The 70,639-nt window shown below is 47.7% G+C and overlaps 2 protein-coding genes across 5 annotated transcripts; both read right to left on the reverse strand.

Moving 5' to 3' along the window:
* Positions 1 to 17,553: 17,553 nt before the first annotated feature.
* PARK7 (Parkinsonism associated deglycase) lies at positions 17,554 to 22,449 on the reverse strand. Its single transcript, XM_077250293.1, has 6 exons — positions 22,282 to 22,449; positions 21,886 to 21,987; positions 19,759 to 19,818; positions 19,599 to 19,668; positions 18,826 to 18,912; positions 17,554 to 18,696 (listed from the first exon to the last, which is right to left on the reverse strand). Exons 1-6 carry the CDS (start codon positions 22,369 to 22,371, stop codon positions 18,536 to 18,538), a joined length of 570 nt encoding a protein of 189 aa, XP_077106408.1. The 5' UTR covers positions 22,372 to 22,449; the 3' UTR covers positions 17,554 to 18,535.
* A 6,984-nt stretch (positions 22,450 to 29,433) lies between these two features.
* RCN2 (reticulocalbin 2) lies at positions 29,434 to 45,638 on the reverse strand. Of its 4 annotated transcripts, none has more exons than XM_077250297.1 (8): positions 45,429 to 45,638; positions 41,813 to 41,967; positions 41,095 to 41,200; positions 35,275 to 35,471; positions 33,785 to 33,898; positions 33,449 to 33,545; positions 32,394 to 32,533; positions 29,434 to 30,578 (listed from the first exon to the last, which is right to left on the reverse strand). In XM_077250297.1, exons 1-8 carry the CDS (start codon positions 45,436 to 45,438, stop codon positions 30,426 to 30,428), a joined length of 972 nt encoding a protein of 323 aa, XP_077106412.1. In that variant the 5' UTR covers positions 45,439 to 45,638; the 3' UTR covers positions 29,434 to 30,425. The 4 variants fall into 4 exon arrangements, with proteins under 4 accessions (XP_077106412.1, XP_077106411.1, XP_077106410.1 ...); XM_077250296.1 differs by having other exon boundaries at positions 32,394 to 32,536; positions 45,429 to 45,567; XM_077250295.1 differs by having other exon boundaries at positions 30,241 to 30,578; positions 41,095 to 41,196; positions 41,782 to 41,967; positions 45,429 to 45,567.
* Positions 45,639 to 70,639: the final 25,001 nt, after the last annotated feature.

Consider the following 70,639-nt stretch of genomic DNA (forward strand, 5'->3'; position numbering starts at 1 on the left):
TTCCTGGTACTGTAAAACGCAGCTGAAAATTAGCATAAAAAAAGCTGCAAAAACGCCCAGTGAGAACTTGGCTTTAAAGCTCATTGTGGGAAAGTAGCCTGATAGGAACACGTCACCACTTCTGCATTTTTCATCCACTCGGATGTAAAATACTGACCAAATACTGAGCGTGTGAACATGGCCTAAAAGATAACTGTCAGCAATAAAGAAAAAGCTATATACCTACAGCGCTAGTGTTAATCTGCAGATCGTTCGGCTACAGGGAGCAGATAAAGGAACTGTATATTCTCCCGGCAGCTTCTTACTTAAAGTCATTGGCCGTCTCCGCTGTTACTTTGCAAAGCAGATTGCAACAGTAGAAAAGAATGTAATCTGGTCCTGCGCTCTGCATAGGCAGCAACCGAGATGACAAAGCGCAAATACTTAGCACTTTGCATAGGTAGGGACCAACTGACAAAACAGAGTGTAGAACTCATCTAGACAGCAACAAAGATATAAGCAGTGCGGCTCTTAGTGAATCGGCTGATACATTATTGCTTTTGTGCCCTTTTTCGTCTAGATTTTTGTTTTTTTATGCCGTTTTTTCTGTTTGCGCCGCATTCATCTTTTCATTTACACTTTTTATAAAGTCACTTTTTTTAATGTTTTCGTCATGTTTTCTTTTTAGTTCGCCATCGTGGGAGGATTTTAGGCTTTTCGGATCATCAATCGTGACTTTTTGATAAAGTTGCAAAGATTTGGAGCAAATCTACTCCAGTAACCCCTCTTTTCTGCAGAGGGATCTGCAGCATGTGAACACCGCACAGTGCTACTTTCCGACTATCAGATATTTTGCCACCTCCGATAATATATATACTGTATCATGTTACCAATTGACAGCTAAAGAGTCAGAAAGATTAAAACAACAGCAAAACAAAGTAATTCTGCCATGTACAAGCCTGGAGTAAGGGAGCTGTGTGCGCACCGACACTGCAGACAGAACTCCACACAGGGAGTGCGCACATAACACTGACATCAGCCATGCCTCCGCACGAAATAAAGCCTCACATTAGGTGCAGCCTGACACAACAGCCCCCCCTAGTGGTTATTCTTTGTTAGGTCACAGAGTCAAAAGACAATATTGTGCAAAAGAGAAGCAATTTTTTTTAGGGGACCTTTCCGTAAGGATTCATTCAGACATTCGTTTCCCCCCACCCACATTTTGTCACTGTGCATTGAATTGATGGACATCGGCTCCGAGACACTTGATAAAAATGGCGTTTTCTGCACAGGAGAAATGACTGCTGTGTGAACGAGGCCTTAGCCAGGTGGTACATGTCACAGCACCCTACACATGTGCACACAAGGGGTTTTTGTGGCTGAGCATCCCCTGCCAGGTAAGCAATTAATACACACGTAGCGGTCCACCCAATGCTAAAGAAACCCTCATTCATCAGACCATGCCCCATACTTCCGCCATTGCTCCATTTCTGATGCTCGCATACCCATTGTAGGGACTTTCATGGGAGGAGTGGGGTCAGCTGCACGGCCCTATACACACTGAGCCGTGCCAACAATTTCTGCTACAGTGGGATACGACCAGGCGTGCTAGCCTTCGCTCCTCACAGGTGTCAATAAGCCTTCTGTGGCGAAGCTTTGGGAAATACTAAACACCAGGAACACCCAACAATACTGGCTGTTTGTTGATGCTAACGCAGTTCTCCAGATAGAGCAAGCACACTTTTGCCCAAAGCCTTAAAGAAGCCCTCCTCCGATCAAAGTTTGTATCCCCTTAATATATTGTATTCATCATATTATACAGCACTGTGCACTTACAATTGCTCATTTTGCCTTTCTACCCAGCTAATTCTTCTCTTTTCTCTGCTCTATGAAGAAACAGGAAGTCTCTTGTCCCTGCAGGAATCATACCCCTCTTCAACTCCTGACCCAGTTCCTCCACCCCTATCCCTGCCAGGCACTTTTGCAGCGACTTATGACTCAGGGAAAATTGAAGTCCAATTTCTACATAAAGCTTAGAAGGCTTTGTCAGTTTTTGATCACATGATGTCATAGACCTAATGAAAAAGGGAAGAATTATCTGGGTAGAAAGGCAAAACGAACAATTGTAAGTGCACAGTGCTGTATAATATGATGATTGCAATATATTAAGAGGATAAAAACTTTGATGGGAGAGCAGCTTCTTTAAGGGTAACCACCATTTTATTTTTTTTGCACATAAATCAGCAGTACACAAAAATATGTAACTTAATATCTTATCAGAGAAATCTGCATTTTCTTCTGGACTGATCATTAACTTAAGTCTGTATTCTACACGATGGCTCAGTGGTTAGCACTGTTGGGGTCCTGGGTCTGTCTGCCTCTAGCTCCTCCCCAGAATGTATGTCTGCCTCTAGCTCCTCCCCAGAATGTATGTCTGCCTCTAGCTCCTCCCCAGAATGGATGTCTGCCTCTAGCTCCTCCCTAGAATCTGTCTGCCTGTAGCTCCTCCCTAGAATGTCTGTCTGCCTCTAGCTCCTCCCTAGAATGTCTGTGTCTGCCTCTAGATCCTCCCTAGAATGTCTGTGCCTGCCTCTAGCTCTTCCCTAGAATGTCTGTGCCTGCCTCTAGCTCTTCCCTAGAATGTCTGTCAGCCTCTAGCTCCTCCCTAGAATGTCTGTGTCTGCCTCTAGCTCCTCCCCAGAATGTCTGTGCCTGCCTCTAGCTCCTCCCCAGAATGTATGTGCCTGCCTCTAGCTCCTCCCTAGAATGTCTGTGTCTGCCTCTAGCTCCTCCCTAGAATGTCTGTGTCTGCCTCTAGCTCCTCCCTAGAATGTCTGTCTGCCTCTAGCTCCTCCCTAGAATGTCTGTGTCTGCCTCTAGCTCCTCCCTAGAATGTCTGTGTCTGCCTCTAGCTCCTCCCTAGAATGTCTGTGCCTGCCTCTAGCTCCTCCCTAGAATGTCTGTGCCTGCCTCTAGCTCCTCCCTAGAATGTCTGTGCCTGCCTCTAGCTCCTCCCTAGAATGTCTGTCTGCCTCTAGCTCCTCCCTAGAATGTCTGTCGGCCTCTAGCTCCTCCCTAGAATGTCTGTGTCTGCCTCTAGCTCCTCCCTAGAATCTGTCTGCCTGTAGCTCCTCCCTAGAATGTGTCTGCCTCTAGCTCTTCCCCAGAATGTCTGTCTGCCTCTAGCTCCTCCCTAGAATGTCTGTGTCTGCCTCTAGCTCCTCCCTAGTATGTCTGTGTCTGCCGCTAGCTCCTCCCTAGAATGTCTGTGTCGGCCTCTAGCTCCTCCCTAGAATGTCTGTGCCTGCCTCTAGCTCTTCCCTAGGATGCCTGTGCCTGCCTCTAGCTCTTCCCTAGAATGTCTGTGTCAGCCTCTAGCTCCTCACTAGAATGTCTGTCTGCCTCTAGCTCCTCCCCAGAATGTCTGTGCCTGCCTCTAGCTCCTCCCCAGAATGTCTGTGCCTGCCTCTAGCTCCTCCCTAGAATGTCTGTGTCTGCCTCTAGCTCCTCCCTAGAATGTCTGTCTGCCTCTAGCTCCTCCCTAGAATGTCTGTCTGCCTCTAGCTCCTCCCTAGAATGTCTGTGTCTGCCTCTAGCTCCTCCCTAGACTGTCTGAGTCTGCCTCTAGCTCCTCCCTAGAATGTCTGTCTGCCTCTAGCTCCTCCCTAGAATGTCTGTCGGCCTCTAGCTCCTCCCTAGAATATCTGTGTCTGCCTCTAGCTCCTCCCTAGAATCTGTCTGCCTGTAGCTCCTCCCTAGAATGTGTCTGCCTCTAGCTCTTCCCCAGAATGTCTGTCTGCTTCTAGCTCCTCCCTAGAATGTCTGTGTCTGCCTCTAGCTCCTCCCTAGAATGTCTGTGTCTGCCTCTAGCTCCTCCCTAAAATGTCTGTGTCTGCCTCTAGCTCCTCCCTAGAATGTCTGTCTGCCTCTAGCTCCTCCCTAGAATGTCTGTGTCTGCCTCTAGCTCCTCCCTAGAATGTCTGTGTCTGCCTCTAGCTCCTCCCTAGAATGTCTGTGTCTGCCTCTAGCTCCTCCCTAGAATGTCTGTGCCTGCCTCTAGCTCCTCCCTAGAATGTATGTGCCTGCCTCTAGCTCCTCCCTAGAATGTCTGTCTGCCTCTAGCTCCTCCCTAGAATGTCTGTCGGCCTCTAGCTCCTCCCTAGAATGTCTGTGTCTGCCTCTAGCTCCTCCCTAGAAACTGTCTGCCTGTAGCTCCTCCCTAGAATGTGTCTGCCTCTAGCTCTTCCCCAGAATGTCTGTCTGCCTCTAGCTCCTCCCTAGAATGTCTCTGTCTGCCTCTAGCTCCTCCCTAGAATGTCTGTGTCTGCCTCTAGCTCCTCCCGAGAATGTCTGTGTCGGCCTCTAGCTCTTCCCTAGGATGTCTGTGCCTGCCTCTAGCTCTTCCCTAGAATGTCTGTGTCAGCCTCTAGCTCCTCACTAGAATGTCTGTGTCTGCCTCTAGCTCCTCCCCAGAATGTCTGTGCCTGCCTCTAGCTCCTCCCTAGAATGTCTGTGTCTGCCTCTAGCTCCTCCCTAGAATGTCTGTGTCTGCCTCTAGCTCCTCCCTAGAATGTCTGTCTGCCTCTAGCTCCTCCCTAGAATGTCTGTGTCTGCCTCTAGCTCCTCCCTAGACTGTCTGAGTCTGCCTCTAGCTCCTCCCTAGAATGTCTGTCTGCCTCTAGCTCCTCCCTAGAATGTCTGTCGGCCTCTAGCTCCTCCCTAGAATGTCTGTGTCTGCCTCTAGCTCCTCCCTAGAATCTGTCTGCCTGTAGCTCCTCCCTAGAATGTGTCTGCCTCTAGCTCTTCCCCAGAATGTCTGTCTGCCTCTAGCTCCTCCCTAGAATGTCTGTGTCTGCCTCTAGCTCCTCCCTAGTATGTCTGTGTCTGCCGCTAGCTCCTCCCTAGAATGTCTGTGTCGGCCTCTAGCTCCTCCCTAGAATGTCTGTGCCTGCCTCTAGCTCTTCCCTAGGATGCCTGTGCCTGCCTCTAGCTCTTCCCTAGAATGTCTGTGTCAGCCTCTAGCTCCTCACTAGAATGTCTGTGTCTGCCTCTAGCTCCTCCCCAGAATGTCTGTGCCTGCCTCTAGCTCCTCCCCAGAATGTCTGTGCCTGCCTCTAGCTCCTCCCTAGAATGTCTGTGTCTGCCTCTAGCTCCTCCCTAGAATGTCTGTCGGCCTCTAGCTCCTCCCTAGAATGTCTGTGCCTGCCTATAGCTCTTCCCTAGGATGTCTGTGCCTGCCTCTAGCTCTTCCCTAGAATGTCTGTGTCAGCCTCTAGCTACTCACTAGAATGTCTGTGTCTGCCTCTAGCTCCTCCCCAGAATGTCTGTGCCTGCCTCTAGCTCCTCCCCAGAATGTCTGTGCCTGCCTCTAGCTCCTCCCTAGAATGTCTGTGTCTGCCTCTAGCTCCTCCCTAGAATGTCTGTGTCTGCCTCTAGCTCCTCCCTAGAATGTCTGTCTGCCTCAAGCTCCTCCCTAGAATGTCTGTGTCTGCCTCTAGCTCCTCCCTAGACTGTCTGAGTCTGCCTCCAGCTCCTCCCTAGAATGTCTGTCTGCCTCTAGCTCCTCCCTAGAATGTCTGTGTCTGCCTCTAGCTCCTCCCTAGAATGTCTGTCTGCCTCTAGCTCCTCCCTAGAATGTCTGTGCCTGCCTCTAGCTCCTCCCTAGAATGTCTGTGCCTGCCTCTAGCTCCTCCCTAGAATGTCTGTCTGCCTCTAGCTCCTCCCTAGAATGTCTGTCGGCCTCTAGCTCCTCCCTAGAATGTCTGTGTCTGCCTCTAGCTCCTCCCTAGAATCTGTCTGCCTGTAGCTCCTCCCTAGAATGTCTGTCTGCCTCTAGCTCTTCCCCAGAATGTCTGTCTGCCTCTAGCTCCTCCCTAGAATGTCTGTGTCTGCCTCTAGCTCCTCCCTAGAATGTCTGTGTCTGCCTCTAGCTCCTCCCTAGAATGTCTGTGTCGGCCTCTAGCTCCTCCCTAGAATGTCTGTGCCTGCCTCTAGCTCTTCCCTAGGATGTCTGTGCCTGCCTCTAGCTCTTCCCTAGAATGTCTGTGTCAGCCTCCAGCTCCTCCCTAGAATGTCTGTGTCTGCCTCTAGCTCCTCCCCAGAATGTCTGTGCCTGCCTCTAGCTCCTCCCCAGAATGTCTGTGCCGGCCTATAGCTCCTCCCTAGAATGTCTGTGTCTGCCTCTAGCTCCTCCCTAGACTGTCTGTGTCTGCCTCTAGCTCCTCCCTAGAATGTCTGTGTCTGCCTCTAGCTCCTCCCTAGAATGTCTGCGTCTGCCTCTAGCTCCTCCCTAGAATGTCTGTCTGCCTCTAGCTCCTCCCTAGAATGTCTGTGTCTGCCTCTAGCTCCTCCCTAGAATGTCTGTGTCTGCCTCTAGCTCCTCCCTAGAATGTCTGTGCCTGCCTCTAGCTCCTCCCTAGAATGTATGTGCCTGCCTCTAGCTCCTCCCTAGAATGTCTGTGCCTGCCTCTAGCTCCTCCCTAGAATGTCTGTCTGCCTCTAGCTCCTCCCTAGAATGTCTGTCGGCCTCTAGCTCCTCCCTAGAATGTCTGTGTCTGCGTCTAGCTCCTCCCTAGAATCTGTCTGCCTGTAGCTCCTCCCTAGAATGTGTCTGCCTCTAGCTCTTCCACAGAATGTCTGTCTGCCTCTAGCTCCACCCTAGAATGTCTGTGTCTGCCTCTAGCTCCTCCCTAGTATGTCTGTGTCTGCCTCTAGCTCCTCCCTAGAATGTCTGTGTCGGCCTCTAGCTCCTCCCTAGAATGTCTGTGCCTGCCTCTAGCTCTTCCCTAGGATGCCTGTGCCTGCCTCTAGCTCTTCCCTAGAATGTCTGTGTCAGCCTCTAGCTCCTCACTAGAATGTCTGTGTCTGCCTCTAGCTCCTCCCCAGAATGTCTGTGCCTGCCTCTAGCTCCTCCCCAGAATGTCTGTGCCTGCCTCTAGCTCCTCCCTAGAATGTCTGTGTCTGCCTCTAGCTCCTCCCTAGAATGTCTGTGTCTGCCTCTAGCTCCTCCCTAGAATGTCTGTCTGCCTCTAGCTCCTCCCTAGAATGTCTGTGTCTGCCTCTAGCTCCTCCCTAGACTGTCTGAGTCTGCCTCTAGCTCCTCCCTAGAATGTCTGTCTGCCTCTAGCTCCTCCCTAGAATGTCTGTCGGCCTCTAGCTCCTCCCTAGAATATCTGTGTCTGCCTCTAGCTCCTCCCTAGAATCTGTCTGCCTGTAGCTCCTCCCTAGAATGTGTCTGCCTCTAGCTCTTCCCCAGAATGTCTGTCTGCTTCTAGCTCCTCCCTAGAATGTCTGTGTCTGCCTCTAGCTCCTCCCTAGAATGTCTGTGTCTGCCTCTAGCTCCTCCCTAGAATGTCTGTGTCTGCCTCTAGCTCCTCCCTAGAATGTCTGTCTGCCTCTAGCTCCTCCCTAGAATGTCTGTGTCTGCCTCTAGCTCCTCCCTAGAATGTCTGTGTCTGCCTCTAGCTCCTCCCTAGAATGTCTGTGTCTGCCTCTAGCTCCTCCCTAGAATGTCTGTGCCTGCCTCTAGCTCCTCCCTAGAATGTATGTGCCTGCCTCTAGCTCCTCCCTAGAATGTCTGTCTGCCTCTAGCTCCTCCCTAGAATGTCTGTCGGCCTCTAGCTCCTCCCTAGAATGTCTGTGTCTGCCTCTAGCTCCTCCCTAGAATCTGTCTGCCTGTAGCTCCTCCCTAGAATGTGTCTGCCTCTAGCTCTTCCCCAGAATGTCTGTCTGCCTCTAGCTCCTCCCTAGAATGTCTCTGTCTGCCTCTAGCTCCTCCCTAGAATGTCTGTGTCTGCCTCTAGCTCCTCCCGAGAATGTCTGTGTCGGCCTCTAGCTCTTCCCTAGGATGTCTGTGCCTGCCTCTAGCTCTTCCCTAGAATGTCTGTGTCAGCCTCTAGCTCCTCACTAGAATGTCTGTGTCTGCCTCTAGCTCCTCCCCAGAATGTCTGTGCCTGCCTCTAGCTCCTCCCTAGAATGTCTGTGTCTGCCTCTAGCTCCTCCCTAGAATGTCTGTGTCTGCCTCTAGCTCCTCCCTAGAATGTCTGTCTGCCTCTAGCTCCTCCCTAGAATGTCTGTGTCTGCCTCTAGCTCCTCCCTAGACTGTCTGAGTCTGCCTCTAGCTCCTCCCTAGAATGTCTGTCTGCCTCTAGCTCCTTCCTAGAATGTCTGTCGGCCTCTAGCTCCTCCCTAGAATGTCTGTGTCTGCCTCTAGCTCCTCCCTAGAATCTGTCTGCCTGTAGCTCCTCCCTAGAATGTGTCTGCCTCTAGCTCTTCCCCAGAATGTCTGTCTGCCTCTAGCTCCTCCCTAGAATGTCTGTGTCTGCCTCTAGCTCCTCCCTAGAATGTCTGTGTCTGCCTCTAGCTCCTCCCTAGAATGTCTGTCGGCCTCTAGCTCCTCCCTAGAATGTCTGTGCCTGCCTATAGCTCTTCCCTAGGATGTCTGTGCCTGCCTCTAGCTCTTCCCTAGAATGTCTGTGTCAGCCTCTAGCTACTCACTAGAATGTCTGTCTGCCTCTAGCTCCTCCCCAGAATGTCTGTGCCTGCCTCTAGCTCCTCCCCAGAATGTCTGTGCCTGCCTCTAGCTCCTCCCTAGAATGTCTGTGTCTGCCTCTAGCTCCTCCCTAGAATGTCTGTGTCTGCCTCTAGCTCCTCCCTAGAATGTCTGTCTGCCTCTAGCTCCTCCCTAGAATGTCTGTGTCTGCCTCTAGCTCCTCCCTAGACTGTCTGAGTCTGCCTCCAGCTCCTCCCTAGAATGTCTATCTGCCTCTAGCTCCTCCCTAGAATGTCTGTGTCTGCCTCTAGCTCCTCCCTAGAATGTCTGTCTGCCTCTAGCTCCTCCCTAGAATGTCTGTGCCTGCCTCTAGCTCCTCCCTAGAATGTCTGTGCCTGCCTCTAGCTCCACCCTAGAATGTCTGTCTGCCTCTAGCTCCTCCCTAGAATGTCTGTCGGCCTCTAGCTCCTCCCTAGAATGTCTGTGTCTGCCTCTAGCTCCTCCCTAGAATCTGTCTGCCTGTAGCTCCTCCCTAGAATGTCTGTCTGCCTCTAGCTCTTCCCCAGAATGTCTGTCTGCCTCTAGCTCCTCCCTAGAATGTCTGTGTCTGCCTCTAGCTCCTCCCTAGAATGTCTGTGTCTGCCTCTAGCTCCTCCCTAGAATGTCTGTGTCGGCCTCTAGCTCCTCCCTAGAATGTCTGTGCCTGCCTCTAGCTCTTCCCTAGGATGTCTGTGCCTGCCTCTAGCTCTTCCCTAGAATGTCTGTGTCAGCCTCTAGCTCCTCCCTAGAATGTCTGTGTCTGCCTCTAGCTCCTCCCCAGAATGTCTGTGCCTGCCTCTAGCTCCTCCCCAGAATGTCTGTGCCGGCCTATAGCTCCTCCCTAGAATGTCTGTGTCTGCCTCTAGCTCCTCCCTAGACTGTCTGTGTCTGCCTCTAGCTCCTCCCTAGACTGTCTGAGTCTGCCTCTAGCTCCTCCCTAGAATGTCTGTCTCCCTCTAGCTCCTCCCTAGAATGTGTCTGCCTCTAGCTCCTCCCTAGAATGTCTGTGCCTACCTCTAGCTCCTCCCTAGAATGTCTGTCTGCCTCTAGCTCCTCCCTAGAATGTCTGTCGGCCTCTAGCTCCTCCCTAGAATGTCTGTGTCTGCCTCTAGCTCCTCCCTAGAATCTGCCTGTAGCTCCTCCCTAGAATGTCTGTGTCTGCCTCTAGCTCCTCCCTAGAATGTCTGTGTCTGCCTCTAGCTCCTCCCTAGAATGTCTGTGCCTGCCTCTAGCTCTTCCCTGGAATGTCTGTGTCAGCCTCTAGCTCCTCCCTAGAATGTTGTGTCTGCCTCTAGCTCCTCCCTAGAATGTCTGTCTGCCTCTAACTCCTCCCTAGAATCTGTCTGCCTGTAGCTCCTCCCTAGAATGTCTGTCTGCCTCTAGCTCTTCCCCAGAATGTCTGTCTGCCTCTTGCTCCTCCCTAGAATGTCTGTGTCTGCCTCTAGCTCCTCCCTAGAATGTATATGCCTCTAGCTCCTCCCTAGAATGTCTGTGCCTGCCTCTAGCTCTTCCCTAGGATGTCTGTGCCTGCCTCTAGCTCTTCCCTAGAATGTGTGTCAGCCTCTAGCTCCTTCCTAGAATGTCTGTGTCTGCCTCTAGCTCCTCCCCAAAATGTCTGTGCCTGCCTCTAGCTCCTCCCCAGAATGTCTGTGCCTGCCTCTAGCTCCTCCCTAGAATGTCTGTGTCTGCCTCTAGCTCCTCCCTAGAATGTCTGTCTGCCTCTAGCTCCTCCCTAGAATGTCTGTCTGCCTCTAGCTCCTCCCTAGAATGTCTGTGTCTGCCTCTAGCTCCTCCCTAGACTGTCTGAGTCTGCCTCTAGCTCCTCCCTAGAATGTCTGTCTGCCTCTAGCTCCTCCCTAGAATGTCTGTCTGCCTCTAGCTCCTCCCTAGAATATCTGCCTCTAGCTCCTCCCTAGAATGTCTGTGCCTGCCTCTAGCTCATCCCTAGAATGTCTGTCTGCCTCTAGCTCCTCCCTAGAATGTCTGTCGGCCTCTAGCTCCTCCCTAGAATGTCTGTGTCTGCCTCTAGCTCCTCCCTAGAATCTGTCTGCCTATAGCTCCTCCCTAGAATGTCTGTGTCTGCCTCTAGCTCCTCCCTAGAATGTCTGTGTCTGCCTCTAGCTCCTCCCTTGAATGTCTGTGCCTGCCTCTAGCTCTTCCCTAGAATGTCTGTCAGCCTCTAGCTCCTCCCTAGAATGTCGGGTCTGCCTCTAGCTCCTCCCTAGAATGTCTGTCTGCCTCTAGCTCCTCCCCAGAATGTCTGTGCCTGCCTCTAGCTCATCCCTAGACTGTCTGAGTCTGCCTCTAGCTCCTCCCTAGAATGTCTGTCTGCCTCTAGCTCCTCCCTAGAATGTCTGCCTCTAGCTCCTCCCTAGAATGTCTGTGCCTGCCTCTAGCTCATCCCTAGAATGTCTGTCTGCCTCTAGCTCCTCCCTAGAATGTCTGTCGGCCTCTAGCTCCTCCCTAGAATGTCTGTGTCTGCCTCTAGCTCCTCCCTAGAATCTGTCTGCCTATAGCTCCTCCCTAGAATGTCTGTGTCTGCCTCTAGCTCCTCCCTAGAATGTCTGTGTCTGCCTCTAGCTCCTCCCTTGAATGTCTGTGCCTGCCTCTAGCTCTTCCCTAGAATGTCTGTCAGCCTCTAGCTCCTCCCTAGAATGTCGGGTCTGCCTCTAGCTCCTCCATAGAATGTCTGTCTGCCTCTAGCTCCTCCCCAGAATGTCTGTGCCTGCCTCTAGCTCCTCCCCAGAATGTCTGTGCCGGCCTCTAGCTCCTCCCTAGAATGTCTGTGCCTGCCTCTAGCTCTTCCCTAGAATGTCTGTGCCTGCCTCTAGCTCTTCCCTAGAATGTCTGTCAGCCTCTAGCTCCTCCCTAGAATGTCTGTGTCTGCCTCTAGCTCCTCCCCAGAATGTCTGTGCCTGCCTCTAGCTCCTCCCCAGAATGTCTGTGCCTGCCTCTAGCTCCTCCCTAGAATGTCTGTGTCTGCCTCTAACTCCTCCCTAGAATGTCTGTGTTTGTCTCTAGCTCCTCCCTAGAATGTCTGTCTGCCTCTAGCTCCTCCCTAGAACGTCTGTGTCTGCCTCTAGCTCCTCCCTAGAATGTCTGTGTCTGCCTCTAGCTCCTCCCTAGAATGTCTGTGCCTGCCTCTAGCTCCTCCCTAGAATGTCTGTCAGCCTCTAGCTCCTCCCTAGAATGTCTGTCTGCCTCTAGCTCCTCCCTAGAATGTCTCTCTGCCTGTAGCTCCTCCCTAGAATGTCTGTGCCTGCCTCTAGCTCCTCCCTAGAATGTCTGTCTGCCTCTAGCTCCTCCCTAGAATGTCTGTCGGCCTCTAGCTCCTCCCTAGAATGTCTGTGTCGGCCTCTAGCTCCTCCCTAGAATGTCTGTCTGCCTCTAGCTCCTCCCTAGAATGTATGTGTCTGCCTGTAGCTCCTCCCTAGAATGTCTGTGCCTGCCTCTAGCTCTTCCCTAGGATGTCTCTGCCTGCCTCTAGCTCTTCCCTAGAATGTCTGTGTCAGCCTCTAGCTCCTCCCTAGAATGTCTGTGTCTGCCTCTAGCTCCTCCCCAAAATGTCTGTGCCTGCCTCTAGCTCCTCCCCAGAATGTCTGTGCCTGCCTCTAGCTCCTCCCTAGAATGTCTGTGTCTGCCTCTAGCTCCTCCCTAGAATGTCTGTCTGCCTCTAACTCCTCCCTAGAATGTCTGTCTGCCTCTAGCTCCTCCCTAGACTGTCTGAGTCTGCCTCTAGCTCCTCCCTAGAATGTCTGTCTGCCTCTAGCTCCTACCTAGAATGTCTGTCTGCCTCTAGCTCCTCCCTAGAATGTCTGCCTCTAGCTCCTCCCTAGAATGTCTGTGCCTGCCTCAAGCTCCTCCCTAGAATGTCTGTCTGCCTCTAGCTCCTCCCTAGAATGTCTGTCGGCCTCTAGCTCCTCCCTAGAATGTCTGTGTCTGCCTCTAGCTCCTCCCTAGAATCTGTCTGCCTATAGCTCCTCCCTAGAATGTCTGTGTCTGCCTCTAGCTCCTCCCTAGAATGTCTGTGTCTGCCTCTAGCTCCTCCCTTGAATGTCTGTGCCTGCCTCTAGCTCTTCCCTAGAATGTCTGTCAGCCTCTAGCTCCTCCCTTGAATGTCGGGTCTGCCTCTAGCTCCTCCCTAGAATGTCTGTCTGCCTCTAGCTCCTCCCCAGAATGTCTGTGCCTGCCTCTAGCTCCTCCCCAGAATGTCTGTGCCGGCCTCTAGCTCCTCCCTAGAATGTCTGTGCCTGCCTATAGCTCTTCCCTAGAATGTCTGTGCCTGCCTCTAGCTCTTCCCTAGAATGTCTGTCAGCCTCTAGCTCCTCCCTAGAATGTCTGTGTCTGCCTCTAGCTCCTCCCCAGAATGTCTGTGCCTGCCTCTAGCTCCTCCCCAGAATGTCTGTGTTTGCCTCTAGCTCCTCCCCAGAATGTCTGTCTGCCTCTAGCTCCTCCCTAGAATGTCTGTGTCTGCCTCTAGCTCCTCCCTAGAATGTCTGTGCCTGCCTCTAGCTCCTCCCTAGAATGTCTGTCAGCCCTAGCTCCTCCCTAGAATGTCTGTCTGCCTCTAGCTCCTCCCTAGAATGTCTGTCTGCCTCTAGCTCCTCCCTAGAATGTCTGTGCCTGCCTCTAGCTCCTCCCTAGAATGTCTGTCTGCCTCTAGCTCCTCCCTAGAATGTCTGTCTGCCTCTAGCTCTTCCCTAGAATGTCTGTGTCAGCCTCTAGCTCCTCCCTAGAATGTCTGTGTCTGCCTCTAGCTCCTCCCCAGAATGTCTGTGCCTGCCTCTAGCTCTTCCCTAGAATGTCTGTCAGCCTCTAGCTCCTCCCTAGAATGTCGTGTCTGCCTCTAGCTCCTCCCTAGAATGTCTGTCTGCCTCTAGCTCCTCCCCAGAATGTCTGTGCCTGCCTCTAGCTCCTCCCCAGAATGTCTGTGCCTGCCTCTAGCTCCTCCCCAGAATGTCTGTGCCTGCCTGTAGCTCCTCTCTAGAATGTCTGTGTCTGCCTCTAGCTCCTCCCTAGAATGTCTGTGTCTGCCTCTAGCTCCTCCCTAGAATGTCTGTGTCTGCCTCTAGCTCCTCCCTAGAATGTCTGTGCCTGCCTCTAGCTCCTCCCTAGAATGTCTGTCTGCCTCTAGCTCCTCCCTAGAATGTCTGTCTGCCTCTAGCTCCTCCCTAGAATGTCTGTCTGCCTCTAGCTCCTCCCTAGAATGTCTGTCTGCCTCTAGCTCCTCCCTAGAATGTCTGTCTGCCTCTAGCTCCTCCCTAGAATGTCTGTCTGCCTCTAGCTCCTCCCTAGAATGTCTGTGCCTGCCTCTAGCTCCTCCCTAGAATGTCTGTCTGCCTCTAGCTCCTCCCTAGAATGTCTGTCGGCCTCTAGCTCCTCCCTAGAATGTCTGTGTCTGCCTCTAGCTCCTCCCTAGAATCTGTCTGCCTATAGCTCCTCCCTAGAATGTCTGTGTCTGCCTCTAGCTCCTCCCTAGAATGTCTGTGTCTGCCTCTAGCTCCTCCCTTGAATGTCTGTCTGCCTCTAGCTCTTCCCTAGAATGTCTGTCTGCCTCTAGCTCCTCCCCAGAATGTCTGTGCCTGCCTCTAGCTCCTCCCCAGAATGTCTGTGCCTGCCTCTAGCTCCTCCCTAGAATGTCTGTGCCTACCTCTAGCTCTTCCCTAGAATCTCTGTGCCTGCCTCTAGCTCTTCCCTAGAATGTCTGTCTGCCTCTAGCTCCTCCCCAGAATGTCTGTGCCTGCCTCTAGCTCCTCCCCAGAATGTCTGTGCCTGCCTCTAGCTCCTCCCCAGAATGTTTGTGCCTGCCTCTAGCTCCTCCCTAGAATGTCTGTGTCTGCCTCTAGCTCCTCCCTAGAATGTCTGTGTCTGCCTCTAGCTCCTCCCTAGAATGTCTGTGTCTGCCTCTAGCTCCTCCCTAGAATGTCTGTGTCTGCCTCTAGCTCCTCCCTAGAATGTTTGTGCCTGCCTCTAGCTCCTCCCTAGAATGTCTGTCTGCCTCTAGCTCCTCCCTAGAATGTCTGTCGGCCTCTAGCTCCTCCCTAGAATGTCTTTGTCTGCCTCTAGCTCCTCCCTAGAATCTGTCTGCCTGTAGCTCCTCCCTAGAATGTGTCTGCCTCTAGCTCTTCCCCAGAATGTCTGTCTGCCTCTAGCTCCTCCCTAGAATGTCTGTGTCTGCCTCTAGCTCCTCCCCAAAATGTCTGTGCCTGCCTCTAGCTCCTCCCTATAATGTCTGTGTCGGCCTCTAGCTCCTCCCTAGAATGTCTGTGCCTGCCTCTAGCTGTTCCCTAGGATGTCTGTGCCTGCCTCTAGCTCTTCCCTAGAATGTCTGTGTCTGCCTCTAGCTCCTCCCCAGAATGTCTGTGCCTGCCTCTAGCTCTTCCCTAGAATGTCTGTCAGCCTCTAGCTCCTCCCTAGAATGTCGTGTCTGCCTCTAGCTCCTCCCTAGAATGTCTGTCTGCCTCTAGCTCCTCCCCAGAATGTCTGTGCCTGCCTCTAGCTCCTCCCCAGAATGTCTGTGCCTGCCTCTAGCTCCTCCCCAGAATGTCTGTGCCTGCCTCTAGCTCCTCTCTAGAATGTCTGTGTCTGCCTCTAGCTCCTCCCTAGAATGTCTGTGTCTGCATCTAGCTCCTCCCTAGAATGTCTGTCTGCCTCTAGCTCCTCCCCAGAATGTCTGTGCCTGCCTCTAGCTCCTCTCTAGAATGTCTGTCTGCCTGTAACTCCTCCCTAGAATATCTGTGTCTGCCTCTAGCTCCTCCCTAGAATGTCTCTCTGCCTCTAGCTCCTCCCTAGAATGTCTGTGTCTGCCTCTAGCTCCTCCCTAGACTGTCTGTGTCTGCCTCTAGCTCCTCCCTAGACTGTCTGCGTCTGCCTCTAGCTCCTCCCTAGAATGTCTGCGTCTGCCTCTAGCTCCTCCCTAGAATGTCTGTCGGCCTCTAGCTCCTCCCTAGAATGTCTGTGTCTGCCTCTAGCTCCTCCCTAGAATGTCTGCGTCTGCCTCTAGCTCTTCCCTAGAATATCTGCGTCTGCCTCTAGCTCCTCCCTAGAATGTGTGTCTTCCTCTAGCTCCTCCCTAGAATGTCTGTCGGCCTCTAGCTCCTCCCTAGAATGTCTGTCGGCCTCTAGCTCCTCCCTAGAATGTCTGTGCCTGCCTCTAGCTCCTCCCTAGCATGTCTGTGTCTGCCTCTAGCTCCTCCCTAGAATGTCTGTTCCTGCCTCTAGCTCCTCCCTAGACTGTCTGTGTCTGCCTCTAGCTTCTCCCTAGAATGTGTGTCTGCCTCTAGCTCCTCCCTAGAATGTCTGTGTCTGCCTCTAGCTCTTCCCTACAATGTCTGTCTCTGCCTCTAGCTCTTCCCTAGAATATCTGCGTCTGCCTCTAGCTCCTCCCTAGAATGTCTGTGTCTAGCTCTTCCCTAGAATATCTGCGTCTGCCTCTATCTCCACCCTAGAATATCTGTGCCTCCCTCTAGCTCTTCCATAGAATGTCTGTCAGCCTCTAGCTCCTCCCTAGAATGTCTGTGTCTGCCTCTAGCTTCTCCCCAGAATGTCTGTGACTGCCTCTAGCTCCTCCCCAGAATGTCTGTGCCTGCCTCTAGCTTCTCCCCAGAATGTCTGTGTCTGCCTCTAGTTCCTCCCTAGAATGTCTGTCTGCCTCTAGCTCCTCCCTAGAATGTGTCTGCCTCTAGCTCCTCCCTAAAATGTTTGTCTGCCTCTAGCTCTTCCCCAGAATGTCTGTGTCTGCCTCTAGCTCCTCCCTAAAATGTCTGTCTGCCTCTAGCTCCTCCCTAGAATGTCTGTGTCTGCCTCTAGCTCCTCCCTAGAATTTCTGTGTCTGCCTCTAGCTCTTCCCTAGGATGTCTGTGCCTGCCTCTAGCTCCTCCCTAGAATGTCTGTCTGCCTCTAGCTCCTCCCTAGAATGTCTGCGTCTGCCTCTAGCTCCTCCCTAGAATGTCTGCGTCTGCCTCGAGCTCCTCCCCAGAATGTCTGTGCCTACCTCTAGCTCCTCTCTAGAATGTCTGTGTCTGCCTGTAGCTCCTCCCTAGAATGTCTGTGTCTGCCTCTAGCTCCTCCCTAGACTGTCTGTGTCTGCCTCTAGCTCCTCCCTAGACTGTCTGCGTCTGCCTGTAGCTCCTCCCTAGAATGTCTGTCGGCCTCTATCTCCTCCCTAGAATGTCTGTGTCTGCCTCTAGCTCCTCCCTAGACTGTCTGTGTCTGCCTCTAGCTCCTCCCTAGACTGTCTGCGTCTGCCTCTAGCTCCTCCCTAGAATGTCTGCGTCTGCCTCTAGCTCTTCCCTAGAATATCTGCGTCTGCCTCTAGCTCCTCCCTAGAATGTCTGTGTCTGCCTCTAGCTCCTCCCTAGAATTTCTGCGTCTGCCTCTAGCTCTTCCCTAGAATATCTGCGTCTGCCTCTAGCTCTTCCCTAGAATATCTGTGTCGGCCTCTAGCTCCTACCTAGAATGTCTGTGCCTGCCTCTAGCTCCTCCCCATTTCCATAGAACTTTATGAGCACAAACTGTCATCTCTCTCAGCAATGAGGAAATTTGCCTTCACTGAAGATAGATTTTTCCTGTGAATTAGTGATCAGTCCAGGAGCTGCTGGTCTCTTGCTGCCCAACATCTCCCACCCTTTTTGACTAGTGCAATCTTAGCTGTATACAGGGCACCTGTGACTGGCCGGTATAACGCATGGAGTGAGCCTCAGACTTCCTAGAGAGCAGGACGATATTGGAGGGATTTAGCAGAAACCTGCAAATATCTAAACTTCCACCAGCTGAATTATTCTGACATTACAGTTAATCAGTAAATCCATTACCCTGCGCAATTCTGGAGCACCTATTGGGGATGTACCTGGAATATTCCTCCTGATAATGGATAAGTAGACAACTGGGTGTTGCCATTCTTTGTAAATGAGGAGTGTTCCTTCACACCGAGACGCTCAGGTATAAGACAGTATTTATGGGCAACAGTCAAAACGACAGCCGGAACTCACATCATCTCAGGAATGGTTTTGATTCAGTAGCATAAAAAAAAAGGAATACAAAAAAAATAAATAAATAATTTAACACAGTAGAACAAAAATTAAAAAGGCAGAAAATAAAAAATATCAGCTGCGCTCCCCGGCAACATGATTCAGACCTGCATGGCCCTTTGAAAATGCAGGTCTGAAACCTGGTACCTGGGAGGAGCACAGCGGATATATTTCTTTTGTTTTATATTCTTATGTTCAATTTTTTTTTTTTTTTTACACTACTAGATCAATAAAGCAATTCTTTTAAGATGTGATTGCCGGCTACCGTTGTGTCTGCTGCAATTACTGGAGTATTTTGCACATGGACAGGTGAGCCGATTGCTCCTTTTCCACACAGTAAGCATGGAGCACACCCCGTTCTCAACACATTTTCAGAAGGAATAGGCTCTATGAAGGGGTTCCCCAAAACCGCATTCTTTGGAGGGGGGAAGCAAGTAAAAACTGGTAAGACACATGTCAGGTATAGGGACGGGCGGAGGTAGTCACAGGACCCCGGCTCATACTGACCCAGTTGCTGGACTGAGGTCCTGTGAATCGATCTGCTCATCTGTAGCCAGGAGCGATGACTGCGCCTCTATAACATCCCAATGTGATGACCGCAAGTCTGGGTTTACCGGCAGTCCCATGTAAAACCATGATTACCACACTAAGTGTCAAAATTCTGCATGTCTGAACACAGCTTAATAACACCAAACACATTCGTCAGGGAACTCCAATGACATATTGACGTTGTATAAACAGACAATTTTGTGGATTTTTTTTTAATGAGGTTTTTCAGGTGAGATCATCATAAGAAATAAGTGCTACAGTCTGAGTGCAAGATCTCTAGATAGCTGAGATTTAGCGGACCGTTTTTTAGGGAGGTCACAGATTATTATGTGGAACTGCCAACCTAGACACACACGGATGGAAGATCAGGCACAAGCCACAGGGGCGTTCCCAGACGCTGATCCACAGACTCGCGGGTAAGCGGTGACCCCCTTATTGATGGATGGGCCTAATCTTTAAGAACCAGTGGGGCCTTCACTTGCTCGGCTACATCTTTTCCCAACAAGGCTTCCACTATGGAGAGGGCAAACTCAAAGCTGGTGCCAGGGCCGCGGCTGGTGATGAAGTGGCCGTCCCGCTCCACCCGGTTGTCAGAGTACTTGTAATGACCTGAAGGGGGTGCATAAGAGCAAATAAGACCATTAAGTAATATATATACTGTGCAGAAAGTCCAAAGAATCAGTGCCAAAGGCCAAGAACAACGACTGCAACCTTTCAAGTGGTCTACATACACAGTACCTCCATTCATCATCTTGTCCTTAGCCAGAGGGTGAGTGGTCACACTTCTTCCAAATCCTATTCCATGGGCCAGCAGCGCGGTGGGGCCTGTGAGGAGCAGAATACACATTAACCCTCTATAGGATGCCAGGTAGGTAGAGAGGCTTGGGTGCAAATGCTGCCGCCACCTCCTGACCCCCTAAGGTGCCACTTCTATACATAGGGGAAACATCTACCAGGACGAAGGTTGCACACTCTTAGTTTAGGGGTGGGCTTCAGATCCTAGACCTCATTTAGTTAACAAAAGGAGGTCTGATAAATTCCCATCTGACAACCAGAATGCCCCAAACTGAGCGCTGGGCTCCTCCCTATTTGAGGCCGGTAGGTTGCAGACCCCCCGCACATGTGGTGGATAAGCCCCTGGCTCTCATCTAATTACAATCGGCCATTCTTCAGAGGGAGAAGTCAAATCTAACAGAGCATTCAGGCGCCAGAAGTGTGGTAAGTGACTGCAGCAGACAGGAGAGACTGCACTGAACTGTCGGTGTGCACAGTCAAGCTTTCAACATATGGTGAGGAGGCAAGCCATGACAATTAGGGGGCAGGATGGTGCACTCATCTGCACAATGAAGGAAGATTTTGTTTTCCAGAAAACTAGAAGCAGACATGATCACCTCATAGAGGCCATGTCCCTTATGTGACCACCAGCTTAGACTTTGGGGCGAGGGACACTTGCTATAAAGACTTCGCAAAATGACCCCCTTGTGTATATTTGCACCACACAGCGTCCATACCGGCACATATGGCGGCGATCAGACCCTTCTTGGCATCTTGTTCTTGTAAAACCTCTTTTACTGCAGGAGACTGGAGGGGAATAAGACAGGAGCATGAAGTGCGGAGAACCCACCACCAGCGTCATTACCGGCCTTCTGATATTTCTACAAGACGTATCACCTCTGACAAGTTCTGAGCGCCCAGATTACCTCCCGGGAGCACCACCACATCATAGGGGCCCTGGAAGAGGAAAAAAAAAAAAACTAAATAAACATACATATACTCTCCTGGACCTGCTGAGCAGGGAGTCAGCTGTACAGCAACGCTGCAAACCCCAGTTATTATGAAGATTACTAGCGCAGACCCCCAACAATCACCATGTGATGGAGTGTATACTCTCAGCCTGTCTTCAGCAGCGCACCACTCCCATCTCCCGGTTCCTGGGGGTGGCTGTGCAGCAGGTAGACCCCACAGCATTGCCTTTAAAATTTAAACAAGTGCATTGATGATGTAATTAAAAGTGGATGACTAATTATTGCTTTACTCATTGGGCCTCATTAATTACTCATCCAATCACAGCTCAGCTTTCATTTTTACAGCGTGGTGTACAAAGTGAAACCTGAGCTCTGATTGGTTATCCAATCTAATCTAGCTGAAGCTTAAGGAGCAGACAGGACACTCAGTGAGGGTCGGTACAGGCAACCGGCAGCCAAGTGTATCATCAAAAGGCATGAAGAAGGAGGAAAGTTTGCAAAAAGATTTCTCAACTTAAAAAGAAAAAAAAAAAAAAAAACACAACCCCCTTTGGGCCTGACCCATCCCATAAAAAAAAAAAAAAAATCCAGGAATCGCTGGGTTAAATTGCAGACCAGAGAATAATTGGCAGGAGGAGTCTTCCTAAATTAGTCCAAGCCATGTCAGATTGTGGAGCAGCCAGAAATTCTGACCTTTAGCTGCAGCCCACACCAGTTATAGAACAGCGCAGCACACGACACTACAGGCTGAGCAGCCATGTTGGAGGGGGAGAGAGGAAAAAATATAAATATTTTAAAAAATATAAATAAAATTTTTTTTTTTATTTTTTTTTTAAATAAAATAAGTCCAGCTCCCACTCATCAGTTTGCACCAGAACTCTGAGCAAAGTGGATGGCGAGGGCACAGCACAGATCTTCCCCAACATCCCTCTATTTAATGGAACATCTATACTAAGGGCAGCAACACCCGTCACTCACATCTGCCGCACATCAGTCTGTAGGACATGGCCAACCCACGTTCATTAGACAGATGCCAAAAGGACAAGGGGGGGGTAGGGCCTGTTGGATTTTAACATGCCTGATCGTTTGGTTCTCAAGGAAGAGGAGTTGCCCTTCTGCCATTTCCAATTGGTTTTCCTTTGATGACTGCAGTGGAGAAGTCCCATCTACAACACATGACCGCTGCAGCTAATCAACATGCTCAGCTGGGATGATTGGTTGCAGCGGTGAAGCACTATTGGTGGGATTCTTACCACTGCAGCCCTCAAAGACGACCCATGACAGCTGCAGCCAAACATTAGCTTCACTGGTCTCATATTGACTTCAACGATTGGCTGCAGTGGTCTCATGGTTTAAGCAAGACATTATCACTGCAGCAGTGAAAACCAAGACCCTCCAGGGAGCAGCACAAGGAGGCAGGATGGAAAGTTTTTCATACGTTCTCTTCCCTGGCTCTGCCCCAGGTATTGGTGAACATGTCCCCTGTGATGGAGGATTGGAGAATAGCTACAGCCACATGCTGGACGAGCCACAAGGGCCCGTTACTGGTGGCCTCAGAGCCAGGTAATAGCCGCCAGTGCTCTATGGTAAAGGAGATGTCCTGGAATGGAAAAAAACATAGCAGTTTCCTTCTTTGAATAGCGCCACCACAGGTTGTCTATGGTACTGCAGAATCAGCCTCATTCACTTCCATGGATAGCGCCACCACAGGTGGTCTATGGTACTGAAGGATCAGCCTCATTCACTTCCATGGATAGCGCCACCACAGGTTGTCTATGGTACTGCAGGATCAGCCTCATTCACTTCCATGGATAGCACCACCACAGGTGGTCTATGGTACTGAAGGATCAGCCTCATTCACTTCCATGGATAGCCCACCACAGGTGGTCTATGGTACTGCAGGATCAGCCTCATTCACTTCCATGGATAGCGCCACCACAGGTGGTCTATAGTACTGAAGGATCAGCCTCATTCACTTCCATGAGCTAAACCAGTAAAGCCCTGGGCGAGGGGCAGGTGCAGCTCTTGGGAGAGAGTCAGTACACTGGATTACCTTAGTCCGGGCTTCCTCCAGGCTGGTGTCCGGACAGATGACCACGTCTCTGCTGCACTGCACCGGATCTTTGCCCGTCAGACCCGCGACAGTCACGATGATCTGTTCATTAGAAAATAGAAGAGGATAAAGCCCAATAAATAAGTGATTTATACAACCCGTCCCTCATTACAGCACTGGAGGGGCTATAATTGTGATCCATAGGCGAGTGCCAGCCCTTGCCATCACAGTAATGCCCATAGTGCAGACATTGCACAAGTAAAGGAAAAAAAAATCCCTTGAAGGAGAAGCCCTTTAAATTGTCACCACAGGGAGCAGCATTGAGAGGGGGGGTCTTATTAGTGGTCCAGAGGTGGACTCAGAGCCCCCTGCTGTCCCCAGCCCTCGTGTACTCACCCCAGCTCTCCTCATCACATCAGTGGGGATGACCGTCTCCATCTCCTCTGCCCCCTTGGCCAGGATCACCAGCGCTCTCTTACCGGCCATACTGCTGAAGAAACGTTTGCACTTTGCCTGTGTCTGCAAAATCCCGGCCGCACGCCTCCTCTATAACCAATCTACAGGGAGCCGCCGGGGACAAACTTCCAAAACGCGAATCAAGTTAGACGACTGCTGCCACCTGGTGTTCACGTGTGATTATGACACCTGCTCTCATTACACGTCTGCTCCATGTACCTCAGGCCTCGTCCAGACGTCAGTGGTTTTCAGGTATGCAAAAAAAATATTCTACGTGTGTCAGCAGTGTTTCCTAGGTGATTTTCAGGTATGGATAGATAAATCTAAATTACACTGAAGCAGTTAAAATAAGACAGGACATGTGCGCATTACGGTCATTTTATGGCGCACTTTTTCAGGTGGATTCTGGGACGAGCCGGCCTGAAAAAGACCCCTAAAAACATACCTATGGTGCTGATTATTTTTGTTGTTTTTTTACCAGTGTGGAAAAAGAAGTAACGTTAATATCTTGAGGCCTTTCTGCTTTTAAAATGGTAAAAATTGAGTTACTGAACGAACTCGGTAATTATAGGCCAGTAAGTTTAACCTCTACTGTGGGTAAAATCCTGGAGGGCATTCTAAGGGATGCTATACTGGAGTATCTGAAGAGGAATAACCTTATGACCCAGTATCAGCACGGGTTTACTAGGGACCGTTCATGTCAGACTAATTTGATCAGCTTCTATGAAGCGGTAAGTTCCGGTCTGGACCAAGGGAACCCAGTAGATGTAGTGTATATGGACTTTTCAAAAGCTTTTGATACAGTGCCACACAAAAGGTTGATACATAAAATGAGAGTAATGGGGATAGGGGAAAATATGTGCAAGTGGGTTGAGAGTTGGCTCAGGGATAGGAAACAAAGGGTGGTTATTAATGGAGCACACTCGGACTGGGTCACGGTTAGTAGTGGGGTACCACAGGGGTCAGTATTGGGCCCTCTTCTTTTTAACATATTTATTAATGACCTTGTAGGGGGCATTCAGAGTAGAATTTCAATATTTGCAGATGACACTAAACTCTGCAGGGTAATCAATACAGGGGAGGACAATTTTATATTACAGGCTGATTTATGTAAACTAGAAGCTTGGGCTGATAAATGGCAAATGAGCTTTAATGGGGATAAATGTAAGGTCATGCACTTGGGTAGAAGTAATAAGATGTATAACTATGTGCTTAATTCTAAAACTCTGGGCAAAACTGTCAATGAAAAAGACCTGGGTGTATGGGTGGATGACAAACTCATATTCAGTGGCCAGTGTCAGGCAGCTGCTACAAAGGCAAATAAAATAATGGGATGCATTAAAAGAGGCATAGATGCTCATGAGGAGAACATAATTTTACCTCTATACAAGTCACTAGTGCGACCACACTTAGAATACTGTGCACAGTTCTGGTCTCCGGTGTATAAGAAAGACATAGCTGAACTAGAGCGGGTGCAGAGAAGAGCGACCAAGGTTATTAGAGGACTGGGGGGTCTGCAATACCAAGATAGGTTATTACACTTGGGGCTATTTAGTTTGGAAAAACGAAGACTAAGGGGTGATCTTATGTTAATGTATAAATATATGAGGGGACAGTACAAAGACCTTTCTGCTGATCTTTTTAATCATAGACCGCTGACAGGGACAAGGGGGCATCCTCTACGTCTGGAGGAAAAAAGGTTTAAGCATAATAACAGACGCGGATTCTTTACTGTAAGAGCAGTGAGACTATGGAACTCTCTGCCGTATGATGTTGTAATGAGTGACTCATTGCTTCAATTTAAGAGGGGACTGGATACCTTTCTGGAAAAGTATAATATTACAGGGTATATACACTAGATTCCTTGATAAGGCGTTGATCCAGGGAACTAGTCTGATTGCCGTATGTGGGGTCGGGAAGGAATTTTTTTCCCCATGATGGAGCTTACTCTTACCACATGGGGTTTTTTTGCCTTCCCCTGGATCAACATGTTAGGGCATGCTAGGCTATGGGTTGAACTAGATGGACTTAAAGTCTTCCTTCAACCTTAATAACTATGTAACTATGAATTGGCGTTAAAAAATGCAAAAACACAAAAACTGCAAAGAAAAACTCCAGACTTGATTCATTGTGTTTTTTGCCAGTTTTTGTGACTTTTTGATTTGCGCCCTTTTTCAAGTGTTTTTTTTTTTTATCGTCTGGTTCGTTTCTGACTTTTCCGTCAGAGCAGCTCCTCCAGGTGTTTCCCTCAGGATTCATCAAATGTGACTTTTTCAAAAGTGAAAAAAATGGAGTAAATCCACTTCAGTCACCCAATACACACCCCTTTTTTCCCTGGAGTTTTTTTTATTATTATTTTTATTTTATTTTTTATTATTAGTAGTATTATTATACATTTTGGACCATTTTTTTTACTGCACAAAATTCATGACGCCTGTGCGCCACATTGAAGAATTTGGTGCAAGAAAAAAAAATCAGCAATGAATACAAGACAAAAAAAATAATAAAAAAAAAAAAAATGCAAGTAATGAATCAGGGCTTTGACCTTTTTTTACTGTGGATTTTTTTTTAATTATTTTATTGCGTGTTTGTGTCCCACGGAGAGATTGGCATACAGTTTATTTTTACTGTAATATTAGCAATTAATTGTAAATTACTTGTTTATTGTTAAAGGGGTTTTCCAGCTCTAGACGAGCACACTGTCTGCATCCCCCAGTAGTCCCAGCACTAGTGGGCGATCATGTAACCAAAACACGCATACTTGCGGCCACGTGTGGAATTGAGTCTCCTAATTTAGATTGTTAGAAACGGTCGGCACATGATGGCCCCACTGGCGTTGGGAATACTGGGGAATCGTGACAGTGCGTGCATTGCGCACTGAGATATTGTGACTGCAGAAAGTTGTCTAGAGCTCAGAAAACACCTTTTAAAAATCTCCTCGATGTATCACGGGCAGATGTATGGAGCAGGCTCAGGAGCTGAGCCCGCACCATACCAGGAGATGGCATATGCCTGTAACAGCAGCAACCGGAGCCAACTCCAATCGCTGCTGTTTATCCATATAAATATCGCTGGCAATCACTCACAGCAATATACAGTGGGTACGGAAAGTATTCAGACTCCTTTACATTTTTCACTCTTTGTTTCATTACAGCCATTTGGTAAATTCAAAAAAGTTCATTTTTTCACATTAATGTACACTCTACACCCCATCATGACTGAAAAAAAAAACAAATGTAGAAATTTTTGTAAATGTATTAAAAAAGAAAAACTGAAATATCACATGGTCATAAGTCTTCAGCCCCTTTGCTCAGTATTGAGTAGAAGCACCTTTTGAGCTAGTACAGCCATGAGTCTTGGGAATGATGCTACAAGTTTTTCACACCTGGATTTGGCGATCCTCTGCCATTCTTCCTTGCAGATCCTCTCCAGTTCCATCAGGTTGGATGGTGAACAGCCATTTTCAGGTCTCTTCAGAGATGATATATTGGGTTTAGGTCAGGGCTCTGGCTGGGCCAGTCAAGAATGGTCAGAGTTGTTCTGAAGCCACTCCTTTGTTATTTTAGCTGTGTGCTTAGGGTCATTGCATTGTTGGAAGGTGACCCTTCAGCCAAGTCTGAGGTCTAGGGCACTCTGGAAGAGGTTTTCATCCAGGGTATCTCTGCTCATGGCCGCATTCATGTTTCCTTTAATGGCAACCAGTCGTCCTGTCCCTGCAGCTGAAAAGCACCACCGTAGCATGATGCTGCCACCACCATGTTTCACTGTTGGGATTGTATTGGGCAGGTGATGGGCAGTGCCTGGTTTTCTCCACACATACCGCTTAGAATTATCACCAAAAAGGTCTATCTTCGTCTCATCAGACCAGAGAATCTTATTTCTCATAGTCTTCAGATGTTTTATAGCAAACTCTATGCGGGCTTTCATATGTCTTGCACCAAGGAGAGGCTTCCGTCCGGCCACTCTGCCATAAAGGCCTAACTGGGGGAGGGCTGCAGTGATAGTTGACTTTGTGAAACTTTCTCCCTTCTCCATCTCTGGAGCTCAGCCACAGTGATCTTGGGGTTCTTCTTTATCCCTCTCACCAAGGCTCCTCCCACGATTGCTCAGTTTGGCTGAACGGCCAGGTCTAGGAAGACTTCTGGTGGTCCCAAACTTCTTCCATTTAAGGATTATGGAGGCCACTGTGCTCTTACGAACCTTGAGTACTGCAGAAATTCTGTTGTAACCTTGGCCAGATCTGTGCCTTGCCACAATTCTGTCTCTGAGCTCCTTGGCCAGTTCCTTCCCCCTCATGATTCTCATTTGGTCTGACAAGCACTGTGAGCTGTGAGGTCTTATATAGACAGGTGTGTGCCTTATAAATCAAGTCCTATCAGTTTAAACACAGCTGGACTCCAATGAAGGAGTAGAACCATCTCGAGGAGGATCACAAGGAAATGGACAGCATGTGACTTAAATATGAGTGTCTGAGCAAAGGGCCTGAATACTTATGACCATGTGATATTTGTTTTTCTTACATTTGTAAAAATTTCTACATTTCTGTTTTTTTCAGTCAAGATGGGGTGCGGACTGTACATTAATGAGAAAAAAAATTAACTTTTTTTAATTTACCAAATGGCTGCAATGAAACAAAGAGTGAAAAATTTAAAGGGCTCTGAATACTTTCCGTACCCACTGTATTTATATGTGTGTAATATCTATAATATAGTCGGAGATGTGTCCTTCTGCCCAAAGCCTCCAGCGCTTGCCAGAACGTTGGTTGGAGTGTGTTACTAACAGGAATGTTTGAGACTGTGTTCCCAGTTCTCTTCAGGTCATTGACCAGGCCCTCCTGGGCAGTTCTGGGCTGATTACTGACCTTTCTCAGAATCATCCTCAGGCTATGTACACACGTTGTGGATTAGGCTTAAGGTACCTTCACACTAAACGACTTTGCAGCAATAGCGATCCGTGACGTTGCAGCGTCGTGGATAGCGATATCGTTGTGTGTGACACGCAGCAGCGATCAGGATCCTGCTGTGATATCGCTGGTCGGAGCTAGAAGTCCAGAACTTTATTTGGTCGTCAGATCGGCGTGTATAAAGTGAAACCAGAGCACAGCAGTGACGTCACCGCTGTGCTGTGCTTTTACTTTACGGCCGGCACTCACAGTCAGTGCGGAAAGCAGACGGTGAGGGACGTGTGACAGACAGCAGAAGGTGAGTATGTACTGTTTTTTTTTTACATTTACACTGGTAACCAGGGTAAACATCGGGTTACTAAGCGCGGCCCCGCGCTTAGTAACCCGATGTTTACCCTGGTTACCCGGGGACTTCGGCATCGTTGGTCGCTGGAGAGCGGTCTGTGTGACAGCTCTCCAGCGACGCTGCAACAATCGGCATCATTGTCGATATCGCTGTAGCGTCGTTTAGTGTGAAGGTACCTTTAGGAATTTCCGGTGTGGATTCTGCAACTCTTGGCAGAAAATGCAGGTGCGGATTTGACGTGTTTTTTGTGCCTTTTTGCGTTTTTTACTCCTGTGGATTTCTGTAATGGAATGGGTATAAAAACGCTGCAGATCCGTAAAAAAGAAGTGACATGAAACTTCTTTTAATCCGCAGCGTTTCTGCACTGAATTTTCAGCACCATTAGCACAGCGTTTTGGGTTTTTTTACCATTGATTTACATTGTACTGTAAATCACTTGCAGATCTGCAGCGTTTCTGCACCGCAAAAAACGCTGCTGATCCGAAGGAAATCCGCAACGTGTGCACATGCCCTCACCCCACGAGGTGAGATCTTGCATGGAGCCCCAGACCGAGGAAGACTGACAGTCATCTTGTGTTTTTTCCATTTTGTAATAATTGTGCCAACAGCTGTTGTCTTCTCACCAAGCTGCTTTCCTATTATCCTGTAGCCCATCCCAGCCTTGTGGCAGGTCTACAATTTTGTCCCTGCTGTCCTTAGACAGCTCTTTGGTCTTGGCCATGGTGGAGAGGTTAGAGTGTATGTGGACAGGTGTCTTTTATACAGGTAATGAGTTCAAACTGGTGCAATTAATACAAGTAATTAGTGCAGAATAGGAAGACTGCTTAAAAAAACAAAACCTAATATGTCTGTTGCAGCCAGAATTATTGCTGGTTGGTAGGTGATCAAATTTGTAATTAAATTGCATCTTATTACATTAAATATGTCAAAATCATACAATGTGATTTTCAGGTTTTTATTTTGAGATTTTTTTATCTCACAGTTGAAGTAAAACCTATGAGAAAAATTACAGACCTCTCCATTCTTTGTAGGTGGGAAAACTCAAAATCGGCAGTGTATCAAATACTTATTTTCTCCACTGTATCTATGGATTATATATATTTATTAGTCTGGCATTTTAGTGCAATCCTATTAATTTTATTGGAGACAGGCTGCAATACCAGACACAAACCAGGAGCAGGAGGGGTGCCGTTTCAGAAAATGGCAGACAGTTTTCTGATACTGGGCAAATGCTTTACATGGGGGTTATTTAATCAAAACCGATTTAGCTGGGATGTACTGGTGGGCGGATTTTCAGACACCTGCAGCAAGATGCAACGTGTTAGTCTGGGGTGTAGCATCACTCCCTGTTATTTGCCACCAATGTCCTTATCACAATGTTGTCACTTTTCATATGAAACCAAGAGAAAAGAATTAGTTCTATCCATTCGGTCTTTAAACTTTATCCAAGAAAACATCCTGACATCAGTGAACGACCTCCATGTACTGCACATCGTGCCCCAGTACATCAGGGGTCGGGCTCTATTATACCTTCCTCTTTAGCCTCCTCCAGCCAGTGTTATACATCATGCAGGAACCGCGGGGGATGAGCACGATACACAGATATCGTCTTATTGGTGGCGTCCGCCTCCTCCGTCTCTGCACTGGACATAACACTGGGCAGCAGATTTATTAATCTGATCTTACAAAAAAAAACAAAAAACTAGACCATATGGGCAAAACCTGCACCAGATTAATCCCAGTTGCTCACACTGTGTATTAAAGAGGTTGTCCTTGAAATAATTTAATATATGATCGCTGGGCGTCTGAGTATTTTGGGAGTTCTGCATGAAATTCTGTCTAATTTCCCCTTTTTTTTGTGTTGTTCCAATTCACAAAAAAGAAATAAACATGTATATAAAAAAAAAAAAACACGTGTAACCGCAATAATTTTCTGGGAGAAATACTTCATTTTCTGGAACAATTCCTACAGTGCCAACACTTTCAGCCATGACTGTGTATCATCTTGCTTCCATGTGTTTCCCCCCCCCCCCCCCCGAATGCTGCTGATCTGTTCTGCTAAGGGTATTTTCTAGACAGAATCAGTCTCCTCCTCCCTCTGGCAGCTGAAATTATAACCAATTTTCATCTACCCTCTAAGAGTATTTTCAGCTCTCCTGCCATACTACAGCAGATATCTGCTGTTTACCTGACCAGCAGGATGGAAACCCGTTTCTCTTGGCATCTGGGAGTGACCGAGCGCGCTCCAGCGGCATGTGGTGGACCTGCGCATGGCTGCGCATCATGACCACCAGGTGGTACCCCACTATGCAAAAATGTCATGGATATTATTTTTTATACCATAAATGGCAATTATTCATTTTTTATGAATGGTGATTATTTTTTTATGATCTATGTACTGAATAGGAAAAATAATGATGGGACAGCCCATGAGGAACGCCCCAGCAGCAGAAACGACTATGACCTGGAAAAGCAAGTTACAGGGCTGTATCAGGATGGTCCTGTGAAGGTTTTGTTGTTTTCCTTCTAAAACAATCAAATAAACCCATTAAAAACATAAAGACAACAGCATCATCAGACACAGTGTGACGTATCTAAGGACGACTTCTTCACAGCCATGAAGCACTGGACGCTTTTTTTTTTTTTTTTTGGCGCTGGAATGAAAATATTTCTCTTCAAACTTGAGAATTTGGGGAATGGAAATCAACATAAGTTTGGGTTACTCTGTATTAAGTGTCTAGTGATGACTACTCCTCTGCTTTGGGTCGGACACGACCAAAAATAAAACTGCCGGAAGTTCTATAAATAAAAGAGACGCGTTCCGCAGTGTGTGAACTAGAGTTCATCGTGGTAAAAGTGCTCATCTTGGAGCTGCCGCCCGTAGTCTGTGGCTTCGCTGGTTAAGAAAATGTCTCTGTTCTGAAAAATTTCTAATTCTGAAAGTCTCCCATCGCCGTCGGTGTCAATGGACTCGATCAGGTGATTCGCCTGTGGAAAAGGAGGCAAGGTACAAATGAGACAAAACAAAAAACTATTGACAGTGTTTCCTGATCCCCTCCATCCAGGGTCCTGGACACTATATTCCTTTTTTTTCCTACCTAATGGGATTAGAAGTGTTAGTAGATCAGGCGGCACGTAGTATGGAGGAATTTTTAATTATATGGTGTGTACTCCTTGTTGGTCTGGTTACCGACCACCACTGCAGTCTATCAGAGGTGGCTGACAGGGATTCCCAAGGCAAGCATAGTATTTACAAGCGCTGATCTGAAGGTCCCTGCACTCCTCCAATGCTGCACAGGTAAAGGCTACCAGCTTGCAGCAGAGAGCACACAGGTCGGGCCAGCAAAGCAACCACGCCACCGGCCCGAACTGTCAATCCTCGGGGTCACATTGGCCCTGGCAAGCAGAAAACCGAGGAGCAGTGATATATATTCCCACAATATGATGGATTTCCACTGCACAGGGCACTTAGCAAGCCTGAGAAGGGTAGCTGGGCACTCGCAGCGGGAGGGTGGAAGTGATTAATGGGGCACAGTTTCAGGTGAGGTGGCGCCGCGGCCCAGTATCCAAGGCGAGCAGCAGAGCCGGGTTAAACACCGGTTTCTTGGTGGCGGCGGCCATATTCCTGAGGCCGCGCATGCGCAGAGTGAGTGCTCTGCTTCCCGGGGCTTCAGGGAAAATGGCCGCGCATGCGCAGATGGAGATCGCAGCGGCGGCCACTTTCCTGAAGCCGAGATCTCAATCTGCGAACTCGGCTTCAGGAAAATGGCTGCCGCGATCTCAATCTGCGCACGCGCGGCCTCAGGAAGATGGCCGCCGCCACTGAGAAAGCTGTGATTCACCCGGCTCTGCTGCTCCCTTGGATACTGGGCCGCGGCATCACCTCACCTGTGGAAGAGACCCTGCTCACGCCATACCGCACCTCTGCCGCCGCCACACCACTGCCGGTAAGCCTGCATTCAAACTATAAGACGCACCCCCCATTTTCCTCACAATTTTTTTGGGAGAAAAAGTGCATCTTATAGTCCGAAAAATCTGGTATATTGAATTGCTGAGTTCAGGAGATGGCATGAAAAGCAAAGTCGTCTTCATAGAGATAGAGACAGAGATACACATAACATATATATATATATATATATATATATATATATATATATATATATAGCTATATATAGCTCTGGCAAAAATTAAGAGACCACCACATGAGAACCCTGTCGTGGGCAGCCCAATCTCCAGATCTGAACCCCATTGAAAACCTCTGGAATGTAATCAGGAGGATGATGGATAGTCACAAGCCATCAAACAAAGAAGAACTGCTTACATTTTTGAGCCAGAAGCAGTGTGAAAGACTGGTGGAAAGCATGCCAACATGTCTGAAAGCTGTGATTAAAAATCATGGTTATTCCACAAAATATTGATTTCTGACCTCTTCCTGAGATAAAACATTAGTATTGTTGTTTCCAAATGATTATGAACTTGTTTTCTTCGCATTTTTTGAGGTCTGAAAGCACTGCTTGTTGTTTTTTAATTTTGTCCATTTCTCCTTTTCAGAAAAAAAAAAAAAATTATCGCTTGGAAATTTGGAGACATGTCAGAAGTTTATAGAATAAAAGAACAATTTACATTTTACTCAAAAATACAGTATACCCATAAAGAGAAAAATCAGACAAACTGAACATTTTGCAGTGGTCTCTTAATTTTTGCCAGAGCTGTATGTGTGTGTGTATATATATATATATATATATATATAATATATATATATATATATTATATATAGATTTTGCCCCAAGTAATGAGCCTTACCTCTTCCTCGGACACTCCGACATTGTTAGGGACAATCCAGGAAAGCAATTCCGTGGGGTCCAGCTTCCCATCACCGTCTTTGTCGTAGTCGTTCTCAAAACGATCTCTTTCAATGATTAACCACTGTGGATCTTCAGTAGCTTCTTATGAGAAGGGTAAAGCAATGACTTACTGCCCGACAAGCATCCGCACACAATAATGAGCAAGGCTGAATTCAGATGTTTCACGGCCCGAGTACCGGCTGCAGGTCTCCAAACCCAAACGCAACAGCCTCATATACAGTATATGCCTATAGGCTGTTCAGGTCAAGAGGTCCGTGCTCACTCCTGGGAAATCAAGGTCCGTCCTACTCAGACGTCTGAACAGAGGGAACTGGACACATCATTTTGTCCTACATAACTGCCCCCATTGTGGTATAGGTCACGTAATGTGCATCTGCAAAGCTATAACGCCCCACTATATAAGTAAAAAAAAACCTTTACCTTTATCCCCTTCTAAGTAAACCTTTCTATCATGTGGGTAGCGTTGGATATCGGTCTCACTCCTCTGATCAGTAGGGACACCAACCACCATGGTTTGATGGACTGACGTCAAGCTGCTCTCTGAGAAAATCCCGCTCCTGCACGCTGATGTCCGGCTAGCCGGTGATGTTCATTGAAGTTGCCCATTTCCTTATTCGATCTGCACATGCTCCATAAGCCGTACGCCCAGCTTCAATGCGCGTGCCCGGGTAGCTGGCTGTCAACGCGCAGGCGCCTGATTTCTTCAGAGATCATCGTGACATAGGGACAGTCCAGGCCATCAGTAAAATTAATGGATGCAGGGTCATCACTGAGCCAATATCCAGTGCGACCCCCACGACTGGAAGTCAGAGATCTACACAGGAGGGGACTAAAGATTTAAATGTGTGGATGATTGGTTGCAAGAACCATTATGGGGATGATCATCACCAAAGGATCCAAAAGTCATCTCATCCTGGCGTGGCTATGCTAGGACTTCTATACAAATGTCTCTACTTTCCCAGTATACGACATAACATGTAGGAAACAATATACCTGGATCTTGTGAATATTCGCCGAGATATTCATCTAAACTAACAAATCCATCGCCATCCTTGTCGTGTTCTTCTAAGGCTCCTTCGATCACAAATTCCTAAGAAAAACGAGACGGAAATTAGTGGACAATGACCCTGACGGACAATTTCTATTTAGCGATGTACAGCAGACAAGATGCCATAACAGGGTGTCATGCCCAATCCAACGTTCCTGCATCATATACCACCGAGAGCCAGGAGACACAATGAATGGCCAGCTTAAGTGCAGCATGGTGGAGGATCCCATATAACACATTGCCAGAACACTCTGCTTCTTTACTCCACACTCTCATCTTACCAGCATATAATCGGTTTCTTCAGGATGTTCAAAGTCTGTAAACTCATGTAAATTTAATCCAGAATTGTTATCCTGATCCGCGCGCTCAAAACGCTTCTTGTCCTTCATGTGGATCTTTGGGAAAAGGAGAAAAAATCATAGATTAATATGGCGTCCAACGCCTTCCGGAAAATGACAGCACTGAATAGAAGAGCTTGAACTGTGCCCCGTTTCTGGACAAGCTTGGACACAACCTATATGGGCTGCAAACTTATGCAGAAGTGCAGGAGCCGGAAGGTTAAAGAAGATCTATATGTGAAGGAAATATTGCCCCTCGAGAATGCTCGTCTGTCTGGTGAAATGATCATCGTTCTCGGCAGCACATCGTCCTGTGTAAACAGGAGAAGTGCTGCCGAGAGAACAATGGCAGCCAATGTGCACTGAACAATCAATGACATATTGTTCAGTGCGCATCTGACATGTGGTCTGCCTGTGTAAACGGGCTGATAGATGACCACCGATCAGCAAACATGCTGCTCGATGCCTAATAATGTAAATGGACCATAAAGGGGACCCGTCACCCGATTCATGCTGCGGGCAGCATAAATCAGAGCCTGGATGCATCACCAAGACATAGTTTGAAGATCTGGATTTAGATGGGGACCATAGCCGGACACAGACTAGTCCAGCCGGCTCTTCCCAGTGCTGCCAGAGGTGACTGACAGGTCTCATGTTATAGGAGACACCTGTCAATCATCTCCAGTGGCGTCTGCAGAAGCCGGCCCAGGGCGGAGCTGGACTAGTTTGGTCTCTGGATGAATCTGAATGTTTCTGACATAGTTTGGGCAGTATGGATAAGGTGAAGGTTTCCCTTAAAGCTGATGGGCTTGTTATTACCTGCGTCATCCCAATCTCTGAGCCCAGCCGTATGTCCGCCATGTTCCTGCTGATAATCAAGTACGTGCAGTGACGTGCATATCCATCATACAGCACTAACATTCATGTATAACAAATATGCATATTTCTGAGTGTTAAAGAGTAACTTGACTTTGAAAGTATTTGTTTTTTTTTCCATACTTGGCAGGCGCTTTAATGGCCTGCAGATCGATCGGGTCTGGGTCCTGAGACCCCCAGTGATTGCTCAACAGACCCCAGAAGAGTGCACAGCTTCTGTCTGATCGCTCACACAAAGAGGAGTAGAAAACCAATGGAAAGCATCGACTACAAACCTATGTTTTCTATTAAATCCATAGCCTGCCTTGTGTCCACCATCAGACAGGAGCTGAGCTGAGCTCCAGTTACACACTGTTCGGAGGACTATTGAGCAATCCACGGGGGTCTCAGGATCCAGACCCCACCCATCTGCCTGGCAAATAGGGAAAAAAAATGTTCAAATTTTAGTTACTCTAAGAGTTTAATGCAACCTAAGAATATAGGCAGAGTTCAGTAATTTGGGCGTAGAGTCGGATTATCATCTCTGTAAAGAATGGTCGCAGTCTCAGGCTCCTCACCAGACGGAAAGATTCTTCCTCATCATCTTCAAGTATAGTATCTTCAGAATAGTCGATGATGCGATCGTACATGTGGATGTTGTATTCCTCCCAGGTCACGGTGCCATCCTTATCCAAGTCCACTTCTGCAAACTGCTCCTTGGTGTCTTCCAAAATGTAATGCTTAAAGGACTTCTGGATCCAGAAGCTCAGCTCATCTTAGGGAACAAGAGTATGGGAAAGGTGAAAGAAACATCCTTGTCCCCCCGCTAGTTTCCTCTGGCGTGTAACCACTGCAGTCAATCATTGGCCGCAGCTATCAAATGCTAACCACAATGGAAGAGGAGACCAGTAGGAAACACGACGTGCGAGACAGAGAAGCTCCTGGGGATCGATAAGTTATTATATGCCATTTCTTATTTTATACCATACTGGGTTCAGATGTAAACTTACAGAAAGAGACGCCTTTAGAACAGGTACGGTTCCAAAATCCAGCTGCCACCCACTACCATCAGCAGGTGCTGGCTCCATATGTGTTACATTGCTTCCATTCACTTCAATGGCAATGGTATAAATATGTACATAGTGACTCCTCACCTTATGGAGGCCCACGGAAGCAGAATGCTATAGCACTCCACTGGTGATGCTTGCAAGGAGCCACTCTCTCTAAAGTATTATTGGGGGGACTATGTTAGCAATGTTTGTGCGGGGGCACTCTACGGACGGTATTCTGTATGGGAGGCACTGTTTATACAGGGCACTGCTGATGGTAATGTACACTAGGGGTGCTGTGTCAATACTACAAGGGAGCACTCTATGCTGAAAGGGGCCGTTTACATTGCGATTTGGCACTTCCACTTGAATCCTCAGAAAACAGGATTCGGACAAGAGCCACAAAGCGCAATGAAAAACGGAAATCTAATGGACACTGGGTTTTTTTTTAGTGGTGCAATCTACCTTTCTCCAGAGAATCCCCTAGAACAGAGGTGTCAAACTGCATTCCTCGAGGGCCGCCAACAGGTCATGTTTTCAGGATTTCCTTAGCATTCCACAAGGTGCTGGAATCATTCTGTGCAGGTGATTAACCCCTTCCCGACCCATGACGCCTATGTGGCGTCATGGAATGATCGCGTCCCTGCAGATCGGGTGAAGGGGTTAACTCCTATTTTACCCGATATGCAGGGAGAGGGGGAGTGGTACTTCAGCCCAGGGGGGGTGGCTTCACCCCCCCGTGGCTACGATCGCTCTGATTGGCTGTTGAAAGTGAAACTGCCAATCAGAGCGATTTGTAATATTTCACCTAAAAAACTGGTGAAATATTACAATCCAGCCATGGCCGATGCTGCAATACCATCGGCCATGGCTGGAAAACCTGAAGTGACCCCCCCCCCCCCCACCCCACCGATCGCCCCCCCAGTGCTCCGTTATGGGGTCCGGTCCCCTCCGTCCTGTGCTCCGCTCCCCCGTCCTCCTGCCCGCTCCCCCCCTGCTCCTATGTCACCCCCCGGTGCTCCGACGCCCCCCCCCGTGCCCCGATCTCCCCCCCCCCTTATACTTACCGAGGCTCCCGGTGTCGGTCCGTCTCCTCGCTGGGCGCCGCCATCTTCCAAAATGGCGGGCGCATGCTCAGTGCGCCCGCCGAATCTGCCGGCCGGCAGATTCATTACAAGTACATTTTGATCGCTGTGGTAGGTTCTATCACAGCGATCAAAATAAAAAAATAATAAATAAACCCCCCCGTTTATCACCCCCATAGGTAGGGACAATAATAAAATAAAGAAAATATTTTTTTTTCTTTTTCCACTAGGGTGGAAAAACACTGGAAATCTGCTGTAAATCCCCAGGTAAAACGCAGTGCCTTTTACCTGCAGATTTTTCAAAAATCGTGCGGAAAAATCTCACACGAATCCGCAACGTGGGCACATAGCCTTAGGGTTAGGGTTTGAAATAGGGTTAAGATTAGGCTTGTGGTTAGGGTTACGGATAGGGTTAGGGGTGTGTTGGGGTTACAGTTGTGGTTAGGGTTGGGATTAGGGTTACGGTTGGGATTAGGGTTAGGATTAGGGTTGGAGTTAGGGTTACGGGTGTGTTGCGGTTAGGGTTGTGGTTAGGGGTGTGTTGGGGTTAGGGTTGTGATTAGGGTTATGGCTACAGTTGGGATTAGGATTAGGGGTGTGTTGGGGTTAGTGTTGAAGTTAGAATTGAGGGGTTTCCACTGTTTAGGCACATCAGGGGTCTCCAAACGCAACATGGCGCCACCATTGATTCCAGCCAATCTTGCGTTCAAAAAGTCAAATGGTGCTCCCGCCCTTCCAAGCCCCGACGTGCGCCCAAACAGTGGTTTACCCCCACATTTGGGGTACCAGCGTACTCAGGACAAACTGGGCAACAACTGTTGGGGTCCAATTTCTCCTGTTACCCTTGCAAAAATAAAAAATTACTTGCTAAAACATAATTTTTGAGGAAAGAACAATTATTTTTTATTTTCACGGCTCTGCGTTATAAACTTCTGTGAAGCACTTGGGGGTTGAAAGTGCTCACCACACATCTAGATAAGTTCCTTCGGGGGTCTAGTTTCCAAAATGGGGTCACTTGTGGGGGGTTTCTACTGTTTAGGCACATCAGGGGCTCTGCAAACGTAACATGATGCCCGCAGACCATTCCATCAAAGTCTGCATTCCAAAACGTCACTACTTCCCTTCCGAGCCCCGGCATGTGCCCAAACAGTGATTTACCCCCACATATGGGGTATCAGCGTACTCAGGAGAAACTGGACAACAACTTTTGGGGTCCAATTTCTCCTGTTACTCTTGCAAAAATAAAAAATTCTGGGCTAAAAAAAATATTTTTGAGGAAAGGAAACACATTTATTATTTTCACGGCTCTGCGTTATAAACTTCTGTGAAGCACTTGGGGGTTGAAAGTGCTCACCACACATCTAGATAAGTTCCATTGGGGGTCTAGTTTCCAAAATGGAGTCACTTGTGGGGAGTTCCTACTGTTTAGGCACATCAGGGACTCTGCAAACGCAACCTGATGCCCGCAGAGCATTCCATCAAAGTCTGCATTTCAAAACGTCACTACTTCCCTTCCGAACCCCGACGTGTGCCAAAACAGTGGTTTATCCCCACATATGGGGTATCAGCGTACTCAGGAGAAACTGGACAACAACTTTTGGGGTCCAATTTCTCCTATTACCCTTGGGAAAATAAAAAATTCTGGGCTAAAAATCATTTTTGAGGAAAGAAAAATTATTTTTTTATTTTCACGGCTCTGCGTTATAACCTTCTGTGAAGCACCTGGGGGTTATAAGTGCTCACTATGCATCTAGATAAGTTCCTTGGGGGGTCTAGTTTCCAAAATGGGGTCACTTGTATGGGAGCTCCAATGTTTAGGCACACAGGGGCTCTCCAAACGCGACATGGTGTCCGCTAACGATTGGAGCTAATTTTCCATTCAAAAAGTCAAATGGCACGCCTCCCCTTTCCGAGCCTTGCCGTGCACCCAAACAGTGGTTTACCCCCACATATGAGGTATCGGCATACTCAGGAGAAATTGCCCAACAAATTTTAGGATCCATTTTATCCTGTTGCCCATGTGAAAATGAAAGAATAGAGGCTAAAAGAAATTTTGTGTGAAAAAAAAAGTACTTTTTCATTTTTGCGGATCAATTTGTGAAGCACCTGGGGGTTTACAGTGCTCACTATGCCTCTAGATGAGTTCCTTGGGGGGTCTAGTTTCCAAAATGGGGTCACTTGTGGAGGAGCTCCAATGTTTAGGCACACAGGGGCTTTCCAAACGCGACATGGTGTCCGCTAACGATGGAGATAATTTTTCATTCAAAAAGTCAAATGGCGCTCCTTCCCTTCCGAGCCTTACCATGTGCCCAAACAGTGGTTTACCCCCACATGTGAGGTATTGGTGTACTCAGGAGAAATTGCCCAACAAAATTTAGGATCCATTTTATCCTGTTGCCCATGTGAAAATGAAAAAATTGAGGCTAAAATAATTTTTTTGTGAAAAAAAAGTACTTTTTCATTTTTACGGATCAATTTGTGAAGCACCTGGGGGTTTAAAGTGCTCACTATGCTTCTAGATAAGTTCCTTGGGGGGTCTAGTTTCCAAAATGTGGTCACTTGTGGGGGAGCTCCAATGTTTAGGCACACGGGGGCTCTCCAAACATGACATGGTGTCCGCTAAAGATTGGAGCCAATTTTTCATTCAAAAAGTCAAATGGCGCTCCCTTCCGAGCCCTGACGTGCGCCCAAACAGTGGTTTACCCCCACATATGAGGTATCAGCGTACTCAGGACAAATTGGACAACAACGTCCGTGGTCCAGTTTCTCCTTTTACCCTTGGGAAAATAAAAAATTGTTGCTAAAAGATCATTTTTGTGACTAAAAAGTTAAATGTTCATTTTTTCCTTCCATGTCGCTTCTGCTGCTGTGAAACACCTGAAGGGTTAATAAACTTCTTGAATGTGGTTTTGAGCACCTTGAGGGGTGCAGTTTTTAGAATGGTGTCACTTTTGGGTATTTTCAGCCATATAGAACCCTCAAACTGACTTCAAATGTGAGGTGGTCCCTAAAAAAAATGGTTTTGTAAATTTTGTTGTAAAAATGAGAAATCACTGGTCAAATTTTAACCCTTATAACTTCCTAGCAAAAAAAATATGTGTTTCCAAAATTGTGCTGATGTAAAGTAGACATGTGGGAAATGTTATTTATTAACTATTTTGTGTCACATAACTCTCTGGTTTAACAGAATAAAAATTCAAAATGTGAAAATTGCGAAATTTTCAAAATTTTTGCCAAATTTCCGTTTTTTTCACAAATAAACTCAGAAATTATCGACCTAAATTTACCACTAACATGAAGCCCAATATGTCACGAAAAAACAATCTCAGAATCGCTAGGATCCGTTGATGCGTTCCTGAGTTATTACCTCATAAAGGGACACTGGTCAGAATTGCAAAAAACGGCAAGGTCATGAAGGGGTTAAATTATCACCTGTGCAATACAAGGAAATCCTGAAAACATGACCTGTTGGCGGCCCTCGAGGAATGCAGTTTGACACCTCTGCCCTAGAATAAAGCTCAAAGTCTATCAGACCAACATCTGTCTCACCCGACGGCTCCGTCAGAGGTTTCGTCTGCATCCTGTTTGGGGATCCAATGGAAGGGAGATATTGCAATGTTAATGGATCCTAATAGTATTGTTTATTGTGGGGGCTATGTTCGCATGGATTCCGAGGGGAAATCTGCGGGAAGGAAGAAGGAGAGGGAAAGCCGGAGAGGGAAGGACGGAGAGGGAAGGACGGAGAGGGAAGGACAGAGGGGGAAGGGCGGAAAGGGAAGAAGGGAAGGAAAGGGAAGGGGGGGAAGGAAAGGAAAGGGGGAAGGAAAGGAAAGAGGGGAAGGAAAGGGAAGAAGGGAAGGAAAGAGAAGAAGGGAAGGAAAGAGAAGAAGGGAAGGAAAGAGAAGAAGGGAAGGAAAGAGAAGAAGGGAAGGAAAGAGAAGAAGGGAAGGAAAGAGAAGAGAAGGGAAGGGTAGATCATGTGCGCTGCCACGCTAAACTAACAGGTATAAAAGTGTCCCGTTCTTTTGTTTGACCAGAGTTGTGACCGCTGGGACCCCATCGATCAACAAGTTATCCTCTATTCTCCAGGCAAAACTTTTTTTTTCCCCACCAGACAACTACTTTTAGGTCTGAAAGTATAGCAGATAATGGCAGAATTAGATGATGTCATAGGGACAACAAATTCTCTGCATAAAATATTATATAAAATAATCGAGTAAAAGAGTAAAGTAAAAGCCGCGCCAGGTCCAGCGGTCTCTCCTACCTACTGTCAGGTAGCCGTTGGCATCAATGTCAATCTTTCTAATGATGGATATCAGTCTTTTCTGTTGCTCTTCTGGACTCAGCTCTGCAAAATCGTCGGCTTCTTCCTTACAGGAAAACAAATGGCAGAACATTGCTTCACACAAACAACGTCCTCGTTATCACTTAGAATGTGCAAGTCTGCAGCTACCATACTTATTGGCTGCAAGAAGAAAGTGAGCGAGGATCAGACTAGACGGGGATTGGTTTCTTTGCAGCTATGGAGACACACAGGTATGCATACAAGCTGTATACACAAAACGGTATAGAATTTCAGAACGGTGAAGACTGACAATAGCCGTACACAATGACATCTATGGTCGGAGCGACCACTCCCTGGTCAAAAGGACGAAGCAGAGCAGCGCCCTAGGTGTCCCCTTCTCTGTAAAGAAACAGTAGGGATCACACAATCTGAAGCACCAGAAATGGGGAGCCAAAGTCACAGAGTAGCCCCTGCTTTAGACGTCAAGATTAATTTGGGGGTCTGATCTGAGGTCTGAATTAATTCAAGGGGGCCATTATGCCTGAATTCACTTATGGATCTTGAGGACTATATTTTCGGGTCCGATCTGGAGCTGGACGTGTCACATTCCCGACTCCCATCACCATAAACCTGCACATGGAGAGCATGGAAATTGCACGGCCCTACCTAGGATGGAGCTGATAGATCTCTCCCGTACCTCTCCTCCCAGGAACATCTTCTTGTCATAGTCCGTGTCGTGCTCCCCGTTTTCGTAGAGGCCATCATCGGGATGATTGGGGGATCCGTGCAGGTGGGATGCGCTGAGGGTCAGGCACGCAGACAGGACCAACAGTAATGCTTCCATCTTCAGCCCTGATGGAGAGAACAAGACGAGTGTCACTCCTATAATGCTCAGTACGACGCTCATTAATGACATGCATTCATCACAGGGATAACACCACCACTCTCAGCCATTTGTGCTTCCTAATTCCCCTCCTCTTCTTCCACGAGCCATTACTTAGTTATTTTCCTATAGCTATGACCATGTAGGTCTTGTTTATAGACGCATGAACTGTACTTTTGAGTGACACCGTTCATTTTACCATATAACGTACTGGAAAACATGGAAAACAGAAAAACAAATCTAAGTGCAATGAAATGGCCCCAAAAAAAAACAAAAAAACAATTCCTCCATTGTTTGTGGGTTTTGTTTTTACGGCGTTCAGAGTGCAGTAACGATGACCTAGGAATATGATTCTGTAGGTCAATATGAATACCGACATACCAAATTTATACAGTATATTTTATTAATATTTTTGTGGTGAAAAAAAAATCTGAAATTTGTAAAAAAAATAAAATAACATTAAAAAAATTGGTTTGTGTTGCCATCTTCTTAATTGTGTAATTTTTTTTATTTTTCTTGCTCTAAGGTGTTTTAATGTATTGGTTAAATATTTTGATCAGACTTTTACAGATGCAGAAATATCAAATATGTTTATTTTTAATGGGGTAAAAAGCAGCGGATTACATTTTTTTATTATTATTTTTTAATATATGGTAAATTAAAAAAACTTTTTTTTTTCTTTTTTCCTGATCTCTGTGTTAGAACTCGCTCACACATGCGTATAATACAGCCGAGTACTGTGCCATATTTTAATCGGATAGCGTTCGCCAATGTTATACTTATTTTTTTTCTTGTGCCGATTCGCATGAGAAAACAATCACAGCACTTCTAGTAATACAGGGAAGTGCCACAATAAATCTATCACAGTACAAAGGCAAAAGACACAAAACAAAGGCTGTCCTCCTAATAAAACCTACAAAGGAGACCGCAGGACGCGACCTGACAATGACCAACCCCAGGAACAATGAGGAATAACTCTGCCACACGATCCTCTGCGAGTCCTGGGGGCCACGCTCCTGTGGATGGGCGGCCACAGCACAGCCGGCTGGGAATATACAATCTGCACCGGCGTCACCATAAACTGCAGAGCAGGGCCGGATTGCTGATTTTTACTATCCAAAACGCTTGTTTTACTGTAGCAGAAGCTTACTAAATCCATTCACCTGCAGATCTGTGGATTCTTTAAGGCACAAGTTACTGATCCATAGGACAGGACGCTGCTATCAGGGGTCTGACACCCGGCAACCCCACTCATCAGCTGTGCGCAGCAACAGATATAAACCTTACAGAACCCCACAGCTCCATACATTGTCCACAGCTGATCAGCAGCAGAGCCCGGGGTCAGACCCCCACACACCTGATATTGGGGAGCTATCCTGAGGATAGGTGAATAATGGGGAACCTGCTGTGATAACTTGGGATCTAGGAGGGGCTTCTGTGACAACTGGGGATCTAGGAGGGGCTGCTGCGACAACTGGGAATCTAGGAGGGACTGCTGCAACAACTGGGAATCTAGGAGGGGCTGCTGGGACAACTGGGGATCTAGGAAGGGCTGCTGGGACAACTGGGGATCTAGGAAGGGCTGCTGGGACAACTGGGGATCTAGGAGGGGCTGCTGGAACAACTGGGGATCTAGGAGGGGCGGCTGGGACAACTGGGGATCTAGGAAGGGCTGCTGGGACAACTGGGGATCTGGGAAGGGCTGCTGGGACAACTGGGGATCTAGGAAGGGCTGCTGGGACAACTGGGGATCTAGGAGGGGCTGCTGGAACAACTGGGGATCTAGGAGGGGCTGCTGGGACAACTGGGGATCTAGGAAGGGCTGCTGGGACAACTGGGGATCTGGGAAGGGCTGCTGGGACAACTGGGGATCTAGGAAGGGCTGCTGGGACAACTGGGGATCTAGGAGGGGCTGCTGGAACAACTGGGGATCTAGGAGGGGCGGCTGCGACAACTGGGGATCTAGGAGGGGCTGCTGTCGCAACCCCACATCTAGGAGGGGCTGCTGTGACAACTGGGGATCTAGAAGGGGCTGCTGTGACAACTGGGAATCTAGGAGGGGCTACTGCAACAACTGGGGATCTAGGAGGGGCTGCTGGGACATCTGAGCATCTAGGAGAGGCTGCTGTGACAACTGGGGATCTAGGAGGGGCTGCTGTGACAACTGGGGATCTAGGAGGGGCTGCTGTGACAACTGGGGATCTAGGAGGGGCTGCTGTGACAACTGGGGATCTAGGAGGGGCTGCTGTGACAACTGGGGATCTAGGAGGGGCTGCTGTGACAACTGGGGATCTAGGAGGGGCTGCTGTGACAACTGGGGATCTAGGAGGGGCTACTGCGATAACTGGGGTTCTAGGAGAGGCAGCTGTGACAACTGGGGATCTAGGAAGGGCTGCTGGGACAACTGGGTATCTAGGAGGGACTGCTGCAACAACTGGGGATCTAGGAGGGGCGGCTGCGACAACTGGGGATCTAGGAGGGGCTGCTGGGACATCTGAGGATCTAGGAGAGGCTGCTGTGACAACTGGGGATCTAGGAAGGGCTGCTGTGACAACTGCGGATCTAGGAGGGGCTGCTGTGACAACTGGGGATCTAGGAGGGGCTGCTGTGACAACTGGGGATCTAGGAGGGGCTACTGCAACAACTGGGGATCTAGGAGAGGCAGCTGTGACAACTGGGGATCTAGGAGAGGCAGCTGGGACAACTGGGTATCTAGGAGGGACTGCTGCGACAACTGGGGATCTAGGAGGGGCTGCTGTGACAACTGGGGATCTAGGAGGGGCTGCTGTGACAAATGGGAATCTAGGAGGGGCTGCTGTGACAAATGGGAATCTAGGAGGGGCTGCTGTGACAAATGGGAATCTAGGAGGGGCTGCTGGGACATCTGGGAATCTAGGAGGGGCTGCTGTGGGGGGCAGGGGCCTGGGCACGCGGGGCGGCAGGACGGCCCACATTGACACATATACTAATAGGTCACTGAGCACTGGCCAGAAGCTGGGGTCTCACCAGAGGGAGGAGGAGCAGTGCTGGCCACACCGCAGAGAGAAGCACAGGAGCCAGCACAGTCTCTCCTGTCCTGGGACGATGTGACAGGTCGGATTCCTGATTCATTGGAAGCCATGAGAGGGGAGAGAAAGAAAAACCCGTTGCCCATGGCAACCAATGGATTTAAAGGAAGAAGCTGATTGGTTGCTATAGGTAACAACTCCCCTCTACCAATCTATGTAGAGGAGTATGGAGTCTGAGGGTCTCCAGTTCATGTGACACCAGAGGTCCCAGCTGAGGGCAGGTGTAGGTTTATAACAACAGTATGATGTAAAACTACAACTCCCAGGATGCCACAGGCTGCAGACCACCACCACATGCAGTGCAAAGGAAACCGCTACACGTGACGCAACAGATACACGATGGCGCTGCACCGCGTCCCTACCGTCAGCCATCTCTCAGAAGTCCAGCAGCAGACTCCAACTAATGGCCCCACATCAGGCTCCGGGCCACAAGCGCCATTACGGCTACGTCATACACCACGCCCACCTCTGCCGCGTCGTCAAACGTGACGTCACGCCCCGTAGTGATTGGAAGGCGCAGGAAAGCAGTGGGCGGGGTCTGAAGTTCTGGCAGTGCTGCGCATTCGCCTTCTTACTTGTGGGCAGCGGGCGGTGCTGATGAGGGCGGGCGGCAGCGGTCCTGTTGTGGCGCTGATTGCTGGGGCAGGCCACGTATTAGCTCGGCTACTTTCACACTAGCGTCGGGAACAACCCGTCGCTGTGCGTCGGGCCCAGGTTCCCGACGCTAGCGTGGTCTCCGCCGCACAACGGGGGCAGCGGATGCATTTTTCCAGCGCATCCGCTGCCCCATTGTGAAGGGGAAGTGCGGGGAAGTGCGGGGAGGTGGGGGCGGAGTTCCGGCCGCGCACGCGCGGTCGGAAAAAGCGGACCGTCGGGAGCAAAAAACGTTACATGTAAGGTTTTTTTCTCCCGACGGTCCGCTAACACACGCCCAAGCGTCGCAAAACGGACGCGACGTTTGGCAATGCGTCGCAAATGCGTCGCTAATGTTAGTCTATGACGAAAAAACGTATCCAGCAAGAACTTTTGCTGGATGCGTATTTTCGGCAAAATGACGCATTTGCGACGTATTGCAGTAATGCTAGTGTGAAACTAGCCTAACCTGTCAAATGTTATCCCTTCCACCAGTACTGTATTGACCCCTTATTCCCCAAGAACATTTATTTTATAGGGTTTTTTCTGGTTTCAGAAAACCCATTTTTCTCAGCTATAGTTTATTTTAAAATAAAATAAAAAAAATAATAATAAAAAAAACTTCTTTCCTGCCCTCCCTGGCTCCAGCACTGAGTGCACTCCTGACTTCTTCTTGTCAGCGCTGCAGCCAGTAACTGAGGGCAGTGTCCCTACCTGAGCTGAGCACACAAGACACTGCGCTTATTGATTGGCTGCAGCGCCGCCGACTTGACCTCAGACAATGGTCGTGAACCTGAGCAGCAGCAGAGATGTAAAGGACATGTGCCCGCTTGCTTCGGCATCTGCACACAGAGTGACTGCTGAGGCTTCTTTCACACTTCAGTTGTTTGGCATCAGTCTGCTCCGACATAGTGACGGATCCATCACAATTGTTGAGAAAACGGTTCTAACGGAACTGTTTTTTTCACGGATCCGTTACTTAGGGGTTGTCTGGGAAAAGTATCTACTTTTTGGAGCATGTGCAATTGAAAAAGCGGATTGGGGCGACGGATCCGCCAAAATGACGGTCGCGACGGATCCGTCGCCCATAGGCGGCCATTTCGGCGCAGACAAAAAACTTTATAATGTCCGTCTATGTCTAGATGACATCCGCCAAATTTTGACAGATCCGTCACATGGCGGATGGAACGGACGACCATCCGCCACAATCCGTTGCTAATGTATGTCTATGGGAAAATAGCGGATCCGCCAAAAAAAAATGGCGAATCTGCTATTTGACGAAAACGGCGGATTCAAACTGATGCCAAAAGACTGAAGTGTGAAAGAGGCCTGACTTGTACTCTTAAGGCCGGCGTCACACTGGCGATTTTTACGGACGTATGAGCGCAGAAAATACACCCGTAAAATATGCATAACACACGGCCCAATGATTCTCTATGTCCCAGCTCCTATCAGCCGTATTTTACTGATCCGTATTATACGGTCTTCTACGGCCGTACAAAATCGCAGAATGCTGCATTTGTCACCGTATTGCGCAAAAAAAATCGCCAATGAAAGTCTATGGGGGCGAGAAAAATACGGATTCCACACTGACCAGCAGTGTGACTTGCGAGAAATACGCAGCGGTGTTCTATAAAAAAGCCGGTAATTCAATTGCCGGCTTTTCATTTCTCCTTCACAAACCCGACAGGATATGAGACATGGTTTACATACAGTAAACCATCTCATATCCCTTTTTTTTTTTTGCATATTCCACACTACTGTTAGTAGTGTGTCTGTGCAAAATTTGGGCACTGTAGCTTGTAAAATAAAAGGTTAAATGGCGGAAAACATTGGCGTGGGCTCCCGCGCAATTTTCTCCGCCAGAGTGGTAAAGCCTGTGACTGAGGGCAGATATTAATAGCCTAGGGCTGGATGTCCTCATGAACTGGAGCCTTGGAAAAGTTCCCACGCTCGAGTTCATATGAGGACATCCAGCAGAGGGTGCCTCACCGCGACTCAAGGAAACTACAGGTCACCCTGCTTTCCATTCAGTACCCGGGGTTTTACAGGCACGAGCGAGTGCATTAGCAGAGCTCCTGGGTGTAAAATGATTTAACCCCTTCAGATGGATTTACTTCGTGGGACGTGACCTGAGCATCGGAAGGTATGAGATATTGTTGTTTTTTTATTTTTACTTTGTTCCAGAACGATGGTCTTCAGCTGGATTAAAGGGAACCCGTCACCCCGTTTTTTCCGTATGAGATAAAAATACTGTTAAATAGGGCCTGAGCTGTGCATTACAATAGTGTATTTTGTGGACCCCGATTCCCCACCTATGCTGCCGAAATACGTTACCAAAGTAGCCGTTTTCGCCTGTCAATCAGGCTGGTCTGGTCAGATGGGCGTGTTGTCTTCCCCCAGATCTTGCTTAGTTTTCCGTTGGTGGCGTAGTGGTGTGCGCATGCCCGAGTCCAGAATCCACTGCACAGGGTAGGGAAAAGAGCGCGATCTGCGCTATTCCCCTGGTGATCGGTGGGGGCGGCCATCTTCCTGTGGCCGCGCGTGCGCAGATGGAGCGCTCTGCTGCCCGGGGCTGCAGGAAAATGGCCGCGGGATGCCGCGCGTGCGCAGATGGAGATCGCGGCGGCCATTTTCCTGAAGCCGAGTTCGCATCTTTTCCCTACCCTGTGCAGTGGATTCTGGACTCGGGCATGCGCAAACCACTACGCCACCAACGGAAAAATAAACAAGATCTGGGGGAAGACACCACGCCCATCTGACCAGACCAGCCTGATTGACAGGCGAAAACTGCTACTTTGGTAACGTATTTCGGCAGCATAGGTGGGGAATCAGGGTCCACAAAATACACTGTTGTAATGCACAGCTCAGGCCCTATTTAACAGTATTTTTATCTCATACGGAAAAAACGGGGTGACAGGTGCCCTTTAAGAGAATAATAAAATATTACAACAACATGTGTCTTGAAGCATAGTGGCAGCTGGTGGGTGAGGCTGCGACCACATGTCCAGTAATCATCTGTTAGAACAGATCCAGCAGCAATATCCTGGCCAGAAAGTTATGGAGATACTTTTTTTTTTTTATCTATCTTAAAAAAAAACTTTTCTTTCTTATTTTTTTACCGGTGATACCTATAGAAAACAGCTCTATTAATTAGTCATCTGTGTTTTTTTAATATATATATTTGTAAAGGATCTGTTTTTTGCTAACTGGATCAGTTTCAAATGGAAGAAAACAGAAGGCTAATAAACGGATCTGTTTTCCATAAATGTCAATGTTAAATATATATATATATATATATATATATATATATATATATATCTATATCTATATCTACTATATAATTGTCTAAGGGTCACTTCCGTCTGTCCTTCTGTCTTTCTTTCTGTCTGTCTGTCACGGATATTCATCGGTCGCGGCCTCTGTCTGTCATGGAATCCAAGTCGCTGATTGGTCTCGCCAGCTGCCTGTCATGGCTGCCGCGACCAATCAGCGACGGCCACAGTCCGATTAGTCCCTCCCTACTCCTCTGCAGTCAGTGCCCGGCGCCCGCTCCATACTCCCTGCAGTCACTGCTCACACAGGGTTAATGCCAGCGGTAACGGACCACGTTATGCTGCGGGTAACTCACTCCGTTACCGCCGCTATTAACCCTGTGTGACCAAGTTTTTACTATTGATGCTGCCTATGCAGCGTCAATAGTAAAAAGATCTAATGTTAAAAATAATAAAAAAAGTAAAAAATCATTATATACTCACCTTCCACTGCCTTTCCCGCTTCTCGCGACGCTTCGGTGACTGCTCCATGCAAGCGGCAGGTTCCGGTGGCAAGGATGGTCTGCGAGAAGGACCTGCCATGACGTCACGGTCATGTGACCGCGACGTCATCACAGGTCCTGCGCTCATACCAACCCTGGGACCGGAAGCTGCCGCTTGCACCGCACACAGGGCCAGGACTTCAAAGGGCCTTCGGAAGGTGAGTATATGTTTATTTTTATTTTAAGTCCGTATACTACGTGGCTCTGTGCTGTATACTACGTCGCTGTGCAATATACTACGTCGCTGTGCAATATACTACGTCGCTGTGCAATATACTACGTCGCTGTGCAATATACTACGTCGCTGTGCAATATACTACGTGGCAGGGCAATATACTACGTGGCTGGCCAATATACTACGTGGCAGGGCAATATACTACGTGGCAGGGCAATATACTACGTGACTGGGCAATATACTACGTGGACATGCATATTCTAGAATACCCGATGTGTTAGAATCGGGCCACCATCTAGTATATATATATAATTATTTTTTTTTTCGTGTCAGCACTACTTCCTTGTCATTGGATTGATGATGGATCCATTCTAAATATTTAAAAAAGTTGGTGCCTGGCGTAAGAGAATGATCAGTCCTGATAGCCATGTTGGACCTAGCAGCCGGCTAACTTTACAGCTACTAAGGTGTCGGGTTTGGAGCTTTCCCGAGATCAGAGGTATAAAACCATGTGTAACCATGTATCAAAAGCCCCTTATACTGGTGTCCGGGGCCAGACCATTGCTGGATCGCCCCCCGTTGTGTTCATTAGTGATGAGTGAACATGTTATCTGAGCATGCTCGTGACTTAATCGAGTATTTCCAGCGGGCTAAAAAAAAATGCTCTGGTCACCGTGGCTGTTCGATAGCCGCAACACATGCAGGGATTGCCTAATAGACAGGTAATCCCTGCATGTGTTCTGACTGTTGAACAGCCGTGAGACATGGAGCCACAAACATATTTTTTGAGCACCCCGGAAATACTCAATTAGGACAGGAGCATGCTGAGATAACACCTTTTCCGAGCACGCTCGGTGTAAGCTGCAACAGAAATGTAGTCGAGCCCCTGTCTGCCATACATTTCTGGCAGATAAAAGACAAACACATTACAGCGACACCGGAGATCTCCACCGCAGAGGAGGAAACTCATTACTATGGGCAAACAGAACCATGGGAAAATAAAGTAGGACATTTGGGAGGGGAAAAGGACGACAGGTAACACCAGCCATTTACCAGAACTCAGGCGTATAGTAATTAAGCAGTCTGCAAAGTACAACTACAACTCCCAGCGTGCCCTGACTGTGCATGCTGAGAGTTTAGCTTCGTGACAACTGTAATAAATGACTGTGGTATTTCTACTGACACTGACTCGTACTACAGAACCCAAAAATGTGTAATCGACTTATAAGACTCCCAATGCCAGCATGTGGGGCAGAGATCGGCTCTTAGGACCCTCAATCCCATGCGATGACACGTTTAGTTCACCAGTCCAATGCCCCTAGTAGGGGTCATCATGCTCTATGTAACGTCTTAGGGAACATGAGTCCGTTATAAGAGAATATTGTGTGAACATCCTGTGCCCAAACTGGCAATGGTTGGGGGGGGGGTCAAAATTTGGCAATTGCCCCCATGCAACGGCACTAATACAATTACATCTTGGCGCATGACAGATGCAGAGCATATCTGGAGAGTATTACAGCTTAGGCTGTCTGTTTTTAACTTCCATTTTTATACTATAATTGAGCAAAAAAAAACAGAACAAAGGTACAGCGATAGAAACGACTCATTTGATTGGATTTTTAGGCACCCTAAAAAAGGCATCTGTTTGCATCCACTCTGGATGACCAAAAAAAGTGTGGTCTACACAACTTTATTTGTGCTACAAAAAAAACTAATAATTGATTGGATCTTTTTTTTAACATCAAAGTCTACGGGAAACAAGTCTTAATGAATGGTCATCTGTTGTCATCCGTTCAACAGATCTGTTTTTTAAGCTCTGCGTATGTCCAGAACACTAGAGGAGATCAGAGATCACTCTATTAGATCCCTCTATTGCGTATGTCCAGAACACTAGAGGAGGTCAGAGATCACTCTATTAGATCACTCTATTGCGTATGTCCAGAACACTAGAGAAGGTCAGAGATCCCTCTATTGCGTATGTCCAGAACACTAGAGGAGGTCAGAGATCCCTCTATTGCGTATGTCCAGAACACTAGAGGAGGTCAGAGATCCCTCTATTGCGTATATCCAGAACACTAGAGGACGTCAGAGATCCCTCTATTGCATACTGTATATCCAGAACACTAGAGGAGGTCAGAGATCACTCTATTGCGTATGCCCAGAACACTAGAGGAGGTCAGAGATCCCTCTATTGCGTATGTCCAGAACACTAGAGGAGGTCAGAGATCCCTCTATTGTGTATATCCAGAACACTAGAGGACGTCAGAGATCCCTCTATTGCGCATATCCAGAACACTAGAGGAGGTAAGAGATCCCTCTATTGCGTATATCCAGAACACTAGAGGAGGTCAGAGATCCCTCTATTGCGTATGTCCAGAACACTAGAGGAGGTCAGAGATCACTCTATTAGATCACTCTATTGCGTATGTCCAGAACAATAGAGAAGGTCAGAGATCCCTCTATTGCGTATGTCCAGAACACTAGAGGAGGTCAGAGATCCCTCTATTGCTTATGTCCAGAACACTAGAGGAGGTTAGAGATCCCTCTATTGCGTATATCCAGAACACTAGAGGACGTCAGAGATCCCTCTATTGCGTATATCCAGAACACTAGAGGACGTCAGAGATCCCTCTATTGCGTATATCCAGAACACTAGAGGAGGTCAGAGATCCCTCTATTGCGTATGCCCAGAACACTAGAGGAGGTCAGAGATCCCTCTATTGCGTATGTCCAGAACACTAGAGGAGGTCAGAGATCCCTCTATTGTGTATATCCAGAACACTAGAGGAGGTCAGAGATCCCTCTATTGTGTATGCCCAGAACACTAGAGGAGGTCAGAGATCCCTCTATTGCGTATGCCCAGAACACTAGAGGAGGTCAGAGATCCCTCTATTACGTATGTCCAGAACACTAGAGGAGGTCAGAGATCCCTCTATTGCGTATGTCCAGAACACTAGAGGAGGTCAGAGATCACTCTATTGCGTATGCCCAGAACACTAGAGGAGGTCAGAGATCACTCTATTGCGTAGGCCCAGAACACTAGAGGAGGTCAGAGATCCCTCTATTGCGTATATCCAGAACACTAGAGGAGGTCAGAGATCCCTCTATTGCGTATGCCCAGAACACTAGAGGAGGTCAGAGATCACTCTATTGCGTAGGCCCAGAACACTAGAGGAGGTCAGAGATCCCTCTATTGCGTATGTCCAGAACACTAGAGGAGGTCAGAGATCACTCTATTGCGTAGGCCCAGAACACTAGAGGAGGTCAGAGATCACTCTATTGCGTATATCCAGAACACAAGAGGAGGTCAGAGATCCCTCTATTGCGTATGTCCAGAACACTAGAGGAGGTCAGAGATCCCTCTATTGCGTATGCCCAGAACACTAGAGGAGGTCAGAGATCACTCTATTGCGTAGGCCCAGAACACTAGAGGAGGTCAGAGATCCCTCTATTGCGTATGTCCAGAACACTAGAGGAGGTCAGAGATCACTCTATTGCGTAAATCCAGAACACTAGAGAAGGTCAGAGATCACTCTATTGCGTATGCCCAGAACACTAGAGGAGGTCAGAGATCACTCTATTGCGTATGCCCAGAACACTAGAGGAGGTCAGAGATCACTCTATTGCGTATGCCCAGAACACTAGAGGAGGTCAGAGATCACTCTATTGCGTATATCCAGAACACTAGAGGAGGTCAGAGATCCCTCTATTGCGTATGTCCAGAACACTAGAGGAGGTCAGAGATCCCTCTATTGCGTATGCCCAGAACACTAGAGGAGGTCAGAGATCACTCTATTGCGTAGGCCCAGAACACTAGAGGAGGTCAGAGATCACTCTATTGCGTATGCCCAGAACACTAGAGGAGGTCAGAGATCCCTCTATTGCATATGCCCAGAACACTAGAGGAAGTCAGAGATCCTTTTAGGAAAAACGGATCCGATCAAAAGTTTTAGTTTTAAAACAGATTTGACTGATCCATTTAAAAATGGAAACTTTGGTTTCAGTTTGGTATTCAACTGTATCCTTTTTTTACATTTTTTTTTCCTGCTAGATTTGCTAGAAACTGATCCCAAACGGACGTGTGAACAGATGCCAGATGACGTCAGTATAAGCGCAAGTGTACATGTTAACAACTGTAGCTATGTCATTCAGTGAGGAAAACAGAGTATATATTGTTCTACAGGTGACTTTATGTATTCCTATGCATAAAAACATAAGTTGGCTACATTTCATTTCGCGTTCGAATAGTTTAATAATTTTTGCTTCTTTTTTTGTAATACGTGGGCACTAATATTTACATAATTTATATATATGCAAAAATGCACTTTAAATTGTCTTCGATATTCCGTAATAATTATTCTTACCTTCTTTTTTTTTTTTTAGGTTTTTTTTCCTTATTTTTTATTTTATTTTTTTTGTATATTTCACACATTGTGGCTCCTAAGAGATCATAAAAAAAACTTTGCAGGCAGCATTTCAACATTTATTTATTTTCTCAATGTCTGATTTCCTCTGTAACTGAGGCTGGCAAATTAGCCCCAGTTACAGGGAAAATTCGGTGTCAGGACTCTGAACATTTTTTACCTTTTGTGCATTACTGCCCTTTTCCAAGATGGTGTCTTTGGACTCATGTGCACTGTGTCTTCCTGCTATAAAACTCCACCCCAGCCTTCAGTCTGTGCTAGAGTATTCTGCCTTGCATCCAGCTCCTGACCTCTGATTACTCCCTGGCTATATACCTGCTCCTGTGAACCTGTGTGGTGATCCTGCTACTCTGCTCTGAGTTCCTGCTGCATACATCAGTTCCAGTAATCCTCCTTCATCTGCTGCTCGTATTTACTTCCATCTGCATTTGCTGGACATGTAAGCGTTTGCTGCTCTGCAAAAACCTGACTATTAACCAGGCCTCCCTGGTTGAGCTAAGATATTATTTGAACTGCCTTATAAGCTTATCTATCTGTGTTTGGACTAAGACAAGGATTTATTCGTGTCAAGTATCCTCAAGAATAACTGTGCTTCATAGACTTTCTGCTTGATTGCATTTTCCTCTGAAGTTTCCAATAGACTGCTAAGCTGCCTTTTATATTTGCACCAAGTGTTGTGGATTTGAGTTTCTCTCTGCACCTGTTTGAATAACTGTGTGATAATATAGACTTTACCACTTATAAAACTGTGTCCTGTAGTTGTCTTGTTCCACGCAAAGAGTCTCCTGAGTTATCCCCTATAATTATTACAGGATACTTTAGCCAGAAAAGAGGAGACTGCTGGAACAATGACTGCAGAAAACAGACTAGAGCAGGTGTTTTCCATAATTAGATCACTGCAGAAAGATGTGGAAGGTCTGCAAAAGAAGTTTGGAAGCTTTGAACACAATCAACAAGTGTTTGGACAAACTTCGCAGGACTTAAGCAAATGCATGGCAGCCCAGGAAAACAAACTTGCTGGCATAGAGTCCCAGTATGGACGGGCTTTTCAGGACATAAGCACGCAAATAGCTGCAGTGACTTTACCCTCTGGGCAACCGCCACCAGCTAGCCCACCTAAGTTGCCCCCATTCAGATTTAATGGTGATTGCGACAAATTTCGTGGCTTTGTGAATCAAAGTATGCTATATTTTGATGTGCATGCTGACCGTTTTTCTACTGATAGATCCAAAGTATTGTGTGTAATAATGCTACTGACCTCACGAGCGCTCGCCTGGGCGAATCCGATGATTGAGTCTCGTGACCCACGGTTAAATAACTTGGATGATTTCTTGGCCGCTATGGCATTAATGTTTGATGACCCTAATCACCGTGCAACCGCTGAATCTGCTTTGTTGTCTTTACGCCAGGCTAAACGTTCTGTTATTGAGTATGCCACTGAATTCAGGAGATTAGCGGTAGATACCAATTGGGACAGTTATGCACAATTGCCTATTTTTAAAAGGGGTCTGTCTAGTATTATAAAAGATGAACTAGCTCGCTCTGAGTCACCACAAGAGCTAGAGACATTTATACAGCATTGTGTGCGCATTGACATTCGCCTTACTGAGTGTAGGCAGGAAAAACTTGCTGCTTATAACCATATTTCTAACTTTTCCCTTCCTTTCAAAGAGCCTGCAGGTAAAACCTCTCAGGAGGTGGAGGAGGTGCCCATGCAAATTGATTCCGTTCAGAGGCGCGAGATCAATGAGTGCCGGGAGCATCGCCTTCGTGAAAGTCTATGTTTCTACTGCGGTCAGTCTGACCACTTTTTAATCAACTGTCCCAAGCGGCCTAACAAGGTGCTAGCAGTGGTAGGAGAATATGACAACTGTGATGATGAATCTGACATCTCTGAATGTAGCCTGCCTTTAAACGCTGTATTCCATTCACTTTCTATGACTTCACCCCCCAAGGAGCTGAAGGAAAAGAACTCTCACTGTTCTCTCCCTATTAAGATCCTGTGTTCAGGACAGTGGATTTCCAGTGCAGCTATGATTGACTCTGGAGCAGGTGGCAATTTCATGGATATCGCATTTGCCAAGGAACATGGTATTCAAATTCAGCAAAGAGCCTCTCCAATTACCATGGAAACAGTGGATGGGTCACCTTTAATCTCTGGGCCTGTGGATCAGGAGACCGTACCCCTTGAAATTGTGTTGGAGCCTAATCATCAGGAGCAACTTTATTTCTTGCTAATTTCTTCTCCTCATTTTCCTGTGATTTTAGGCATTCCTTGGTTGCGTTCTCAGAGTTGCATTCTTAGAACCCAATTATCAACTGGGACACCAAGGAGATTACCTTTCCAACAAGGAGCAACTCAGCGTTAACAGAAGCTGTCCCGGAGTCCACGGCTACGGAACCACATGTACAGGTATTTTCTTTACCTCCAGCATATAAAGAGTTCTCTGACATCTGTGACAAGAAGAATGCAGATCAGCTTCCTCCACACAGGCATTATGACTGTCCCATTGAGCTGCTTCCTGGGGCAGCTATTCCTTTTGGTAACGTATACCCTTTGGCGGCACCTGAGCTTCAAGCCTTAAAGGAGTATATTGATGAAAATCTGGCCAAAGGCTTCATACGTCCTTCTTCCTCACCAGCAGGGGCACCTATATTTTTTGTAAAAAAGAAGGATGGGACCCTGAGACCCTGTGTTGACTATCGGGAACTCAATAAGGTAACCATACGAAAACGTTACCCTTTGCCTCTGATTCCCGAATTACTGGAAAGAGTCCGCCATGCTAAGATGTTCTCTAAACTGGATCTTCGTGGGGCTTATCATTTGGTGCGTATTCGTCCAGGGGATGAGTGGAAGACAGCATTCAGATGTCGGTATGGACACTTTGAATCTCTTGTGATGCCCTTCGGGCTTTGTAACGCCCCTCCAACATTTCAACACCTTGCTAATGACATTTTCAGAGATTTGTTAGACCAGTTTGTGGTGATCTATTTGGACGATATACTAATCTTTTCTGACTCTCTACAGGAACATGAAGAACATTTCAAAACTGTTTTAAGATGTCTGAAAGAGAACCATCTGTATATTAAGCCGGCGAAATGCGAGTTCCATCATTCTGAGATACAGTTCTTAGGTTATATCATCTCTCCCCAGGGGCTGAACATGGAATCTGGTAAGATTCAGGCTATCCTTGACTGGCCAGTACCCAAGAACGTTAAGGAGGTCCAACGTTTTATTGATTTTGCAAATTTCTACAGATGCTTCATTCGAAATTTTTCTGATATTGTCCGTCCCATTACTTCCTTGACAAAGAAGGAAAAGCCCTTTAAGTGGTCATCACTAGTGTTGAGCGATACCGTCCGATACTTGAAAGTATCGGTATCGGAAAGTATCGGCCGATACCGGCAAAGTATCGGATCCAATCCGATACCGATACCCGATACCAATACAAGTCAATGGGACTCAAGTATCGGACGGTATTCCTGATGGTTCCCAGGGTCTGAAGGAGAGGAAACTCTCCTTCAGGCCCTGGGAACCATATTAATGTGTAAAAGAAAGAATTAAAATAAAAAATATTGCTATACTCACCTCTCCGAGGGAACCGGCAGCGTTGTTTGCTTAAAATTCGCGCTTTTCTTTCCTTACGTGAAGTCCCGGCTTTGTGATTGGTTGCGTCGCAGTCACATGGGCGACGCAACCAATCACAGCAAGCCGTGACGTAATTTCAGGTCCTTAAGGATTTTAAAATTACGTCCCGGCTTTGTGATTGGTTGCGTCGCAGTCACATGGGCGACGCAACCAATCACAGCAAGCCGTGACGTAATTTCAGGCCCTTAAGGATTTTAAAATTACGTCCCGGCTTTGTGATTGGTTGCGTCGCAGTCACATGGGCGACGCAACCAATCACAAGCCGTGACGTCACGGGAGGCTGGACACGCGCGCATTTTAAAATGCGCGCTTGTCCAGCCTCCCGTGACGTCCCGGCTTGTGATTGGTTGCATCGCGGTCAACCAATCACAAGCCGGGAGGCTGGACACGCGCGCATTTTAAAATGCGCGCTTGTCCAGCCTCCCGTGACGTCCCGGCTTGTGATTGGTTGCGTCGCGGTCAACCAATCACAAGCCGGGAGGCTGGACACGCGCGCATTTTAAAATGCGCGCTTGTCCAGCCTCCCGTGACGTCCCGGCTTGTGATTGGTTGCGTCGCGGTCAACCAATCACAAGCCGGGAGGCTGGACAAGCGCGCATTTTAAAATGCGCGCGTGTCCAGCCTCCCGTGACGTCACGGCTTGTGATTGGTTGCGTCGCCCATGTGACTGCGACGCAACCAATCACAAAGCCGGGACGTAATTTTAAAATCCTTAAGGGCCTGAAATTACGTCACGGCTTGCTGTGATTGGTTGCGTCGCCCATGTGACTGCGACGCAACCAATCACAAAGCCGGGACGTAATTTTAAAATCCTTAAGGACCTGAAATTACGTCACGGCTTGCTGTGATTGGTTGCGTCGCCCATGTGACTGCGACGCAACCAATCACAAGCCGGGACTTCACGTAAAGGAAAGAAAAGCGCGAATTTTAAACAAAGAACGCTGCCGCTTCCCTCGGTAAGGTGCAGGCTGCGTCGGAGAGGTGAGTATAGCAATATTTTTTATTTTAATTCTCTCTTTTACACATTTTTACATTAATGTTGTTTCGATACCGATACCCGATACCACAAAAGTATCGGATCTCGGTAACGGAATTCCGATACCCGCAAGTATCGGCCGATACCCGATACTTGCGGTATCGGAATGCTCAACACTAGTCATCACAGGCTCAAGAAGCTTTTGATCGGCTTAAGATCTGTTTCACATCAGCACCGCTGTTGATACACCCAGATCCAACACTTTCATTCATTGTGGAGGTGGACGCTTCTGATAATGCTTTGGGGGCTATTCTCTCCCAAAGAACTGGAGAGAAGGGTCTGCTACATCCTTGTGCTTTCTTTTCCCGTAGACTAACCTCAGCAGAGAAGAATTACGACGTGGGAGACAAGGAATTGCTGGCTATTATTGCGGCTTTCAAAGAATGGAGGCATCATCTGCAAGGAGCTGCACAACAGATCATAGTGCTAACTGACCATCGCAATTTAGAGTTCCTTAAATCCGCTAGATGTCTTTCTCCTCGTCAGGCTCATTGGAACTTATTTTTAAATTAATTTAACTTTGTTATCTCGTACCGTCCAGGTTCTCGTAATGGGAAGGCTGATGCTTTATCCCGAATCCATGCTGCGGATTCCGTACCTGGAGCCCCGTCCAAGACCATTCTATCTGATGCCAATTTCATCGGAGTTATCCACGATCAGGACTTGTGGAAGGAGTGCAGGGAGGCCTATGACGGTGATGTATTTCTGGCCAACCCACCTGTGGATATTAATCTTGTCTTTAAGGGTGGCATGTGGTTCAGAGATCGACGTATCTACGTCCCTGAGGTCGTTCGTCTGCAGATCCTCAAGTTGGTACATGACTCCAAGTTGGCTGGTCACAGGGGGGTACAGAAGACACAAGAGTTCCTGAGCCGATTCTTCTGGTGGCCAACTTGCCTGAAGAATACCAAGGACTATGTTCTCTCTTGCAAGGTATGTGCTCGTTACAAGACTCCTCATGTGGCACCTACGGGTCTTCTACAACCATTACCTGTTCCGTCCCGCCCTTGGGGATCTATATCAATGGACTTTATTGTGGAGCTTAGGGTTGAGCGACTTTCATTTTTTTAAGATCGAGTAGGGTTTTGGGAAACCCGATTTTGTCCAGAGTCGAGTCGAGTGCAGTCGGCCGATTATCGCTAAAAGTCGGGGATCGGCCGAAACACGAAACCCAATGCAAGTCAATGGGGAAGCATAGTCGGCAGTGAGTGGAGGCCAGGAAAACACCTACAGTGCCCATTTTAATGCCAAAAACATCCATTCTTGTTTCTGAAGCTTGCCAATCTTAATTAACTGTATAATAATAGTTGGGCATAGGGAATTGGGGGAAAGTTGTGGGGGGAGTAGGGCTGGCTCAAGTTTTTCGTGGGCCCAGGAAATGCGGACTACGTCACGGCGGTGTTGCAGGGAAAGGTAAGTATTTAAAAGTTGCAAGTGCTGTGATCCTGAGCAAGCAGGGGGGGGGCACTCGTTCGCATTGCCACTGGCACAGGGCCCCTCAAAGTACGGCGGTGTGTTTGCATGGCGGGGGCGCCTCCCACCAGCAGCGACACTTTTGCGTACTCTGAGGGGCCCTGTGCCAGTGACGTCGCCAACGAGTATGCCCCCCCACCTGATGAAGGAACCTGCACTTTCATCTGCACCTTCCTCTTTGTCCCTGTGTAAGGTGGTATAACATGCGGGAAGGGGAACCTTACTTTCAGCAGGGACAGATTCTGGCTGTGTAGAGTACAAGGGGAATGTAGTGGTCTAGGTCAATGTACCAGCAGACTCATTTAGCAGTGGCTGGGCAATGGGCAGGATGAGGAGGAAACAGATATAGGGCCAAAGAATAAAGTAGGCTACATGCAGTTCAAAATTGGTAACAGGACTAAACAGGCGGCATTGCTTTGTTCAGTGGAGTAGCAAACCCAAGAGCAGCAGACACTGTTTCAAGGGCCTAACCACACTAGTAGGCCAAATGCAGTTTAATATCTGATAGTATAGGGCGAAAGCCAGAATGTGGAAGCTCAGCTTTGTTCAGTTGAGGACAACACCAGGGAGGGGCAGACACCTTTAGTAGGCCGGAAAAGCCTATTGCATTTTTTAAAATGGTAATTTGGAGCAGAAGGTTGAAGCTCAGCTTTATTTAGTTGAGGGCAACACCAGGGAGGGGCAGAAGCCGTTAGTAGGCCCTAACCACCATTTTTTTTTTTTAAACCACTTAATGAGAGCCGGAAGGTTGAAGCTCAGCTTTATTTAGTTGAGGACAACACCAGGCAGGGGCACACAGACAGACACCTTTAGTAGGCCGGAAAAGCCTATTGCATTTTTCAAAATGGTAATTTGGAGCAGAAGGTTGAAGCTCAGCTTTATTTAGTTGAGGGCAACACCAGGCAGGGGCACACAGACAGACACCTTTAGTAGGCTGGAAAAGCCTATTGCATTTTTCAAAATGGTAATTTGGAGCAGAAGGTTGAAGCTCAGCTTTATTTAGTTGAGGGCAACACCAGGCAGGGGCACACAGACAGACACCTTTAGTAGGCCGGAAAAGCCTATTGCATTTTTCAAAATGGTAATTTGGAGCAGAAGGTTGAAGCTCAGCTTTATTTAGTTGAGGGCAACACCAGGGAGGGGCAGAAGCCGTTAGTAGGCCCTAACCACCATTTATTTTTTTTAAAACCACTTAATGAGAGCCGGAAGGTTGAAGCTCAGCTTTATTTAGTTGAGGGCAACACCAGGGAGGGGCAGAAGCCGTTAGTAGGCCCTAACCAAAGTTGAAGGCCAAATGCAGTTTAATTTCTGATACTATAGGCCGAAAGCCAGAAGGTGGAAGCTCCGATTTAGACAGTGGAGGACAATTTGAATTAGGGACTGCAGACAGACTTAGTAGGCTGTCCCCTGTGGACCATGCATCCACCACATTAACCCATTGCGCCGTAATGGACACGTAATCTTCCGTGGCCATGCCTACAGGTCCATGCGTCTGTTGTCAGGTGCACCTTTGTACTCACAGATTGCCAGAGTGCATGGACAATGCGGTCTTCTACATGCTGGTGGAGGGTTGGGATGGCTTTTCTCGCAAAAGAAGTGTCGACTGGTTAGCTTGTAGCGTGGTACAGCGTAGTCCATCATGGCCTTATTAATAGTAAATAAAATATATAACTAGGCTCTATGAACTTTTAAATAGGTTCCAGGGGTACACGGGCAGCATTGGTGTGGTCAGTGGAGGAGTATTGCAAGTAGGGGCTGCAGACAGGCTATCAAAGGCCTAAAATAACAAACAGTAGGCAGTCATGGCAGTTTTACATCGGTTACATGGATACACAGGCAGGCACTCCAGGCAGCATTGTGGTCAGTGGAGGAGTATTGCAAGTAGGGGCCGCAGACAGGCTATCAAAGGCCTAAAATAACAAACAATAGGCTCATGGCAGTTTTACAGCGGTTACATGGATACACGGGCAGGCAACTTGGTGGTCAGTGGAGGAGTATTTAAAGTAGGGACCGCAGACAGGCTTCAAAGGCCTAACATAAGAAAATGGGCTGGCTGTAGGCACTTTATAATTGGTTCCAGGGGTACACGGGCAGCAGTGGTCTGGTCAGTGGAGGACTAGTGGAAGGAGGGACCGCAGACAGGCTTCAAAGGCCTAAAATAACAAACAATAGGCTCATGGCAGTTTTACAGCGGTTACATGGATACACGGGCAGGCAGCTTGGTGGTCAGTGGAGGAGCATTTAAAGTAGGGACCGCAGACAGGCTTCAAAGGCCTAACATAAGAAAATGGGCTGGCTGTAGGCACTTTATAATTGGTTCCAGGGGTACACGGGCAGCAGTGGTCTGGTCAGTGGAGGAGTATTGCAAGTAGGGGCTGCAGACAGGCTATCAAAGGCCTAAAATAACAAACAGTAGGCAGTCATGGCAGTTTTACATCGGTTACATGGATACACAGGCAGGCACTCCAGGCAGCATTGTGGTCAGTGGAGGAGTATTGCAAGTAGGGGCCGCAGACAGGCTATCAAAGGCCTAACATAACAAACAATAGGCTCATGGCAGTTTTACAGCGGTTACATGGATACACGGGCAGGCAGCTTGGTGGTGGTGAGTGGAGGAGTATTTAAAGTAGGGACCGCAGACAGGCTATCAAAGGCCTAAAATAACAAACAATAGGCTTATGGCAGTTTTACAGCGGTTACATGGATACACGGGCAGGCAGCTTGGTGGTCAGTGGAGGAGTATTTAAAGTAGGGACCGCAGACAGGCTTCAAAGGCCTAACATAAGAAAATGGGCTGGCTGTAGGCACTTTATAATTGGTTCCAGGGGTACACGGGCAGCAGTGGTCTGGTCAGTGGAGGACTAGTGGAAGGAGGGACCGCAGACAGGCTTCAAAGGCCTAAAATAACAAACAATAGGCTCATGGCAGCTTTACAGCGGTTACATGGATACACGGGCAGGCAGCTGGTGATGAGTGGAGGAGTATTTAAAGTAGGGACCGCAGACAGGCTATCAAAGGCCTAAAATAACAAACAATAGGCTCATGGCAGCTTTACAGCGGTTACATGGATACACGGGCAGGCAGCTGGTGATGAGTGGAGGAGTATTTAAAGTAGGGACCGCAGACAGGCTATCAAAGGCCTAAAATAACAAACAATAGGCTCATGGCAGCTTTACAGCGGTTACATGGATACACAGGCAGCTTGGTGGTGAGTGGAGGAGTAGTGCAAGGAGTGTCTGTCCCAGTACTCCCAAAATATAAATAGATGTTAATGTCTCGCAAAACAACCACAACAAAAAAAAAGGTGGCATACTTAGGTACAGGGGTGGGCTCATCTACTGAGTTTCTGACATAGTAATTTGGCAGTAACTATTTAATGGTGCCAATATAGGACACAGACACAGACTACTTTAAGTTGCATCATAGATGTCTACAAATTTGTATTGTCAGTGCCAGACATTGAATGATGTCAGCGAATAGACTAAAGATTGGTGGAGCTGTGCGACATAATTTTGGACGTGGTAGAGCACATTTTGAGCTGGGGTAGGGGGGAACTCTCTTGAGGCCGGCGGGACCGCCCCAGGGCCCCTCATGTTACAACGGTGTGTCTGACGTTGGGTGCGCACCACCACCGCCAGAGACACTACATTGTACTATGAGGGACCCAGTAGCAATGCCGTCAACCAAAAGCGAGCACACCCACCTCTTCAGACAAACAGCAGTCTCACGGGTGCTTGCGCCAAGTCGCGATACCACGGCCCCGTGTGGGGAGTTTTGCCATTTAGGGAGGTGTAAACATGTCGTATGCTGTACAATCAGCTGCAGCAAATTAGACATTAGAAAAGTAATTCACAGGCAAGAGCTTTTCATAGGAAAGCTAGGTGTCGGCCGGGCAAGGTGGGGCAAAAGATTTCGAAATCCAGTTGTGGTTCATTTTAATGAATGTTAGATCGTCAACATTTTGGGTAGCCAGACGAGTCCTTTTTTCGGTTAATATTGAACCTGCAGCACTGAATACTCTTTCTGATAGGACACTTGCTGCCGGGCAAGCAAGCTCCTGCAATGCATATTCTGCCAATTCTGGCCAGGTGTCTAATTTGGAGGCCCAGTAATCAAATGGGAATGACGGTTGAGGGAGAACATCGATAAGGGATGAAAAATAGTTAGTAACCATACTGGACAAATGTTGTCTCCTGTCACTTTCAATTGATGCAGCAGTACCTGTCCTGTCTGCGGTCATAGCAAAATCACTCCACAACCTGGTCAGAAAACCCCTCTGTCCAACGCCACTTCTGATGTGTGCACCCCTAACACTCCTAGTCTGCTGCCCCCTGGAGCTCGTGTGAGAACGATCACGTGCGCTGTGTGCTGGGAATGCCTGAAGCAAACGGTCAACAAGAGTTGATTGTTTGGTTGCTAATATTAGTTCCAAGTTCTCATGTGGCATAATATTTTGCAATTTGCCTTTATAGCGTGGATCAAGGAGGCAGGCCAACCAGTAATCGTCATCGTTCATCATTTTCGTAATGCGTGTGTCCCTTTTTAGGATACGTAAGGCATAATCCGCCATGTGGGCCAAAGTTCCAGTTGTCAAATCTCCGGTTGTGATTGGTTGAGGGGCAGTTGCAGGCAAATCTACGTCACTTGTGTCCCTCAAAAAACCAGAACCCGGCCGTGACACGCAACCAATTTCCTGTGCCCCCGGGAAAGGTTCGGCATTAAAAATATACTCATCCCCATCATCCTCCTCGTCCTCCACCTCCTCTTCGCCCGCTACCTCGTCCTGTACACTGCCCTGACCAGACAATGGCTGACTGTCATCAAGGCTTTCCTCTTCCTCTGGTGCAGACGCCTGCTCCTTTATGTGCGTCAAACTTTGCATCAGCAGACGCATTAGGGGGATGCTCATGCTTATTACGGCGTTGTCTGCACTAACCAGCCGTGTGCATTCCTCAAAACACTGAAGGACTTGACACATGTCTTGTATCTTAGACCACTGCACACCTGACAACTCCATGTCTGCCATCCTACTGCCTGCCCGTGTATCCTCCCACAAATAAATAACAGCACGCCTCTGTTCGCACAGTCTCTGAAGCATGTGCAGTGTTGAGTTCCACCTTGTTGCAACGTCTATGATTAGGCGATGCTGGGGAAGGTTCAAAGACCGCTGATAGGTCTGCATACGGCTGGCGTGTACAGGCGAACGTCGGATATGTGAGCAAAGTGCACGCACTTTGAGGAGCAGGTCGGAGAACCCAGGATAAGTTTTCAATAAGCACTGCACCACCAGGTTTAAGGTGTGAGCCAGGCAAGGAATGTGTTTCAGTTGGGAAAGGGAGATGGCAGCCATGAAATTCCTTCCGTTATCACTCACTACCTTGCCTGCCTCAAGATCTACTGTGCCCAGCCACGACTGTGTTTCTTGTTGCAAGAACTCGGACAGAACTTCCGCGGTGTGTCTGTTGTCGCCCAAGCACTTCATAGCCAATACAGCCTGCTGACGCTTGGCAGTAGCTGGCCCATAATGGGACAACTGGTGTGCAACAGTGTCATCTGCCGATGGAGTGGTTGGCAGACTGCGTTCTGTGGAAGAGCTGTAGCTTCTGCAGGAGGACGAGGAGGAGGAGGAGGAGGGGGTGCGAACGCCTACAGCCAACTGTTTCCTAGACCGTGGGCTAGGCACAACTATCCCTAAATTGATGTCGCCTGTGGACCCTGCATCCACCACATTCACCCAGTGTGCCGTGATGGACACATAACGTCCCTGGCCATGCCTACTGGTCCATGCATCTGTAGTCAGGTGCACCTTTGTACTCACAGATTGCCTGAGTGCATGGACGATGCGCTGTTTAACATGCTGGTGCAGGGCTGGGATGGCTTTTCTGGAAAAAAAGTGTCGACTGGGTAGCTCGTATCGTGGTTCAGCGTACTCCATCAGGGCTTTGAAAGCTTCGCTTTCAACTAACCGGTAGGGCATCATCTCTAACGAGATTAGTCTAGCTATGTGGGCGTTAAAACCCTGTGTACGCGGATGCGAGGATAAGTACTTCCTTTTTCTAACCAGAGTCTCATGTAGGGTGAGCTGGACTGGAGAGCTGGAGATCGTGGAACTTTCGGGTGTGCCGGTGTACATGGCAGACTGAGAGACGGTTGGAGACGGTATTGTTTCCGCCGGTGCCCTAGATGCAATATTTCCTCCTACAAAACTGGTGATTCCCTGACCCTGACTGCTTTTGGCTGGCAAAGAAACCTGCACAGATACTGCCGGTGGTGCGGAAAATGGTGGCCTTACAGTGACGGAAGGGATGTTGCGTTGCTGACTAGCTTCATTGGCCGAGGGTGCTACAACCTTGAGGGACGTTTGGTAGTTAGTCCAGGCTTGAAAATGCATGGTGGTTAAGTGTCTATGCATGCAACTAGTATTTAGACTTTTCAGATTCTGACCTCTGCTTAAGCTAGTTGAACATTTTTGACAGATGACTTTGCGCTGATCAGTTGGATGTTGTTTAAAAAAATGCCAGACTGCACTCTTCCTAGACTCGGATCCCTTTTCAGGGATTGCAGACTGAGCTTTAACCGGATGGCAACGCTGTGCTCCAACAGGTTTTGGCTTTGACACGCGTTTTGGGCCAGATACGGGCCCGGCAGATGGAACCTGTTGCGATGTTGATGCCTGCTGCGGCCCCTCCTCCACCTCCGCTTCTGAACTACTGCCGCCTGCACCCTGTTCCCCCAATGGCTGCCAATCGGGGTCAATAACTGGGTCATCTATTACCTCCTCTTCGAGCTCGTGTGCAACTTCGTCTGTGTCACTGTGTCGGTCGGTGGTATAGCGTTCGTGGCGGGGCAACATAGTCTCATCAGGGTCTGATTGTGGATCTGTACCCTGAGAGGGCAATGTGGTGGTCTGAGTCAAAGGAGCAGCATAGTACTCTGGCTGTGGCTGTGCATCAGTGCACTCCATGTCAGAATCTACTTGTAATGGGCATGGCCTGTTAAATGTTTCACTTTCTAAGCCAGGGACGGTATGTGTAAAGAGCTCCATGGAGTGACCCGTTGTGTCGCCTGCTGCATCCTTCTCTCTTGTTGTAGTTTTTGCTGAGGAGGACAAGGAAGCGACTTGTCCCTGACCGTGAACATCCACAAGCGACGCGCTGCTTTTACATTTACCAGTTTCGGAAGAGGAGGCAAAAGAGCTAGAGGCTGAGTCTGCAATGTAAGCCAAAACTTGCTGTTGCTGCTCCGCCTTTAAAAGCGGTTTTCCTACTCCCAGAAAAGAGAGCGTTCGAGGCCTTGTGTAGCCTGACGACGAAACTGGCTCCACAGCTCCAGACTTAGGTGGAATATTTTTATCCCCACGACCACCTGATGCTCCACTACCACTACCATCATTACCAGCTGACAATGAACGCCCACGACGACCTCTTGCACCAGACTTCCTCATTGTTTTAAAATCTTAACCAAAGTAACTTTATTTGTTGCTGTCAAACAACTTACACGGTGAGCTATAACTTCAGTATGATTTCAATATCCCTTAACAGGTTGGTGAGACCACAAGGAAAATCAGGCACAATGTTACACACTCTGTTTTCTGTGGCACAAAATCACAGAGATGACACACACGCAGGACTGTCACTCAAGCACTAATGTCAATATTAATCTCCCACCTAATTTATGTATTTTTTTTTTTCAGGGAGACTTTAGAAACCAAATAATAAGAAAATAAATAAATAAATAAATAAATAGGCTTTCTATAGCCCACTGAATGAGAGATAGCACACACAGCAGTGGCACACAAGCCCTGACTGAGGCCAATATTTTTCTCCCACTGATTGATGTAGTGTTTTTGTGTTGAGGTAGATTTTAGAACACAAATCAAGGAAAAAAAAAAAAAAAGCTTTCTATGGCCCACTGAATGAGAGAGGTGGCACACCCAGGAGTCAAGACTGGCACACAAGCTGAAAGGGCAATATTACTCTCCCACTGTTTTTTTATGTATTTTTTGTTTTTTAAGGGAGACTTTAGAAACCCAATAATATTTAAAAAAATAAATAAATAGGCTTTCTATGGCCCACTGAATGAAAGGGAGAGAGGTGGCACACCCAGGAGTCAAGACTGGCACACAAGCTGAAAGGGCAATATTACTCTCCCACTGTTTTTTGTATGTTTTTTTTTTTTTTTTCAGGGAGACTTTAGAAACCAAATAATATTAAAAAAACCAAAAAAAAAATAGCCTTTCTATGGTCCACTGAATGAGAGAGAGAGGTGGCACACCCAGGAGTCAAGACTGGCACACAAGCTGAAAGGGCAATATTACTCTCCCACTGTTTTTTTATGTATTTTTTGTTTTTTAAGGGAGACTTTAGAAACCCAATAATATTTAAAAAAAAAAATAAATAGGCTTTCTATGGCCCACTGAATGAGAGGGAGAGAGGTGGCACACCCAGGAGTCAAGACTGGCACACAAGCTGAAAGGGCAATATTACTCTCCCACTGTTTTTTTATGTATTTTTTGTTTTTTAAGGGAGACTTTAGAAACCCAATAATATTTAAAAAAATAAATAAATAGGCTTTCTATGGCCCACTGAATGAGAGGGAGAGAGGTGGCACACCCAGGAGTCAAGACTGGCACACAAGCTGAAAGGGCAATATTACTCTCCCACTGTTTTTTTAGTTTTTTTTTTTTTTTTCAGGGAGACTTTAGAAACCAAATAATATTAAAAAAAAAAAAAAAAAAAAATAGGCTTGCTATAGCCCACTGAATGAGAGATAGCACACACAGCAGTGGCACACAAGCCCTGACTGAGGCCAATATTTTTCTCCCACTGATTGATGTAGTGTTTTTGTGTTGAGGTAGAATTTAGAACACAAATCACGGAAAAAATAAATAGGCTTTCTATGGCCCACTGAATGAAAGGGAGAGAGGTGGCACACCCAGGAGTCAAGACTGGCACACAAGCTGAAAGGGCAATATTACTCTCCCACTGTTTTTTTATGTATTTTTTGTTTTTTAAGGGAGACTTTAGAAACCCAATAATATTTAAAAAAAAAAATAAATAGGCTTTCTATGGCCCACTGAATGAGAGGGAGAGAGGTGGCACACCCAGGAGTCAAGACTGGCACACAAGCTGAAAGGGCAATATTACTCTCCCACTGTTTTTTTAGGTTTTTTTTTTTTTTTCAGGGAGACTTTAGAAACCAAATAATATTAAAAAAAAAAAAAAAAAAATAGGCTTGCTATAGCCCACTGAATGAGAGATAGCACACACAGCAGTGGCACACAAGCCCTGACTGAGGCCAATATTTTTCTCCCACTGATTGATGTAGTGTTTTTGTGTTGAGGTAGATTTTAGAACACAAATCACGGAAAAAATAAATAGGCTTTCTATGGCCCACTCAGTGAGAGATGGCACACACAGGGATGGCACTGTAGCAGAAATGCCAATCTTAATCTCCCACAAAAAAAAAAAAAAAAAAACTGTCCTACAATTACTATCTCCCTGCAGTAATGTAAGCCAGGTATGGCAGGCAGCAATAGGAGTGGACTGATGCACAAATTAAATAAAAAGTGTGGACAAACAAAAAAGATAGCTGTGCAGAAAGGAAGGAACAAGAGGATATGTGCTTTGAAAAAAGCAGTTGGTTTGCACAGTGGCGTACACACAGCAATACAGCTATCACGGAGCCTTCTAGGGCAGCCCAATGAGCTACAGCGCTGAGGGGAAAAAAAAAAAAAATAGCTTCCACAGTCCCTGCACACCGAAGGTGGTGTTGGACAGTGGAAATCGCTGCCGCACAAGCGGTTTGGTGGTTAGTGGACCCTGCCTAACGCTCTCCCTGCTTCTGACGAAGCGGCAGCAACCTGTCCCTAAGCTCAGATCAGCAGCAGTAAGATGGCGGTCGGCGGGAACGCCCCTTTATAGCCCCTGTGACGCCGCAGACAGCAAGCCAATCACTGCAATGCCCTTCTCTAAGATGGTGGGGACCAGGATCTATGTCATCACGCTGCCCACACTCTGCGTTCACCTTCATTGGCTGAGAAATGGCGCTTTTCGCGTCATTGAAACGCGACTTTGGCGCGAAAGTCGCGTACCGCATGGCCGACAAGCACAGGGGTCGGATTGGGTTTCATGAGACGCCGACTTAGCCAAAAGTCGGCGACTTTTGAAAATGATCGACCCGTTTCGCTCAACCCTAGTGGAGCTGCCTACATCGGGGGGCATGAATACAATCATGGTGGTAGTTGATCGCCTGACTAAAGCTGCTCATTTTGTTCCATGCACCGGCCTCCCCTCAGCTAAAGATACAGTGAACTTGATAATACAGAATGTCGTTCGGTTGCATGGGGTTCCGGATGAGATCATCT

The sequence above is a fragment of the Ranitomeya variabilis genome, chromosome 4 (genome assembly GCF_051348905.1).
Source record: "Ranitomeya variabilis isolate aRanVar5 chromosome 4, aRanVar5.hap1, whole genome shotgun sequence".
Lineage (NCBI taxonomy): Eukaryota > Metazoa > Chordata > Amphibia > Anura > Dendrobatidae > Ranitomeya > Ranitomeya variabilis.

Bases quoted from the DNA above. Each gene is read 5' to 3' on its own strand.
- RCN2 (XM_077250294.1), bottom strand. The intron at 33,546-33,784 runs GTAAGATGAGAG...CGTTTTTCTTAG, and splicing joins AAGAAACCGATTATATGCTG to GAATTTGTGATCGAAGGAGC. The intron at 32,537-33,448 runs GTATATTGTTTC...CCTTCTCATAAG, and splicing joins CGAATATTCACAAGATCCAG to AAGCTACTGAAGATCCACAG.
- PARK7 (XM_077250293.1), bottom strand. From the start codon at position 22,371: ATGGCCGGTAAGAGAGCGCTGGTGATCCTGGCCAAGGGGGCAGAGGAG. The intron at 21,988-22,281 runs GTGAGTACACGA...TCTAATGAACAG, and splicing joins ATGTGATGAGGAGAGCTGGG to ATCATCGTGACTGTCGCGGG. The intron at 19,669-19,758 runs GTGATACGTCTT...ATTCCCCTCCAG, and splicing joins GCGCTCAGAACTTGTCAGAG to TCTCCTGCAGTAAAAGAGGT.